Source organism: Bombina bombina, chromosome 1, assembly GCF_027579735.1.
Source record: "Bombina bombina isolate aBomBom1 chromosome 1, aBomBom1.pri, whole genome shotgun sequence".
Classification (NCBI taxonomy): Eukaryota; Metazoa; Chordata; class Amphibia; order Anura; family Bombinatoridae; genus Bombina; species Bombina bombina.
In genome coordinates this window covers 1521777269-1521849357 of record NC_069499.1, presented here as the reverse complement: position 1 = coordinate 1521849357, position 72089 = coordinate 1521777269, and the positions used below count along the sequence as shown (strand labels likewise).

General features: G+C 37.5%; 1 long non-coding RNA gene across 1 annotated transcript; it reads left to right on the top strand.

Annotated features, from left to right (window-relative positions):
• Window positions 1-20515: 20515 nt before the first annotated feature.
• On the top strand, window positions 20516-71378 carry LOC128643689 (uncharacterized). Its single transcript, XR_008399866.1, has 3 exons — window positions 20516-20584; window positions 70623-70704; window positions 71333-71378. It is a non-coding gene; the product is annotated as an uncharacterized LOC128643689 (long non-coding RNA).
• Window positions 71379-72089: the final 711 nt, after the last annotated feature.

Genomic DNA, 72089 nt, shown 5'->3' with positions numbered 1-72089 from the left:
ATACACACACACACATACATGCATAAATACACACACAGTCACTTACATACATACACACATGCAAAAATACACACATAGTCACATACATACATACACACACACACATACATAAATACACACACAGTCACATACATACATACACACACACACATACATGCAAAAATACACACATAGTCACATACATACATACACACAAAAACACCAATGAGTAAAACAGAAACACTAACCCCTGTAGTCACAGACACTAGTGAAGCATCATGTCACACTCACATGATATCAGTGCAGGCAGTGGCAGGTCAACATTTTTTATTGAAGATTTTTTTTATTTATTTTTTAGACTGGGCCCCTCACCCCTCAGGGGCCCAGTCGCTAGTTGTGACCTCTGCACCCCATTTAGTTCCGCCACTGCAGGAAATATATAGGCATATGCTTATATACTTATATATTGAGTGTCACTGCATGAGAACAAGGCTCCCATTGGAGCCTAAGGAAGCACGCTCTCATAAGCGCAATGCTCCCCTCTAAGATATTGTTTAATGTGCAATAGATTGTAATGTAAAATATTTTCATTATCTCCATTGTTAAACAAATCTCTATACTTATAAATCCATGTTTCTCTATGTATGTATATGTATGTTAATGTAAAATCCCTGCGTCGGCTTTTATTTTCTAACACCCGAGATCTCGTATCTTTGAGCCCTTATAACTTTTGTGTACAATATTTTTTAAATAGTTTTTAATAGACAGTGTTATTATGAGTGTAACTGTACTTTGTAATGTATTTTTGAAGTGTTTTGTGAAACTTTTATGTGGCACAAAAACTGTTTACTACAGCTCTTTGAGTGCAAAAAGGATTGTTGCGTAAAGGCAAATGCGTTCCCGCAATCGTAATTTTTCAAGACTTGTAATACCTACGCAATGGAAAATTGATTACGAAAAGACCACATTAAGCGCAGAAAAACTCATAACTCGCTACTTGTAATCTTGCCCTTATTGAATAAAGGAGGTAATAAATAGAAAAACATATTAAAAAGCAAAGTTCATATATATTTAATAACAAAATTCTATATCAATAAAACATTTTTTTCACAATATCCTGTAGTCTGCACAATATTTACAATAGAAGATAAATGTGACCTGTACCGTGTCAGAGTAATACACAAACAAAATTACTTACTCAAGATAATGTTTAATTACCCATAATATATCACGTCTAAAGTTCTTCTGATATATGCATTTTAGTTATGTATAGTCATCACTTATAGCCTTTCTCAAAATGATCTCAGCTGCCAAATTTCTGGCTGCAGTTTTGTAAAAATGCTTTTGTTACACTCAAATGAAATTATAGATTTGTGGTACATGAGTTTTTAAAGGCAACATATGGTTCATTGCTCAATTGTCAGAAACCAGCAGCTAAATGCACAATTAATTATCATATTGCTGAGTAAGAAAACTAAAAAAGGTGGTTTTAATAACAAAATGAAAAATACAAAGAAAAATAGGATCAATAAGAATTAAAAACCAGCAACAACGTAAAAACATAGAAATTGCTAGATTTAGAATTTAGGGATTAGATACAGGATTTGCTGCAATCTAAAAAGCTCACTAATGTATTCATAATTATTTTCCCTTCATTCTGACCGTCAAGTTCATCTTATTTTTAAATCAAAGGCTTAACATTTTCAATACTGATCTATAGAATTAATCTTGCCTCTTTTATTTTTTTTTCTGTTAATTAGTAAATATTTAATATCTTTGCACTGGTTGGGACTACTGAGCTGTGGAAAAATGTTGAATGCTGATAAAGAAGATGCATATACAAAAATGTTGTACTAAAAGTTTTGATAGGGAAAACTTCATTTTTTTGGTGTACACATTTACTATAAATAATTGCAAAATGTTTTCCTTTATTTCAGTAAAGTCTTATATCTCAAAAACAATAAGCTTTCACCCTGTAGACATACAAAAACATAGCTTATTCTTTGGCTTCTCATCACCCCAGCAGCAACTTATTTTACACCAAAATGTCATTCCACCTAAAAAGATAGTCCAGTCAGAAATACCAGTCAGAAAGATAGTTCAGTCAGGCAAGTTATGGATTTCAGCATTCTGTTGGTTTGGTCAGTGATTTTCATCAGCCATATTACTTTAGGATCGTTGGGAAATAGATCCACATCTGGTTGCCCCATCCATTTAGAGAGATTAGTCCCCAAGGACCATAAATTACGTACATAACAATAAAAGCTCAGCCAGCAAAATCACAAATGCATAATGGCTGCAAATTATTCCCTGGGTAGTTACCTCCTCAGGAGCAGCCACTCCTGAAAAGTATTCCCTTTATTGAGAAGACATTTCCTTGGATATATCAGTATTGTCAGACTTACATAGCTTGTGAGAGGTCTTGTGTCAGTTTCTTAGAATAAAAAGGCTTACCTTCGACCATCTATGTCAACTTTCACTCATCTGAGGGGCTGTCAGTGGAATAGTTTAGTCCAACATTAATAAGCACTGGGAGCGTTTATGATGGCTCCTTTCTAGAGATTGTATGTATCAGAAGAAATAGTCAATGTCCTGAGAGATAAATCTTTCCCAAGTAGAAGCAACCCAAGATCAAGACGCACTTTATTGAAACCCCAGATTGCTTCATCCAGAGAGTCAACCTCTGTGAAAAGGTTTGTGGTCATTCCACAAGCATTACAACGTTATTATTCCCTAAATGTATTTTGTTATATTCTTCATGTGTCACTCTTCCTTCTCTGACATATTTGAAGTAGGGGAATTCCCTCAAAGATAGTTGTCAGGTAACATTCATTTGTATTACCTTGCACTATTGTATGGGAGCTAAAAGAAACAATGTAATGTATTTCATAGGGTGTTATGACCATGCAGGTTTAAATCAAAGTAAAAATGTGACTATCCGTGAATTAGCAATTACAAACCCAAAATTGTTTCTTTTATAATTCAGTAAGAACATGCAATTGTAAACAACATTCTAATTTACTTCTATTTAGCAATTTTTCGTATTTTTCTTGGTATCTTTTGATGACAATAAAGGTAATTAAGTATATGGGTCCAGATAATATTCATCCAAGGGTTCTAAGAGAACATTGTTCCATGATAGCTACTCCATTAGCTGATTTATTTTATCAGTCACTGTTAACAGGGATTGTTCCAAGAGACTGGAAAATTGCTAATGTAGCCCCTCTTCATAAAAAAAGGAAGTAGGGAAGATTCTGCTAACTATAGGCCAGTCATTAACTATAGGAAAATTAATGGAATCTCTTTTAAAGGAAAGTCTTGTGTCTTACCTTCAGACAAACAACTTAGAAGACAAAAGACAACATGGTTTCACTTCTGGAAGATCATGTCAGTCTCATCTAATTTATTTATTTGACCATGTAACTAAATTAATAGACCAGGGAGGAGACATAGATGTTGCATATCTAGACTTTAGCAAAGCATTCAACCTTGTCCCACTCAGCAAACTTAAAGGGACAGTAAAGTCAAAACTAAACTTTCATGATTCAGATAGAGCATGTAATTTTAAACAACTTTCCAATTTACTTTTTTCATCAAATTTGCTTTGTTCCCTTAGTGGTATTTTTGAAAAGCTAAACCTAGCTAGGCTCAAAATGATTTTCTAAAACCGTTGAAAACCGCTTCTTAGTTCAGAGCATTTTGAAAGTTTTTCACGGTTAGACAGTGTTAGTTCCTGTGTGTCATATAGATAACATTGTGCTCACTCTCGTGAAGTTATTTAGGAGTCTTCACTGATTGACTACACTGCATGTCTTTCAAAAGCACTTAGATAAGGAGGCTGTCTGCAAAGGCTTAGATACAAGGTAATCACAGAGGTAAAAAGCATATTAATATAACTGTGTTGGTTATGCAAAAATGGGGAATGGGTAATAATGGGATTATCTATCTGTTTAAATAAGAACATTTTTTGGTGTAGACTGTCCTTTAAGTATAGAAGGCAGAGGGTTTCAATTAATGGTGTGCATTCAAATTAGGGGTCAGTCACTAGTGGTGTTCCCCAAGGGTCAGTTCTTGAGCCTGTTTTGTTTAACATGTTCATTAGCAATATTGGAAGTGGGCTTTAGGGGAAGGTTTGCTTGTTTGCTGATGATACAAACATTTGTAACAGAGTTAATGTTCCAAGAGGGTTGGTCAAATGAACAGTGATATTAAAAAAACTGGAGGAATGGGCAAATAAATGTGATCTGAAATTTAATGTTACCAAGAGAAAAATTATGCACATGCCACTTTACAGATCATTAGTTAGGCCTCGTATGGAACACTATGTACTGTTTTGGAGACAATATATTCAGAACAAGATAAATAATTTAGAAACTGTCCAAGGGAGGGCTACTAAAATGGTACAGGGTCTAAAATATGAAATGTACAAAGAAAAACTCTATGACCTAAATATGTATTGTTTAGAGGATAGAATGGAAAGAGGTGACAACAGAAACCTTCAGATATATGAAGGGACTTAATATAGTGGAAGCTGAAAACATTTTCCACAAAAAAAATGTCAAAATAAGGGGTCTCAATCTTAAGTTAGATGTTAACAGATTCAGGAGAAATGTGAGGAAAGGGTGGTAGATTCATAGGGGCCTATCTATCAAGCTCCGAGCGGAGCTTGACGGCCCGTGTTTCTGGCGAGTCTGAAGACTCGCCAGAAACACAAGTCTAAAGACCGCTGCTCTATAACCCTGTCCGCCTGCTCTGATGAGGCGGACAGGAATCGCCGGAATTCAACCCGATCGAATATGATTGGGTTGATTGACACCTCCCTGCTGCTGGTGCAATGCTAAATATGGAGAGCGTATTGCTCTCCGTATTCAGTGAGGTCTTGCGGACCTGATCCAACCTGTCGGATCAGGTCCGCAAGACCTTTCTTAAATAGGCCCCATGGAATAAGCTTCCAATTGAGGTGGTAAACACAAAAACTGTAAAGCAATTCAAAAATGCCTGGGACATGCATAAGGCTATCCTAAGAAAAAAGTATCATGTAATATGGGTAGACTTAATGGGCCTTTTGGTTCATATTTTCCGTCAGATTCTGTTTCTATGAAAAGCAGTGACATATGCTAAGGAACGTGCACATATCTGGAGCATTTTATGTCAGCAGTTTTGTAAGAATGTTATATTTGCAAAATAACTAGATAGCAGCAATATTTCCTGCTTAAGACACCTACCTAGTTATCTCTTCAACAAAGAATACCATGAGAACTAAGCAAATTTAATAATAGGAGTAAAGTGGAAAATTGTATGCTCTGTCTGAATCACAAAGCAAAATGTTTCAGTTTCCTATCTATTTAACCCCTTAACCCAATCTGACTTAAACATACGACATGCGGTATGAAGCCCGTCGTAGTGCATAGTGTATATACTGGCTACTGGCCATTTCTAACATTTAGGTTGCAAACTCAATAATTGATTAAGTGATTCCTAAGTACTGATAAACACTTTAATATATGTCAAGCGGGCGGTTTTATGTACAACCGCAGGTGGTTATTAGCATCACTGTAACTAGCATAGTAGGTTTAACAAATCTTATGATACATTTGTTGCTAATACCAGTATTTAACACCAATATATAGTGTTCACTACATAGTAGCGATTACAGTTGTAATTGTAGTTGCCATTCTCTACTAAGAGTGTGATAAAATAATGCACATTCGGTGATCACTCACTATTAGTATTTAGACTAATCCTAAACTGTTGATAAACACTTGAATATATTCTAAGTGGGTGGTTTTATGTACAACCGCAGTTGGCCATTAGCATCATCGTAACAAGAATAGTTGGCTTAACAAATATTATGATACATTGGTTGCTAATACCAGTATTTTAAAACATCATACAGTGTTTATTACACAGGAGTGATTACAGCTATAATTGCGGCTACCATTTCTTACCAAGAACGTTATTAACGATTCATACCTAGTGACCGCACATTATTATTATTATTGAAACTAATCCTCTAGAGTTGATAAACACTTCAATATATCATATGTGGGCAGTTTTATAAACAACCGCAGTTGGCAATTAGCATCACTGTAATAAGTATAGCAGGCTTACCAAATATAACGATATACTTGTTGCCAATAGCAGCATTTAACATCATTATGTAGTGTTTATTATACAGCAGCGATCACAGTTGTAACCGTGGTTACCACTTTCAATTTAGAGCATTATACAACGATAAACCTTAACTATAATTCCTATGATCTCTGCCAGTGGAAGATATTAGTATCTTCCACTGTTTTAATATGGGTATGCAAACATGTGGTTGAATAAATCTGCAAGCAAATATTATCTATACTACTGACAATAGTATAGCATATCAGGCGGATACCCTATGATTGTGTGATCACAACATACTAGTAACTTGTACCATCTATATTATGAGGTTCCCTTAAACAGCTGAATAAATATTTAAGTGTATTTTAAAACAAACCATCAACATATACCCCAGTATCCTATTAGGGGCCTCTATGGTGGAGATTCATTAACAGTAACCTATTTCCAAACAGGTGACTGGGTATAGATATTAAGTGCTCTAAGTTTGCACCAAGCACCATTTCCTGATTGCTGCCAATCAACCTAATTCACATAAGTCGATATTTATACTAAAGTATGGGCCATATTATAAATGGCTTAATAATTACCCCATAGAATCGGATGCGAGCTACTTTAATTCTATTGGCTGATTTTAATAGCCAATAGAATAAGAGCTACTGTAATTCTATTGGCTGATTAGAATAGCCAATAGAATTGCAGTAGCTCTTATTCTATTGGCTATTCAAATTAGCCAATAGAAATAAAGTAGCTCGCATCCGATTGGCTGATTTGAATTTGAAGGCTCAAATCAGCCAATAGGAATTCAAGGGACGCCATTTTTAATCGCTTACCTTGAATTCCTATTCAGTGTACAGCGGCTATCGTATGAAGAGGATCCTTATTGGTCCGGCTCCGGTCTTCATTTCCAGCGGTCTTCAGTTCCAGCGTCGCCGATCTTCAGTTCCAGCATCGCCGGTCTTCAGTTCCAGATGGACGGTCTTCAGCTCCGCAGTCATCGGTCTTCAACTACTCCGCTCCGCGCCGGCTGGATCCTGGAAGAAGAAGAGGTCGCCGCCTGGAAGAAGACTTCTCCGCCTGGAACAGGACCTTCTCCGCCTGTCTTCAGGACAGGTAAGGAGCACTTGGGGGTTAGACTTAGGTTTTTTAAGGGGGATTGGGTGGGTTAGAGTAGGGGTGTGTGGGTGGTGGGTTGTAATGGGGGGGTTGTTGGTTTTTTTACAGGTAAAAGAGCTGATTACTTTGGGGCAATGCCCCACAAAAGGCCCTTTCAAGGGCTGGTAATAGAGCTGATTACTTTTGTAATTTAGATTAGGGTAGGGAATTTTTTTTATTTTGGGGGGCTTTGTTATTTTATTAGGGGGTTTAGAATAGGTGTAATTAGCTTAAAAATCTTGTAATCTTTTTTTTATTTTTTTGTAATTTAGTGTTTGTTTTCTTTGTAATTTAGTTTAGTGTATTTAATTGTATTTTAGTTTAGATATTTGTAGTTTATTTAATTAATTTATTGATAGTGTAGGTGTATTTGCAACTTAGGTTAGGATTTATTTTACAGGTAAATTGGTAATTATTTTAACTAGGTAGCTATGAAGTAGTTATTAACTATTTAATAGCTATTGTACCTAGTTAAAATAAATACCAAGTTACCTGTAAAATAAATATAAACCCTAAAATAGCTACAATGTAATTATTAATTATATTGTAGCAATCTTAGGGTTTATTTTATAGGTAGGTATTTAGTTTTAAATAGGAATAATTTAGTTAATATTATTAATATTATTTAGATTTTTATTTTAATAAATTAGATTATTTAGATTTTAATTTAATAATAATTAAGTTAGGGGTGTTAGAGTTAGATAGGGTTAATATAGTTAATATATAAAATATAATAACTATATTAACTATATTAACCCTAATATAATTAGGGTTAATATAGTTAATATAGGTGGCGGCGGTGTAGGGGGGTCAGATTAGGGGTTAATATATTTAATATAGGTGGCGGCGGTGTAGGGGGATTAGATTAGGGGTTAATATATTTAATATAGGTGGCGGTGTAGGGGGATTAGATTAGGTGTTAATATATTTAATATAAGTGACGGCGGTGTAGTGCGATCAGATTAGGGGGCTAATATATTTAATATAGGTGGCGGCGGTGTAGGGGGATTAGATTAGGGGTTAATATATTTAATATAGTTGGCGGCGGTGTAGGGGGATTAGATTAGGGGTTAATATATTTAATATAGGTGGCGGCGGTGTAGGGGGATTAGATTAGGGGTTAATATATTTAATATAGGTGGTGGCGGTGTAGGGGGATCAGATTAGGGGGTTAATATATTTAATATAGGTGGCGGCAGTGTAGGGGGTCAGATTAGGGGTTAATATATTTATTATAGGTGGTGGCGGTGTAGGGGGTCAGATTAGGGGGTTAATATATTTATTATAAGTGGCGGCGGTGTAGGGGGATTAGATTACAGGCAAAAGAGCTGATTACTTTGTGACAATGCCCCGCAAAATGCCTTTTTAAGGGCTGGTAATAGAGCTGGTTACTTTGGGGCAATGCCACGCAAAAAACCCTTATCAAGGCTATTTGTAGGGTTAGACTTAGGTTTAGTGGTAGGGAAATTTTAGTATTTTATGGGTTGATAAATTTAATATAGGTGGCGGCTGTATAGGGGGATTAGATTAGGGGTTAATAATTTTAATATAGGTGGCGGCGGTGTAGGGGATCACATTAGGGGTTAATATAGTTTAAATAGGTGGCGGCGCTGTAGGGGCATCACATTAGGGGTTAATATAGTTTAAATAGGTGGCGGTGGTGTAGGGGGATCACATTAGGGGGTAATATAGTTTAAATAGGTGGCGGCGGTGTAGGGGGATCACATTAGGGGGTGATATAGTTTAAATAGGTGGCGGCGGTGTAGGGGGATCACATTAGGGGGTAATATAGTTTAAATAGGTGGCGGCGGTGTAGGGGGATCACATTAGGGGGTAATATAGTTTAAATAGGTGGTGGCGGTGTAGGGGGTTCATATTAGGGGGTAATATAGTTTAAATAGGTGGCGGCGGTGTAGGGGGCTCACATTAGGGGTTAATTTAGTTTAAATATGTGGTGGCGGCGGTGTAGGGGGGTCAGATTAAGGGTAATACATATAATGTAGCTGGCGGCGGGGTCCGGGAGCGGCGGTTTAGGGGTTAATATATTTATTATTAGGAGTGAGAGGGTGGATTGATAGAGGGGTATACGTGTAGGGCGATGTTTGGGAGGCGTGTTAGACAGTACGGGTGATTTTATAACTTAGTCAGTTTTTTATGCAGCGGCAGTTTATAAAGTGCCGTAAGTCACCGGCGACTCCAGAAATTTGTACTTTCGCAGATTTCTGGACATCGCTAGTTTGTCAGATTTACGGCACGTTAGCATCTGACGGCACGTATATGAGATAGCTCGAGTTGCGAGCTGAAACGACGGGCGGCGCAGGTTTCCATGCTTGCGCCAAGACCTGCGCCGTATATCGGATCGCGCCCCAGAGAGGTGGAAGTTGTCAGGTGGGAAGATAAAACTTACACTAGAATACTATAACCCTTGCCAACTAACTAATTCACTTTAATTACCAAAAAAGCAATGGCAAAGCCATGCATATTTGCTACTTCTGAACAAAAGGGACCTTGGGTTGAGTTGTCTACTAAAAAACTATATAATATATATAGTTTTCATAGTTTAATAAAAAAGGCTCTATTTCTGTTTAAATGGAGTGAAAGCAAAAATGCTAAAAATTCTTCCATTTTAATTTGGTTAATCAATAATAATTTATTAAACTGATAATTAAAAAGACATACATTTCTTTTAATCTAATAGCTAAACATAAATAGCAGCAAAATGAAAAATAGATGTACAATAATGTTATAGATTCAATTAAACATTTTGGTCTAGATTAAAAGTGAAGAGCATAATATTAGTGCTATTGTGCATTATCACTTGAGTGCAATCAATAGCTCTTCAATTTTTACACTTATATTACTAGTCCAAAGTTATTTTTTATTTCATCTTAAGCAATAGTGAGTCTCACTCACCATTGGCTTAGCAGAAGATTTGCTAAACCTCGTTGGCCCTGTCTCAGGACCAACAACCCGCCTTCTCTCATCCGTTTGGAGCCGAGGTCGGGACATTCCACAGCTGTAATCTCTCTTCGCCTCTTGCCCGGAGCAGCAGGGGCGGAGATCCCACCGCCGGCCCGGGCGAGGTCCTTTAGTATGCCTGCTCCAGTAGCACTGGACCCAGTGTTATCCGCCTCTTGCAGGTATATTTGGGTGTCAGGCTCCCCTCATCTGGTGTGTGCACACGGTGAATGTCATCTGTAGGGTTACGGAGCTGCCCAAAGCAATCCGCAATGTGCCAAGATAATTGGGAGAAGTGCCGGTCTAGCAAGCTGCTAACATCTTTTAAGAGTATCAGTAGTCTGAGTTCCATGTCCCTAGTGCTTCGAAATGCACAGGAAAAATCAGCGGTTGGTGTTTGCTTGCTCATGTACGGCGTACCCCTCAACGCCATATGGGGGAGGCTGTTGAATACTCGAAGTAAGCCGCCGCCCAGCTAATGGTCTGGTTCAGGATAATAGAGTTGATGAGACTGCAATATTTTTATATATTTCGGCACAGCATCAGTTAAAGGGACATGCCACCCTCATTTTTTCTTTTCTGATTTAGAAAGAGAATGCAATTTTAAACATCTTTCAAATTTACTTATATTATCTAATTTGTTTTATTCTCTTGATATTCTTTGATGAAAAGCATATCTAGATATGCTCACTAGCTGCTGATTGGTTGCTGCACATAGAAGCCTCGTGTGACTGGCTCACCATGTGCATTGCTTTTTCTTCAACTAAGGATATTTTAAAAATGAAGCAAAATAAATAATGGAAGTAAATTGTAATGTTGTTTAAATTTCTATTCTCTATCTGAATCATGAAAGAAAGATTTTGGGTTTAGTGGCCCTTTAAGGAGTCCCCTTGTAATGTTGTTTGCTGGATATGTTAAGAAATTCCATGGGATATTTAGCAAATTGTGTAGTTTTCTTTTGCAGTCTCAAATGATGCGACCGGCCATGGCTACTGCTTGAACACGCCCCCTCATTTATTTTTCAGTTTTGTTAGATATTTACAAAATTATTTAAATATTGTTTTTTTGGGCTCTGACTTTTTTTGTATCAGATTTTTCCCACCATTCAGTACCATTCATCTAAATTTCATTCATATGGACATTTGTTTTAGCCAAATTTCATTCATCCGCATTATTTTCAATAGGAACATAAATATATATACAACTCGTTTTTTTTTTTAAATCTTACATTATAGAATTTAAAGGGACAGTCAACACCACACTGGTTGTTGTTTTAAAAGATAGATAATCCCTTTATTACCCATTCCCCAGTTTTACATAGCAAACACAGTTATAATAATACACGTTTTACCTCTGTAATTACCTTGTATCTAAGCCTCTGCAGACTGCCCCCTTATAGTTCATTTGACAGACTTGCACCTTAGCCATTCAGTGCTCACTCCTCGGTAAATTTACGTGCACAAGCTCAATGTTATCTATGTGAAACACATGAACTAATGCCCTCTAGTGGTGAAAAACTGTCAAAATCCTTTTAGATTAGAGATGGCCTTCAAGGTCTAAGAAATTAGCATATAAACCTTCTAGTTTTAGCTTTCAACTAAGAATACCAAGAGAACAACGCAAAATTGGTGATTAAAGTAAATTGGAAAGTTGTTTAAAATTGCATGCCCTATTTGAATCATGAAAGTTTTTTTTAACTTGACTGTCCCTTTAAACAATGAAAATAAACTGTCTTTCAATACTAACAGAACATACCTCTGGCTGTATGAATTTGAGTAAATGGCTAGCTCAGGGTGACACAGAAGTCACCCTATTGCACTTCCCAATTGCTCTACTCTAAATGATGGAAAAAGTATTAGCTTCCCATAGACTCCAACCTCCCTATGCTAGATTAAGGCTTCATTGGACAAGCCTATATAATGAAAATCCAATATTTAGTGCCTGAATGGTTTCCCTAATGTCAATCATTGGTATTACTCTGTCAGGATTGGACATGGAACTATGGACATATGAATTTTCAGACCACACGTACATCATTGCAAAAAAAAAGGAGCTGATTAGCAAAACAAAATAGCCTCTCCCTCCCTTCCTTCTGCCCTTTCTGTCCTTCCTGTACCTTGTTTGATGCTAAATAGCATGAATGAATAAATGAATGAATTTGAAGCAATCATTCCTTCATTATCTGTTTAGTCCAATGTATTTGGCTCTTCATGTATTGGAGAACTTGCCGAAATAGCATAAAACCGGACAAATTTGTTTTAGAGTGAATTCAAATGCATATCTTTATTGTATTCTAACTGCTATTTTTTACCCATTTCGTAGCAAATACATTCGCCTAGATTTAGAGTTCTGCGTTAGCCGTCCAAACCAGTGTTAAGGGCTCCTAACGCTGGTTTTGGCCGGCCGCTGGTATTTAGAGTCAGCCGCAACTTTTCCAGCCGCGACTTTTCCATACCGCAGATCCCCTTACGTCAATTGCGTATCCTATCTTTTCAATGGGATCTTTCTAACGCTGGTATTTAGAGTCTTGGCTGAAGTGAGCATTAGAACTCTAACGACAAAACTCCAGCCGCAGAAAAAAGTCAGGAGTTAAGAGCTTTATGGGCTAACGCCGGTTCATCAAGCTCTTAACTACTGTGCTCTAAAGTACACTAACACCCATAAACTACCTATGTACCCCTAAACCGAGGTCCCCCCACATCGCCGCCATTCTGATAAAAAATTTTAACCCCTAATCTGCCGACCACACACCGCCGCAACCTACATTATCCCTATGTACCCCTAATCTGCTGCCCCTAACATCGCCGACACCTACATAATATTTATTAACCCCTAATCTACCCCCCCAATGTCGCCGCAACCTTACCTACACTTATTAACCCCTAATCTGCCCACCGGAACTCGCCGCTACTCTAATAAATGTATTAACCCCTAAAGCTAAGTCTAACCCTAACACTAACACCCCCCTAAGTTAAATATAATTTTATTCTAATGAAATAAAATAAATCTTATTAAATAAATTAATCCTATTTAAAGCTAAATACTTACCTGTAAAATAAACCCTAATATAGCTACAATATAACAAATAATTATATTGTAGCTATTTTAGCATTTATATTTATTGTACAGGCAACTTTGTATGTATTTTAACTCGGTACAATAGCTATTAAATAGTTAATAACTATTTCATAGCTACCTAGTTAAAATAAGTACAAAATTACTTAAAATAAATCCTAACCTAAGTCACAATTAAACCTAACACTACACTATCAATAAATTAATTAACTAAACTATCTACAATTATCTAGAATTAAATCAACTAAACAAATTACAAAAAAAAAAACACTAAATTACAAAAAATAAAAAAAATTAAAAGAATTTTAAGCTAATTACTCCTACTCTAAGCCCCCTAAAAAAATAACAAAGCCCCCAAAATAAAAAAATGCCCTACCCTATTCTAAAATAAAAAGTTAACAGCTATTTTACCTTACCAGCCCTTAAAAGGGCCTTTTGTGGGACATGCCCCAAAGAAAACAGCTCTTTTGCATTTAAAAAAAAACATACAATACACCCCCAACATTACAACCCACCACCCACATACCCCTAATCTAACCCAAACACCCCTTAAAAAACCTAACACTAAGCTACTGAAGATCTCCCTACCTTATCTTCACCACGCCCGGTATCACCGATCCGTCTAGAAGAGGGTCCGAAGTCTTCATCCTATCCGGCAAGAAGAGGTCCAGAAGAGGGTCCGAAGTCTTCATCCTATCCGGCAAGAAGAGGACATCCGGACCGGTAGACAAGTTCATCCTAGGCGGCGTCTTTTATCTTCATCCATCCGACGCGGAGCGGGACCATCTTGAAGCAGCCGACGCGGATCCATCCTCTTCTTCCGGCGACTCCCGACGAATGAAGGTTCCTTTAAGTGACGTCATCCAAGATGGCGTCCCTCGAATTCCGATTGGCTGATAGGATTCTATCAGCCAATCGGAATTAAGGAAGAAAAAATCTGATTGGCTGATTGAATCGGCCAATCAGATTCAAGTTCAATCCGATTGGCTGATTGGATCAGCCAATCAGATTGAGCTCGCATTCTATTGGCTGATCAGAACAGCCAATAGAATGCAAGCTCAATCCGATTGGCTGATTGGATCAGCCAATCGGATTGAACTTGAATCTGATTGGCTGATAGAATCCTATCAGCCAATCGGAATTCGAGGGACGCCATCTTGGATGAAGTCACTAAAGGAACCTTCATTCGTCGGGACTCGCCGGAAGAAGAGGATGGATCCGCGTCGGCTGCTTCAAGAAGGTCCCGCTCCACGCCGGATGGATGAAGATAGAAGACGCCGCCTGGATGAACATGTCTACCGGTCCGGATGTCCTCTTCTTGCCGGATAGGATGAAGACTTCGACCCTCTTCTGGACCTCTTCTTGCCGGATAGGATGAAGACTTCGGACCCTCTTCTGGACGGATCGGTGATACCCGGCGTGGTGAAGATAAGGTAGGGAGATCTTCAGGGGCTTAGTGTTAGGTTTTTTAAGGGGTGTTTGGGTTAGATTAGGGGTATGTGGGTGGTGGGTTGTAATGTTGGGGGGGTATTGTATGCTTTTTTTAAATGCAAAAGAGCTGTTTTCTTTGGGGCATGCCCCGCAAAAGGCCCTTTTAAGGGCTGGAAAGGTAAAAGAGCTGTTAACTTTTTATTTTAGAATAGGGTAGGGCATTATTTTATTTTTGGGGGCTTTGTTATTTTTTTAGGGGGCTTAGAGTAGGTGTAATTAGTTTAAAATTCTTGTAATCTTTTTTTATTTTTTGTAATTTAGTGTTTGTTTTTGTAATTTAGTTTAGTTGATTTAATTGTAGATAATTGTAGATAGTTTAGTTAATTAATTTATTGAAAGTGTAGTGTTAGGTTTAATTGTAATTTACGTTAGGATTTATTTTACAGGTAATTTTGTACTTATTTTAACTAGGTAGCTATTAAATAGTTATTAACTATTTTATAGCTATTTTACTGAGATAAAATAAATACAAAGTTGCCTGTAAAATAAATATAAATGCTAAAATAGCTACAATATAATTATTTGTTATATTGTAGCTATATTAGGGTTTATTTTACAGGTAAGTATTTAGCTTTAAATAGGATTAATTTATTTAATAAGATTTATTTTATTTTGTTAGATTTAAATTAAATTTAACTTAGGGGGTGTTAGTGTTAGGTTTAGACTTAGCTTTAGGGGTTAATACATTTATTAGAGTAGTGGCGAGGTCCAGTCGGCAGATTAGGGGTTAATACTTGAAGTTAGGTGTCGGCGATGTTAGGGAGGGCAGATTAGGGGTTAATACTATTTATTATAGGGTTTTTGAGTCGGGAGTGAGGCGGTTTAGGGGTTAATACATTTATTATAGTGGCGGCGAGGTCCGGTCGGCAGATTAGGGGTTAATAAGTGTAGTTAGGTAGCGGTGACGTTGGGGGGGATTAGGGGTTAATAAATATAATATAGGGGTCAGCGATGTTAGGGGCAGCAGATTAGGGGTACATAGCTATAATGTAGGTTGCGGCTGTGTACGGAGCGGCAGATTAGGGGTTAATAATAATATGCAGGGGTCAGCGATAGCGGGGGCGGCAGATTAGAGGTTAATAAGTGTAAGGTTAGGGGTGTTTAGACTCGGGGTTCATGTGAGGGTGTTAGGTGCAGACTTAGGAAGTGTTTCCCCATAGGAAACAATGGGGCTGCGTTCGGAGCTGAACACTGCTTTTTTGCAGGAGTTAGGTTGTTTTTTCAGCTCAAACTGCCCCATTGTTTCCTATGGGGATATCGTGCACGAGCACGTTTTTTAAGCTGGCCGCGTCCGTAAGCAACGCTGGTATTTAGAGTTGCAGTGGCGGTAAATATGCCTGTACGCTCCCTTTTTGGAGCCTAACGCAGCCCTTCAGAGAACTCTAAATACCAGCGTTATTTAAAAGGTGCGGGGGGAAAAAGACACGCGTAGCTAACGCACCCCTTCTAACGCAAAACTCTAAATCTAGGTGATTATTAATTAAATACATTTATGGAATATTATGATATCACCTTCAACTTTCCATAAAAATATGACTCAGTTATGGACTTTTAATTACTGCAATATTGAAATATATTTAGAATGTGACCAATCAAATATTAAAGGCTAGATTACTATTGGAGAGCGAAATTATTCTATTATTCTATTGAATATATTATGATCGCTAAATTATCATGCACCCACAAACAGGCACATTTTCCCATTTGCTGACACGCGATAATTAATCAGCCATTACAAGTGTCTAATTATTGCTACTGCAATAAAATTAACCAAAGCTCAGATCTCTGGTTAATTTTAAAAAAGTGCCCCAAATGCCCCCTTAATACAGTCTAGTGTATTTTATGGAAAAAAAACACAGAGATAACAAGTTATGCGCTAAACCCGGTGGGTAAATAGCACTAAAAAATTAGCGGTACCGCACTTTCCATAGCCCTGCCACTACAAGTTAACAAAAACCTTCTTGTGTTGTGCGTTATGGTGCGTTAAGCTCCATATCGCACAAAAGCCAAGTCCTGACTTGACGTGCTCGTGCACGTATCCACCCATAGACATCAATGGAGAAAAAGTGTTAGAAAAAAACTAACACCTGCGGTTTCGGAATGGCGATCGCTATAACGCAATCCCCATTGATGTCTACGGAGACATGAAAATTATGTTTAAATCTAACACTCTAACAGCCTTGTCTAAATACCCTTAATCTGCCACCCCCAACATCTCCAACATTAAATAAATATTTTAATCCCTAATCCACCACCCCTGACACTAAATAAAGATATTACCTCTAAACCTCCAAACCCCAACATCGCAACTACTATAATAAACCTATTAACCCATAAACCGCCGACCCCCCACATCGCTACTAATAAAATAAAGCTATTAACCCCTAAACCACCACCCCCCCTGCATTGCAACTACTAAAATAAACCTATTAACCCTCAAACCTGCCGCCCCCCTCATCAAGACACAAAAAATTTAGATTAAACTATAATCTAAAATAAACTAAAAATAAAGAAACCTAAATTACAAATTTAAAAATCCTAACACTACGAAAAAATAAAAAAATAACATTACGAAAAAAAACCTCTAAAATTAAGAAAAATAAAAAAATCTAAGATTACAAAAAATAATAAATGAAATTATCCAAAATAGTAAAAATGTAACCTAATCTAAAAAATCTAAGATTACAAAAAATAATAAACTAAATTATCCAAAATAATAAAAATGTAACCTAATCTAATAACCCTATAAAAAACAAAAAATCCACCCCAAAATAAAAACACCCCCTAATCTAACAATAAACTACCAAAATCCCCTAAAATTGCCTTTTGTATGTTATGTTATCGGTTATTTGTAGAGCGCCAACAGATTCCGCAGCGCTAAGGCGTTGCCCTAAATTAAACTGCTCTTTTACATTAAAAAATACAAAGTACCCCCTAGTAAACCCCCCCACCCAACCAACCCCCCAAATAAAAAAACCTAAGCTACCCATTGCCCCTAAAGGGGCATTTGTATAGGCAATACCCTTAAAAGGGCAATCAGTTCTTTATTGCCCATTAAAAAATAAAAAATCCCTAATCTAAAAATAACACCCAAAAAAAAAAAAACTAACACTAACCCCGAAATAGGTACTCACCATTGCTGCAAGGTACCTGTTTTATGTTTGGGGTACCTTGCATTCCTATTGGCTGAAATTTTCAAATCAGCCAATAGGATGAGAGCTTCTTAAATCCCCCCAAAATAGGTACTTACCATTCCTGAAGTCCAGCGGTGAAGGCCTTCTTCCAGGCAACTCCATCTTTATCCAGCACGGGGACATCTTTTTTCTTCATCCAGAGTGAAGGCGGCCGCGGAGCAGGAATGGCAGCCACGAAGCCATCCAGCATGGAGGATCCTCTTCATGTGATCATCGTTGCACACTGAAGATTGAATGCAAGGTAACCGTTTTATATTTGGGGTACCTTGCATTCCTATTGAATGAAATTTTCAAATCAGCCAATAGGATGAGTGCTACTTAAATCCTATTGGCTGATTTGAACCGCCAATAATATTTCAGCAGCTCTCATCCTATTGGCTGATTTGAAAATTTCAGCCAATAGGAATTCAAGGTACCCCAGATATAAAACTGGTACCTTACCTTCGCTCCGGATGAAGAAAGAAGATGTCCCCGCGCTGGATGAAGATGGAGCCGTCTGGACCTTTACCGCCGGACTTCAGGAATGATGAGTACCTATCTCGGGGTTAGTGTTGTTTTTTTTTTTTTAGTTGTTTTTTTTTTTAAGATGGGCACTAAAGACCTGATTGTCCTTTTATGGGCAATGCTCATGCAAATAACCCTTTACGGGGAACGGGGAACTTAATTTTTTTTAGAGTTAGGGTTTTTTTTATTTAGGGGGGTTGATTGGTTGGGTTGGAGGGAGTTTTAGACAATCTCTAAATTTTATAAACCCCAAGCAAATGTTATAAGTGCATAGAAAAATATGTGTAACAGTCACTATGATCCTAAATAAAGAAAAAGGAGACAAAATCCTAATTTAACCACAAAACACATAATAAAGCACTAGCTAGCTAAGGGTTATATTTTATGCTAACAGACTAATGCAGGCTATAGAAGATCATCATAGTGACTTTGTTAAGTAACAAGATGATAGACTACATAATATGGAAGTCATCCCAGATGAACAAAGTTCAGTTCCGGAACCTTTGTCTAGATCCCATTGGTTTAGCATCCTGTGAAAACAAACGTCTAAAGAGGTACATTTTTACAATGGAAAGATGTTCAATATCTTCAAAGAGACAGACTCCACTCATGTAGCTCTTTGTCAACCAAACATTCTATATTGGATATTGGATGATTCTATATTGGGATACAATGATTTCCATTCCGTGTACATCCAATTCATAACTGATGCTAATCTCACAATAATTCATTGTGCGCTGTTTTCCCAGCTATTTTCCATGTCTTATTTATCCTGAAGATATTCTTCATGACTGGAATGTGGGTAAGTAAATAAGTTTATTATATTTATTTATTTTATTTTATTTATACAGTTCAACTCCTCAACTACTTATATATGTGTTTGTCAAATTTAAAGTTTTGTATCATTGTTTCATTAAAACAAATTGTACCATGGACAGAGATGCAGAATATGTTGGCGCTTTATAAATAAAGTATAATAACAATATACATTTGTCTTTTTTTAAGTTATGGCATTTGGCGAGTAAGACTAAATGTATCATTTTAATATTTGATTTAATCACCCATTAAAGTCTTGCAGTAGCTTTATTAATAGTCGAGAGGACATGATTTGCTGTGGCATACGCTGTCGGTATTTAAAATTGAACAAGCATTCTAGTGAAATGCTTGTGTGATGCTGCCCCCTTATCAGGCCAAAATCACCAGGGTATGTAAACTTTTGATCAGGGTCATTTGGGTAGCTCTGTTGTCATTATGATTTAAAAAGAATAAACACAGTTGATTGATAATAAATGGCTTCAGCCAAACACTAAACATGAGTGAAAGAAAAGTTTTTGTGTTATCATGCATATTCTCTGAAAAATGGCCAAGAAATCATAAATTCTGCCAGGGTATGTAAACTTATGAGTGGAACTGTAAATTGATCATCTACAAAACAGTTATGCAAAGAAAAATCTAGTGTACAATGTTCCTTTAAGAGCTACTGTCATAAACAAGTTTAAAGAACATTAAGCTCAATATAAATAATAAGGCAATGTGCATTCATTATAATTTTCAACAATCAGGATGCAATTTAGTCCTGTAAATTATGTTTTTTTTCTACTCTGCCATAGAGACTAGAGTGTTGTCTTCATATTTATGTTGTATTTTACTTGACACTACTAGTACAAGGGATTATCACCATCAGGCACACAACAAAGGAGGCAAGATAAACATAATCAAGAAAGCTTTAAGAAGTGTCCATTGACTTCTCTAAATACGAAAATGATATAAAATATCCCATTTTAATAAATAAAAGATTTTCAAATGCTAATGCTATTTTTAATTTCTGCATATCTAAATGCAAGTTGCTTGACATTCTATCTAGAAATTAACCTTCTATCTAAAAATGAACCTCCTATCTAAAAATTAACCTTCATATTATTTTGTTTAAATCCTAAAGGTTGTGGCTGTTTGCAGTTGTTTACATTTCATATTCTACAAGGGAAAGGCCTGCTGGACAACATCCAGGTTCATGAAGACCTTGAGATAGAAGGGTGTGTGCCTCATGTGTTCACCATGCCAACCACTTGGGCTTCCAGTTCTCTACATGTGGGCAATTATGGAACAGTTCTTCAACGGTAAATGTTATTCTGCCAATCACAATTATGTTGTTAAACAAAACAAATCAAGTTATGTTCTCTTATTTTTTAGATTCAAGTATTTATTTTTTATTTTTTTGAAAATAATTTTTTTATTGAAGTTAAAGCATATATCATCTAAACAAGGACTCGCCCTAAGGCAAAAGTTACAACAAAGAGAATAATACATTGTCTATACAAAGGCATGGTTGAGTAAGCAATATGCACATATAGCAAGAAAAAATACATTTCAAGTCTGGTTATGAAAATAGACAATATCTTTGGCGAGATAAAATAGAACTTCTTTTTCTATTATCAGCGTATGAGCTCCACATTCTAATAAAATATTACCTAAGACCAAAATATCAGCCTGTGGAGGGTTAAAATAAGTATCAGCCACTCTTGGGCTGAGAAATATAGAGGGAAGGGGATATTCAGCGGGTAAGCACCGCTATAAGTATAGGAAAAGGGGGGGGGGGACGGAGCCAAATATTTATATAAGTAGCATAGGGTACCTGGAGTGGACTTAGGAGTGCACGAACGTAGAGACCATAGGCCTGGCAGCTGGATTACTAAAAAGATAAATTAGATATGCCTTGGAGAATTAGTCTACTTAAGAGTTGGTAGTGGGGCAAAGTGACATCTTAACACTAGGTGAAGTAGCTAAATAGTGGCAAAAGGCTACTCTGCTGATTCATTCAGGGAGATTCAAGCATTACAGAAATAAACTATAGAGAAATGCATACATGTCACAATGATAGCAATTCACATAGGTGTTCAGGGCTGACATAAAGAGTAATGAAATAGGTAATATATAAACTAATCTAAACGTTGCGTATCAAACGTGTCTACTAGCTGAAATGGAGAATGATACATAATACACTTTCAATATAACATTTGAGAAGGTAGTAAACAGTTATGTCTTGTAAATATAAGAACAAACATTTCTCAGTCTGGTGCATATGACCAGTAGATGTAGAAACAGTGGAGGTAAGGGCATAGTACAGGTCTCATTAGTTACTAGTGCTCAGGATAATTACAAGGGTAGCAGTACAAACTGTGACCATTTGCTAAAGAACAGATCCTACAGTAGATCTAACTTTCATTGAGAGCATCCTGACTAGAAGTGGGTTGGTTTAACTTAATAAAAATAAAGTGCGTTTCAAGCACACGAGGGATACATCAGAGTCTAGTATAGAATCCTTGCGTTACTTTTAAGAAAAAGGCCTCTTACAGAGGGAAATAAGTAATGTATAGTAATTAGCAAACAAATAGGCACTTACAGATATACAGGGCGTAGATTCTGCTATTACAACTAAGCTATGAACCTTATATAGCAAGCATGAGGCTTGTAGAATGCATAACAGCTGTTCTAGTCATTTCACACTAACTCTATGTGTATTTTCCACAAATCTCTAATTAACTACGTATCTACTATTCAAAGCATGCTAGGATTCCGTCTGAGCCTAAAATATAACCCATGTGATACTTTAAGAGGGGAGACTCATATAAAGAATAAGTGGGAATGTATAGCCAGTGTAAAGTATATTAGTTTATCCATATCCTAGTTATCTTCATTACACAGTGAGCTTAATAGCAGAACCCACATATACTAAAGCAGGCAAGCCCTCCGGGATGGGAGGCTGGTATGTGGGTGATTTGCCCTGTAAGAGAATTTAGAAGATTGAATATGTGCCTTCTACTTAATATAAACATGTACTGCTATAGAATGTGCAGGACAAGGGAGAAATACATATAAGAAACAAGCTATCATCCTGTCTAAAACTTAACTAAATAGTTGTGAACTAAGGACTACATATGAATATTTTACATAGCTGCACTATCAGCTTGAGACAGGTGGACAGGGGACTACCAAACAGCTAAACATCAGGCTTAACCACCTTCATCACACATGAGTATAGGGTAACTCCTAATCGGGGATCAGCATGTGTATGTCAGCATACATAGAAGCTTGTATATAAACTGTCATCTATACATAGGCTTAATGGAGGCAAGGAAAAACATTTTTGAACAAACCTGGGTAACAACTAAGCTGAATGCAATAGACCGGGGTTACTATGAAAACATATAAAGAACCCAAAAGAACTGATAGCCCCAAGCAGTACATTCTGATATCCAAAACAGAAGTTTTAATACCAATAAAATGAATATAAACCCAGTATGTGAGGAGAGTCTATAAAGATATAGACAGCAGTAATGAAGGTATCAAGCACCAAATTAGTTCCTTCACAGCCTCAGTGTCCACATATCTCATCGTATACATGTGAAAGGTGGGCAAAGAAGACAGGGGTGCTGCTGATGCAAATCTATCCCACACCCGTTCTGAGGCCAAAAAATGAGGAAGCTGCGGTCTGTGTCAGCTTAGGCCTTGTCCCAGAAATGTCTATGAACAATATAACTATCAGCAGGACGTTTATTCGTTGCCTAACAGGCCTCTCTGTTAAAGTCCAGAAATATGTCAGTCACCATCTAGTAACCCCTCTGCTTGGTAGGATACTTATCTGGGGAGTTCCTGCTATATAAGTCCCGAGTTTCTCCGTGCAGAGACCTATGGTCCCAAAAGTAGGAAAGGCAGTAGCAGCAAAACGATGCGACCTGTCATCAAATGCACCAATCGTGACTGTCAAAGCTCTGCTTGTGTCCGGGAGGCTGGCCGCATCTCTCCGTACAACATCAGCGTGTCTATCCAGCATGACTTCAGCCATTGCAGGTCGTTGGGGCTGTGAGCCGTGTGCAGCAGCGCTGCCCTGCTGAATGTCACTGAGCCGCTGCTGCCCTTCAGTCAGAGTCCCGTTCCGGGAGGGCATTCCATAATAAGAAAGAGAGGGGTTACCTGCATGATCTATGGAGGGTAGGCTCTTGTTAAGGAAGGGAGTGTCGTATCTGATCTCCTTGCAGATCGATGCAATATCCTCATACTGGCAATCCATTTTACTCTCCAGCTTCCGCAGGAGGAGTTTGACGGTTGTATGCAGGTCCTCCATTGCAAGACAGTGTCCCAAACGTGCTAAACTCTATATAGATCCTCATGTAGGTTATACTCTTCAACTGTTTGGCCCCTCAGCAAGTGTAGTTACCCCGCAAATGTCAGGAGCTAAGTAGAAGGGGGGGTTCAAAGGTCCCAATCGATAAAGCGGCTTTCAATACGCTAATCCTCCAGGGTTCCTCAGATCAAGATATGAGTAAAAAGCTTTAGTTAGTGTCTCTGCTCTAGAGAAATATGGGCGCCATTTCCCGCCGTCAGGGCCTCTTCATATCAGAGTACTATACCATTGCTGTATTGAAGAAGCGTCCAAATATGCCTTCACTGTGTGTATGGGCTCTTATTTGCAAAGTCGTAAAGGGTATTATAGCTTCTTTAGTCCAGAAAGCTCACTATAATTGAATAACTATAAGGTTATAAAGAGGAGCCTCTGATAAACATGTCTGGTCTCGTTGGCGGTTAGCTCCGCCCCCCCTAGATTCAAGTATTTTAAAGAACATGGAATTGTTTTTTCTAAAACACATTTGTTTAAAAGTTATGTTAGCTATATTTTGGATGAAATAAATATTTGTATAAATTCAACATACAATATATGTTTATAAAAAAATGTTTCTGGTTTTAATATTATAGAATATAACCAAATCATATACATTTTACTTTAACAGTCTATGATTAAGGCTAAACAGCCGAAACGCGTCAGACTGACGGATTAGCCTGCAGCTTTTTAATCCATACATATACATGTGTGCCAAACTTTTAAGAATTTTGGAATAAAGAAATAATTTTAACTTTTCAAGCGGTTATCGATTCTTTTTTATTTTACTTTAAAGCCATTTTTATTACACCCTACTCAAAAGGACATTAAAAGTTCCTAAAAATAAACAACAATTCAATGCATTGCTGGCAGAATATAATTGTACTGTATATCTAGCAATTCTTTTAAATGCAAAACTAGTGAAAAACGCAATTTTGGGCCAGATTACAAGTGGAGCGCAAAATATCATTTTTGCGAAAGCGATATTTGCACTCCACTTTGTAATACTACTTCACGCAAATGTGCGTTTGTATTACAAGTTAGGTGCAATTGGAACATGACCTCGTGTTTGCATTGCACAGAAGTTAGCGCTCAAAAGAGTGCACTTCCATAGGCTCCAATGGGAGCCTCGTTCTTATGCCTTCAGACATGGCATGAGAACCTAGCACAGCAAAGAGGGTGTCACGCAGCGATGGGCAGCAGATTTAAATATATAAGTATATGCTTATATACATATATGCATGTGTTTGTATGTGTATATACACCTATTAACACATACATATTTATGTACATAAGCATATACATAAATATTTGCAGGTAACATACAGTTCCCCATAGACCGTAATGTAAAGGCACTTTTCAGTGCGTTGTTTTTTATTAACATACCACACCCCCCAACTTTATCTCATAAAAACTGCTTTCTGCAGTTTGTTTTTAGTAAACAAAATGCTAAAAAAATTAATAAAAATCTACAATATGCTTTATTTTAGGGGCAATAGGGGGGTATTTTGAAAATTAACCAGAGGTTAATTTTCGGAATGCTAATTGCTACCATGAGCTTGTGGTAATTGATGGTTATTTATTGCGTGCCCGCAATAAATTAGTGCTCCACTTGTAATCTAGTCCTTTATTATCGAATGATTTAAATCAATCAATTGAATTTTTTTTTCTCTTGTCATCCAATCACATGGCCTCTAGCTAGCCATATCTGTAATGGAGCAAATTCCTAATTTTTCTAACTGCATTTAAGAAGTGAATTGCTGAAGATGCTGCATTGTAGTTCACTTTTTATTCAATGTTTTAATCGGTCAAGATTCAAGTTTACACAATACAGGGATAGAAGCAGAAGCAGGTGGGTGGGTTTTCAAATAGATAGGCAAAAGGAAGCCTTTTAAAACATTATTATTATTATTATTATTATTATGATTATTATTATCATTTATTTGTATAGCGCCGCCAAATTCCATAGCGCTGGGTACAATGTTAGGGGTATACAATGACAAAGATTTGTGATAAAATACAAAACATAACAAAACTAAACAAATCTAGCACAGGAGGAAGAGGACCCTGCTCCGGAGAGCTCACAGTCTATAGGTTTAGGGTGCAGAGACATAAGGTTGGGGTAGCTTGTTACACCGGTTGTAGTTGCAGCAGTGAGTCAGGCAGTTCATGTATTAGTTTGGTTAGGAAGAGAGATGGTAAGCCTCTCTGAATAGGTGGGTTTTCAAGGATCATCTGAAGCTATACAAGGTTGGAGACAGTCTAATGGAGCGGGGTAGAGAGTTCCAGAGGACAGGAGCAGCACATGCGAAGTCTTGGAGGCGGGAGTGGGATGTAAAGATAACAGGAGTGTAGAGACGTAGATCAGAGGTTGATCGAAGAGGACGGGATGGGGAATATTTTGCGATGAGAGAGGAAATATAGTTGGGAGTTAGACTGTTGAGTGCTTTGTAGGTTAGGGCTAATACTTTAAATTGTATTCTGGAGTGTATGGGGAGCCAGTGAACATGTCTATGATTTCACCTGACTTGCCTAATATAAAATGATTGCCTGGACTGAATGCCTTAAATAGAGGTTCCTTCTTAGTAGCATCAATATCACTTTTAATGAAGGTAATTATTTAAATATATTCATAGTCACTTCACCTATTTATTATTTGCCACCCTGTAACACGTAATGGAAAACTAGATATTGATTTCCAAGCAAGGCATTTCTGTAATCAATGTTCTTTCCTTATGGGGTACTAGATGTCTAGATGCCACCGAAACACAGTCACCTTCCACCTCTCCTCTATAATAAAATATTTTCTTTTATAGGAAAAAGTATTTGCTCCAACTTATTTTAATTCCTGAAGTTCTCAAATACTGTCATGATTCATGGAGAGATTAATAAACCAAAATGTTTAGTACAAAAGCATTTTAAGTGCCCTACTATTTCCTGCAATAAAAGCACCTATTATATTAGTGTGCAAGTTCCAGAGATGTCTACATATCCTTTCAATTGCCTCTTTTATACCCGCACTTTCTAGACCTTGGAGAGATATATCAATGCATTTTATTGTTGACCTTGCTCAAGGTTTTACACTTACTGTATTATGGTCTTCAATCATGTCTTAAAATGACTTGTGTTTTGTCCTTCCAAATGCTCCTGTCTGTAAAGAAGGCTCAAATTTTCCTTTATTAAACATGTTATAAAGTTTATAAGGTCCACACAGAGGAGCCAAGCTCCACTATATCATCTCAGAGAAATTACCTATATTTAAAGTGATAGTAAATTCTAGCGTTTTTGAAACTCTAGGATTTACCGGTGGAACAAATAAAGGGGACTTTCAGTCATGAAATATAAAATACTTCATAATGTAAGTCCCTTTATTTGTCTGCAGCGATTGCCGTGCTGAGCGCCTCAGGCTGCCCACAGCAGAACGCTATTTTTCAGTGAGGTGACGTTTCTACCTCAAAGGCAATAGCCATGCGAGCCAGCTGGCATTATGCCGGATAGCTAGCACACTATTGGCTAAGATCACCTCACTGCAAAAAATATGTTCTGTTGTCGGCTGTATGAGGTGCTTGATGCGGTGAATGCTGCAGGCAAATAAAGGAACTTTTAGCATGAAGTATTTTATACTTTATGACTGAAAGTCCCCTTTATGTGTTGCACTGGTAAATCCTAGCATTTAAAAAAGCACTAGGATTTACTATCACTTTAACCCCTTAATGACCGGACCATTTTTCAATTTTCTTAACCTTAATGACAATGGCTATTTTTACATTTCTGCAGTGTTTGTGTTTAGCTGTAATTTCCCTCTTACTCATTTACTGTACCCACACATATTATATACAGTTTTTCTCACCATTAAATGGACTTTCTAAAGATACCATTATTTTCATCATGTCTTATAATTTACTAAAAAAAAAATAATAAAATATGAGGAAAAAATGGAAAAAAACACACTTTTTCTAACTTTGACCCCCAAAATCTGTTACACATCTACAATCACCAAAAAACACCCATGCTAAATAGTTTCTAAATTTTGTCCTGAGTTTAGAAATACCCAATGTTTACACGTTCTTTGCTTTTTTTGCAAGTTATGGGGCAATAAATACAAGTAGCACTTCGCTATTTCCAAACCATTTCACCGCCAAATGCGAGCAAATAAAAAAAAAAACTTAACATTTTTCACAATTTTAGGTTTCTCACTGAAATTATTTACAAACAGCTTGTGCAATTATGGCAGAAATTGTTGTAAAAGCTTCTCTGGGATCCCCTTTGTTCAGAAATAGCAGACTTATATGGCTTTGGCGTTGCTTTTTGGTAATTAGAAGGCCGCTAAATGCTGCTGCGCACCACACGTTAATTATGCCCAGCAGTGAAGGGGTTAAATTAGGTAGCTTGTAGGGAGCTTGCAGGGTTAATTTTAGAGATCAGCCTCCCACCTGACACATCCTACCCCTTGATCCCTCCCAAACAGCTCTCTTCCCTCCCCCACCCCACAATTGTTCCCGCCATCTTAAGTACTGGAAAGTCTGCCAGTACTAAATAAAAGAGGGGTTTTTTTTTTAAATTAAAATAATAAAGTATTTTAGCTGTGATGGACCCCTGCCTTAGCCCCAACCTCCCTGATCCCCCCTCCAGCTCTCTAACCCTCTCCCCTACCTAATTACCGCCATCTTGGGTACTGGCAGCTGTCTGCCAGTACCTAGTTTGGCCCCAAAACCCCCCAAAAAGTATTTTTATTTTATTTTTTACTTAAAAAACTATTTCTGTAGTGTAGCAGCCCCCCACAATACCCCCACCCCCTCCCAGATCCTTTTATATTTTTTTTTAAAAAAAATCCCTTTTTTTTCCCCTTTCTGCCCTCATTCATTGGTGTCAGTGTGGCTAATGGGTGCACGTGCACACTCACGTGCACACTCGCGCATCATGCACGCGCATTGTGCACCCGGCGGACACTGGCACTATCGCTACCGGTGCAGAGAGGGCCACAGAGTGGCTCTCTCTGCATCGGAGGCTTGTAAAGGGGTATTGCAGGATGCCTCCATATCGAGGCATCACTGCAATACCCTCAGAGCTGTCTGTAAAGAAGGCTCAAATTTTCCTTTATTAAACATGTTATAAAGTTTATAAGGTCCACACAGAGGAGCCAAGCTCCACTATATCATCTCAGAGAAATTACCTATATTTAAAGTGATAGTAAATTCTAGCGTTTTTGAAACTCTAGGATTTACCGGTGGAACAAATAAAGGGGACTTTCAGTCATGAAATATAAAATACTTCATAATGTAAGTCCCTTTATTTGTCTGCAGCGATTGCCGTGCTGAGCGCCTCAGGCTGCCCACAGCAGAACGCTATTTTTCAGTGAGGTGACGTTTCTACCTCAAAGGCAATAGCCATGCGAGCCAGCTGGCATTATGCCGGATAGCTAGCACACTATTGGCTAAGATCACCTCACTGCAAAAAATATGTTCTGTTGTCGGCTGTATGAGGTGCTTGATGCGGTGAATGCTGCAGGCAAATAAAGGAACTTTTAGCATGAAGTATTTTATACTTTATGACTGAAAGTCCCCTTTATGTGTTGCACTGGTAAATCCTAGCATTTAAAAAAGCACTAGGATTTACTATCACTTTAACCCCTTAATGACCGGACCATTTTTCAATTTTCTTAACCTTAATGACAATGGCTATTTTTACATTTCTGCAGTGTTTGTGTTTAGCTGTAATTTCCCTCTTACTCATTTACTGTACCCACACATATTATATACAGTTTTTCTCACCATTAAATGGACTTTCTAAAGATACCATTATTTTCATCATGTCTTATAATTTACTAAAAAAAAAATAATAAAATATGAGGAAAAAATGGAAAAAAAACACACTTTTTCTAACTTTGACCCCCAAAATCTGTTACACATCTACAATCACCAAAAAACACCCATGCTAAATAGTTTCTAAATTTTGTCCTGAGTTTAGAAATACCCAATGTTTACACGTTCTTTGCTTTTTTTGCAAGTTATGGGGCAATAAATACAAGTAGCACTTCGCTATTTCCAAACCACTTTTTTTCAAAATTAGCGCTAGTTACATTGGAACCCTGATATCTGTCAGGAATACCTGAATATCCATTGACATGTATATATTTTTTTTTAGAAGACAACCCAAAGTATTGATCTAGGCCCATTTTGGTATATTTCATGCCACCATTTCACCGCCAAATGCGATCAAAAAAAAAAAAAGTTCACTTTTTCACAAAATTTGTCACAAACTTTAGGTTTCCCACTGAAATTATTTACAAACAGCTTCTGCAATTATGGCACAAATGGTTGTAAATGCTTCTCTGGGATCCCCTTTTTTCAGAAATAGCAGACTTATATGGCTTTGGGGTTGCTTTTTGGTAATTAGAAGGCCGCTAAATGCCGCTGCGCACCACACGTGTTTTATGCCCAGGAGTGAAGGGGTTAATTAGGGAGCTTGTAGGGAGCTTGTAGGGTTAATTTTATTTTTAGTGTAGTGTAGTAGACAACCCCAAGTATTGATCTAGGCCCATTTTGGTATATTTTATGCCACCATTTCACCGCCAAATGCGAGCAAATAAAAAAAAAAACTTAACATTTTTCACAATTTTAGGTTTCTCACTGAAATTATTTACAAACAGCTTGTGCAATTATGGCAGAAATTGTTGTAAAAGCTTCTCTGGGATCCCCTTTGTTCAGAAATAGCAGACTTATATGGCTTTGGCGTTGCTTTTTGGTAATTAGAAGGCCGCTAAATGCTGCTGCGCACCACACGTTAATTATGCCCAGCAGTGAAGGGGTTAAATTAGGTAGCTTGTAGGGAGCTTGCAGGGTTAATTTTAGAGATCAGCCTCCCACCTGACACATCCTACCCCTTGATCCCTCCCAAACAGCTCTCTTCCCTCCCCCACCCCACAATTGTTCCCGCCATCTTAAGTACTGGAAAGTCTGCCAGTACTAAATAAAAGAGGTTTTTTTTTTTTAAATTAAAATAATAAAGTATTTTAGCTGTGATGGACCCCTGCCTTAGCCCCAACCTCCCTGATCCCCCCTCCAGCTCTCTAACCCTCTCCCCTACCTAATTACCGCCATCTTGGGTACTGGCAGCTGTCTGCCAGTACCTAGTTTGGCCCCAAAACCCCCCAAAAAGTATTTTTATTTTATTTTTTACTTAAAAAACTATTTCTGTAGTGTAGCAGCCCCCCACAATACCCCCACCCCCTCCCAGATCCTTTTATATTTTTTTAAAAAAAAAATCCCTTTTTTTTCCCCTTTCTGCCCTCATTCATTGGTGTCAGTGTGGCTAATGGGTGCACGTGCACACTCACGTGCACACTCGCGCATCATGCACGCGCATTGTGCACCCGGCGGACACTGGCACTATCGCTACCGGTGCAGAGAGGGCCACAGAGTGGCTCTCTCTGCATCGGAGGCTTGTAAAGGGGTATTGCAGGATGCCTCCATATCGAGGCATCACTGCAATACCCTCAGAGCTGCTGGAAGCATTTGTGATCGCTTCCAGCACTCTGTTTGACAACTGACGTACCAGGTACGTCCATTGTCATTAACTGCTTGTTAATGCATGAGGTACCTGGTACGTCAGTTGTCATTAAGGGGTTAAAAGGGACACTGAACCCAAAAATTTTCTTTTGTGATTCAGATAGAGAATGCAATTTTAAGCAACTTTCTAATTTACTCCTATTATCATTTTTTCTTTGTTCTCTTGTTATCTTTATTTGAAAAAAGAAGGCATCTAAGCTAAGGAGCCAGCCAATTTTTGGTTCAGGATCCTGGAAAGCACGTGTTTATTGGTGGGTGAATATTAATCCACCAATCAGCAAGAACAACCCAGGTTGTTCACCAAAAATGGGCCGGCATCTAAACTTACATTCTTGCTTTTCAAATAAAGATAACAAGATAATGAAGAAAATGTGATAATAGGAGTAAATTAGAAAGTTGCTTAAAATTACATGCTCTATCTGAATAACAAAAGAAAAATATTGGGTTCAGTGTCCCTTTAACCCCTTAACGACCAACGACGTATGGGGTACGTCCTGCAAAAAAATGCAGTTAATGACCAAGGACGTACCCCATACGTCGTTGGTCTTTGAAAGCAGTGGAAGCGATCCTGATCACTTCCAACTGCTTTCATGTTATAGCAGTGATGCCTCGATATTGAGGCATCCTGCTATAACATTTTTTAGCCGTCCGATGCGGGTGCGCGCGCGTGCACGGGAGCGGGTGCGCGCGCGCGGGCGGGTGGGAACCTACACTATGGAACAATGGTGGGAGCACAAGGTGGTACTCGGTGGGAGTGAGGGTGGGCATTTAAAAAATATTTAGCATATCTGGCAGGGGTTGGGGGGTTGGGGGTTGAGGGAGGGCAGCTACACTACAGAAAACAGTATTTTTTTAAAAATAAATAAAAATAACCATATTTGATTTCAAACTGGGCACTGGCAGACAGCTGCCAGTACCCAATATGGCGCAATAAGGCAGGGAGAGGGGGGGTTAGAGAGCTGTTTGGGGGGGATCAGGGAGGTTGGGGGCTAAGGGAGGATACTACAGAACAGAATTATTATTTAACCCCCCCCCCCCCAAAAAAAAAACCTCTTATTTTAGTACTGGCAGACTTACTGCCAGTACTTAAGATGGCGGGGACAATTGTGGGGTGGGGGAGGGAAGAGAGCTGTTTGGGAGGGATCTGGGGGTGTGATGTGTCATGTGGGAGGTTGATACCTACACTAAAGCTAAAATTAACCCTGCAAGCTCCCTAAAAGCTCCCTAATTAACCCCTTCACTGCTGGGCATTATACACGTATGGTGCGCAGCGGCATTTAGCTGCCTTCTAATTACCAAAAAGCAAAGCCAAAGCCATATATGTCTGCTATTTCTGAACAAAGGGGATCCCAGAGAAGCTTTTACAACCATTTATGCCATAATTGCACAAGCTGTTTGTAAATAATTTTAGTGAGAAACCTAAAATTGGGAAAATTTTACGTTTTATTTTTATTTGTTCGCATTTGGCGGTGAAATGGTAGCATGAAATATACCAAAATGGGCCTAGATCAATACTTTGGGTTGTCTACTACACTACACTAAAGCTAAAATTAAAACTACAAGCTCCCTACATGCTCCCTAATTAACCCCTTCACTGCTGGGCATAATACACGTGTGGTGCGCAGCTGCATTTAGCGGCCTTCTAAATACCAAAAAGCGATGCCAAAGCCATATATGTCTGCTATTTTTTAACAAAGGGGATCCCAGAGAAACATTTACAACCATGTATGCCATAATTGCACAAGTTGTTTGTAAATAATTTCAATGAGAAACCTAAAGTTTGTGAAAACATTTGTGAAAAAGTGAACTTTTTTTTTTATTTGATCGCATTTGGTAGTGAAATGGTGGCATGAAATATACTAAAATGGGCCTAGATCAATCCTTTGGGATGTCTTCTAAAAAAATATATATACATGTCAAGGGATATTCAGGGATTCCAGACAGATATCAGTGTCCCAATGTAACTAGCGCTAATTTTGAAAAAAAGTGGTTTGGAAATAGCAAAGTGCTACTTGTATTTATTGCCCTATAACTTGCAAAAAAAGCAAAGAACGTGTAAACATTGGGTATTTCTAAACTCAGGACAAAATTTAGAAACTATTTAGCATGGGTGTTTTTTGGTGGTTGTAGATGTGTAACAGATTTTGGGGGTCAAAGTTAGAAAAACTGTGTTTTTTTCCATTTTTTCCTCATATTTTATAATTTTTTTTAGTAAATTATAAGATATGATGAAAATAATGGTATCTTTAGAAAGCCCATTTAATGGCGAGAAAAACGGTATATAATATGTGTGGGTACAGTAAATGAGTAAGAGGAAAATTACAGCTAAACACAAACACCGCAGAAATGTAAAAATAGCCTTGGTCCCAAACGGACAGAAAATGGAAAAGTGCTGTGGTCATTAAGGGGTTAATAAAAAAAAAACTGCTTGTGAAAGTAATTTCTTGCAGGAAAAAAAAAAAAATTGGAATTTATTAAGATTTGAACCTGCTCTTTCTCATTATTGTGAGTTGTGACTCTTTATTATAATGTAGCATCCTCTATGGGCTATATACCTTGTTGACCCATATATCTTAAGAAAAATACAAACATTATGTCTCTTTTTTTCTGCTTAAATTTTTTTTATTATGCTTGTGAGTCATATCATCTTTCACCAATAACTCTATGGAAATAGTTCTTATCAGTAAGAGAGTTTGTGTCCCATGAAGCAGCTGTTCACTTCCTGTTGGTATCAAAATAAAAGGAAATATTAAACATTAACTTATACATATATATATATGAATATACACAGTATATATATTTATTTAACGTGCTTTAACCCCTTAACGACCGAGGACGTGCAGGGTACGTCCTCTTAAAAAAGTCACTTAACGACCAAGAACGTACCCTGCACGTCCTCGGTTTGGAAAGCAGCTGGAAGCGATCCTGATCACTTCCAGCTGCTTTCCGGTTATTGCAGGATGCCTCGATATCGAGGCATCCTGCAATAACAATTTTTGCCCCTCCGGTGCAGAGAGAGCCACTCTGTGGCCCTCTCTGCACCGGACATCGATGGCCGCATTCGTTGGTGGGTGGGAGTGTAAATGGGAGGTGGGTGGGCGGCCATCGATGGCTTCTTAGTCAGAGAGGGGGGCGGAATCGGGGGCGGGATCGCCGAAGGCGCGCACGGGCGCGCGCGCGTGCACAGGGGGCGGCGGGAGGGCGCGTGCACGGGGAGGGAGCGGGTGGGAACCGCTTACACTACAGAAACTATTTTGGATATTATTGTAAAAAATAATAAAAAAAAACGTAATGGAAATCATCTAAGGGATCTGGGAGGGGGTGGGGGATTGATCTGGGGGGGGGAGAGCTACACTACAGAAAAAACTAAAATAAATTGTAAAAAAACATTTTTATATGCAAACTGGGTACTGGCAGACAGCTGCCAGTACCCAAGATGGCACCCAATAAGGCAGTGGGGGGGGGGGGGGTAGAGAGCTGTTTTGGGGGGGATCAGAGAAGTTGGGGGCTAAGGGGGGATCCTACACAGCAGCATATGTAAATATGCTTAAAAAAAAAAATAAAAAAAAAAAACCTTTTATTTTAGTACTGGCAGACTTTCTGCCAGTACTTAAGATGGCGGTTACAATTGTGGGGTGGGGGAGGGAAGAGAGCTCTATGGGAGGGATCAGGGGGTCTGATGTGTCAGGTGGGAAGCTGATCTCTACACTAAAGCTAAAATTAACCCTGTAAGCTCCCTACAAGCTACCTAATTAACCCCTTCACTGCTGGGCATAATTCACGTTTTGTGCGCAGTGGCATTTAGCGGCCTTTTAATTACCAAAAAGCAACACCAAAGCCATATATGTCTGCTATTTCTGAACAAAGGGGATCCCAGAGAATCATTTACAACCATTTGTACCATAATTGCACAAGTTGTTTCTAAATAATTTCAGTGAGAAACCTAAAGTTTGTGAAAAAGTTGACTATTTTTTTTAATTTAATCGTATTTGGCGGTGAAATGGTGGCCTGAAATATACCAAAATGGGCCTAGATCAATACTTGGGGTTGTCTACTACACTACACTAAAGCTAAAATTAACCCTACAAGCTCCCTACAAGTTCCCTAATTAACCCCTGCACTGCTGAGCATAATACACTTGTGGTGTGCAGCAGCATTTAGCAGACTTCTAATTACTTAAAAACAACGCCAAAGTGATATATGTCTGCTATTTCTGAACAAAGGGGATCCCAGAGAAGCATTTACAACCATTTGTGCCATAATTGCACAAAATGTTTGTTAATGATTTCAGTGAGAAACCTAAAATTTGGAAAAATTTTACTTTTTTTTTTTATTTGATCGCATTTGGCGGTGAAATGGTGGCATGAAATATACCAAAATGGGCCTAGATCAATACTTTGGGATGTCTTCTAAAAATATATATATACATGTCAAGGGATATTCAGGGATTCCTGAAAGATATCAGGGTTCCAATGTAACTAGCGCTAATTTTGAAAAAAAAGTGGTTTGGAAATAGCAAAGTGCTACTTATATTTATGGCCCTATAACTTGCAAAAAAAGCAAAGAACATGTAAACATTGGGTATTTATAAACTCTGGACAAAATTTAGAAACTATTTAGCATGAGTGTTTTTTGGTGGTTGTAGATGTGTAACAGATTTTGGGGGTCAAAGTTAGAAAAAGTGTGTTTTATTCCATTTTTTCCTCATATTTTATAATTTTTTTATAGTAAATTATAAGATATGATGAAAATAATGGTATCTTTAGAAAGTCCATTTAATGGCGAAAAAAACGGTATATAATGTGTGGATACAGTAAATGAGTAAGAGGGAAATTACAGCTAAACACAAACACCACAAAAATGTAAAAATAGCCTTGGTCCCAAACGGACAGAAAATGGAAAAGTGCTGTGGTCATTAAGGGGTTAATAGTACTCTCATATGCATGTTAGAAATTTCTTGAACTTAATGTCCCGTTAATGTGAACATTGATTAATGAAATAAATGTCAAATGTGTCATGTGTGTTCCTGTGTCTTACATGCTATCATTGATATCAGGGTTAAGATTAGAGCTAGAAATGAAATAAGTCCTTGGGATAGTTTTATGGTTAAGGGTTAAAGGTAAGGTTAACCCCTTAGCTGCCAAAGAACATTGTAAAGCAATGTAAAGTTGTATGTTGGAGATCTCTTTTGACATCCAATGGAGCAATTGCCCATTAAATCATAGGTTACTGAAATATTGTAGGCAGGCATACATTCCCAAAGAGTGGTAGCAGACCCATCTTTTTATACTTGAGACATAGCAAATATCTGACAACATAATGTAATTATTATATTGGGGGTCTAGATTACATTCCTCCCAACATTTGTAGGCTACTACATGGGACTAAGAAACCGTGGGCTAACTGTGTGGGCGGAGTAATGATGGAATGTGGGCATAATGACGGTGAACAGCCTGTAGATAATTAGGCATGTCAGAAGCATTGTGGGTAAAAAAGCTAAACTAGGACACTTACTTTGAAGGAAGAGTGAAAATTCAGACATCAGAATAGGTGTCCCAGTCTGTAACACAAAATGCAGCACTGTTGGGTGCAATCTGAAGTTAATCTTCATGATTCTGTTTTGAACTTCTTTGTGAATTCACAAAAAAGCAGAGATAGAGGCCCCTATTTATTATGTAGCAAGTAGACAACGTCCCCAGCAGGCAACCTGTCCACCTGCATTCAGGGCTAATAAGATAGCATTTGCTGCTTTATTTATCTTTTGCACAACTATATACTTGTTCAGCTTCTTCCCTGCTGTTGTGCAAGAGCAAGGATGTTTAAGTAACCCGTGGTTTTTAAAGGAACATTAAAGTCAAAATTAAAGTGTCATAATTCAGATAAGGAGCATGTAATTTTAAGAGACTCTCCAATTTACTTTCATTATCATTATTATGTGCACAGTTTTTAATATGCACACTGATCTGCCAGCAGCTATTGAGCATGTGCGAGAGTTCACAGTGTATACTTAAATGAGTCTGTGATTGGCTAATGGCTTTCACATGACACAGGGGAATGGCAAATTAAAGTACTTTTTTAAATTTGTCATAAAAAAATTAGTGCTCATTTAAAATGCTATTGCGTTGACTTTTTATTGTTGAATATATAATTTTATGGTATTTAATAGTACTTAAACTTATGCATGAGAGAGCCGGCATGACCAGCGCCCTAAAGTTACTCCGGCCTCTTCTTAACAGGAGCCCATAGTATTTGTTATTTAAAGGGACATTCCAGCCAAAATTAAAATCCACGTGGATGTTTTTCGGTATTGAACAGAAGCATTTTTGTAATATACATGTATTAGCAAACATGCTTCTAATAAAAGCTATAGCTGACTCAAAGGTGTATTTAAGTATGCACCGTGTACCAGCATTTTAAGCAAAGCACTTGCTTAGAGAGACTAAGGTGCTTATATCATCTGGTAATGACTCAATCTGATATGTGCTGACATGATACAAGCCCCACTGGCTCTCTGAGCTGCTGCAGAATTTAAAATGCTGGTGCACTGAGAATATCTAGTAATGCTTCACATGCACGTGCAGAGACAAATGATAAAACTAAAACAGTGATAACTATTACTAGAAGCATATTGCCAATATATGTATATTGCAAATGTGTTTCTATTCAAAGATGCAATTCATCTATGTGCATTTTAATTTTAACTGGAATGTCCCTTTAAGAGCATTTGATTATTGTTTAGGTCTATTCATAGATCATAAAAAATTCCTTTTTTTCAGTCATTAAAATTATCAAATCTTGCATCAATCACCATTTCAGAAGATTTCTTTTTATACAGTTAAAGGGACACTGTAACCAAAATTTTTCTTTCGTGATTCAGATTGAGCATGAAATTTTAAGCAACTTTCAAATTTACTCCTATTATCAAATTTTCTTCATTCTCTTGATATCTTTATTTGAAATGCAAGAATGTAAGTTTAGATTCCGGCCCATTTTTGGTGAACAACCTTGGTTGTCCTTGCTGATTGGTGGATAAATTCATCCACCAATAAAAAAGTGCTGTCCAGAGTACTGAAACCAAAAAAAAGCTTAGATGCCTTCTTTTTCAAATAATGATAGCAAGAGAACGAAGAAAAATTGATAATAGGAGTAAATTAGAAAGTTGCTTAAAATTGCATGCTCTTTCTGAATTACAAAAGACAAAATTTGGGTTCAGTGTCCCTTTAAAGAAGATGGTGGTTCAGCAAACAAGATGGTGATCTGATTAACATATAGGAGGTGGGTAGTGTGGCATCTGATTGGCTCTAGTACTGTCTTTTTTAAATGCCATTCAGATGCCGTACCACATGTATACTCTAACTAGAAAGAAGTTTGTAAATAAAGATTAGAATTTAAGGCATTTTTTAATTACTTTAAAGTTTAATGTCCCTTTAAATCATTATGTTGGAGATGCACAATTTAAAGGGACAGTCAACTCTAACATTTTTATTGTTTAAAAAGATTATCACTTTATCACCCATTCCCCAGTTTTATGTTAATATAGTTTTAACCTCTGTGATTACCTTGTATCTAAGCCTTTTTTGAGAGCCCACTGATCATATGGCTATTTATTTATTATCTTTTGACTTTTATCCAATTAGTGCAGTGTCGGCCACAACTTCTCTGGAGAGAGCACAATTATATTTATATGGCCCACAAGAACTAGCAGTCTCCTGTTGTGTGAAGCTAATAAAAAAGCATGTGATAAGAGGCTGTCTGTAGTGGCTTAAAAACAGGCAGAAATGTTCTATTATTATCATTAATTTGTTTAGCATCACAAAATTCTGTAGAGCTGATTTATTTTATAATATTTAGAGCTTTAAATGTTATAAAACGTATAATAATATAACAATGTCGTTTGTCCTAAGCTTGGTAATGGATAGTAAAGGCTTTATCTATCTTTATCTATGTTTTTAAACAATAACAAGTTTGGTGTTGACTGTCCCTTTAATAATGATTTGTTGAAATACATTGCTCTTTTCAAATGTTCTCTGTTAAGATCAGCAGGGTTTCCAATACTGTGACTGGCCAAAGCAAATATGTGCACTTTGAGATGTAGTCTCTTTCTTATCTCACAATCTTAATGGTGATCTTAGTATCTGACCATTATGTCTAATATGTCTGCTTGATCAAATACATCCCTAGTATACCTACATCTCTGCTCAAACAATATAAAATATGTCCTACTTTATCTAAGAGGAAGCTCCAATTGAATAGATATATAGGTTTTCCGTGGAGAATATGTTAGACTAGTTACAGACAAGGTAAATCTGTTACATTAATGTTATCAGGTTATGCATTACAGATTTTTCTGCTCTAAAGAGAGATAGGAAGTGTACACTAAAGCACTTGATCATTTAGACACAATATAGATAAGACAGAAGACAGGACCTCTATTGAAACAGTGTGATAACGGACCTAGCCAGTGTGATAACGGACCTAGCCAGTGTGATAACGGACCTAGCAGTCCGGAATTGTATGTACTCCCTTTTCAGAAATCACAGAATGCATTTACAAAGACAGGATATAATACCTATAATACCTAATACCTAATGATTAAAGGAAAGGAGTATTACACATTTAAAGGGTCATTCAATCAAAATTAAACTTGCATTATTCAGATAGAGCATTCAATTTTAAACAACTTTCCAATTTACTTCTATTAATAAAATGTGCACAGTCTTTTTATATTTAAACATTTTGAGTCATCAGCTCCTACTGAGCATGTGCAAGAATAAGTGTGTATGCATTTGTGAATGGCTGATTGCTGTCACATGGTACGTGTATGCTTTTGTGATTGGCTGATGGCTGTCACATGGTACAAGGGGAGTGGCAAAAGACATAACTGTTAAAATTGTCAGAAAAAAAATCTACTACTCATTTGAAGTTCAGACTAAGTGCTATTGCATTGTATTGTTATCTTGCATTTGCTGATTATGCAAATCTACAGTGTTGACTGGTCCTTTAAAACCAAAACACCTTTGCTTTTTGTTTTTTTACTTTTTTAGAACAAGATTAGTTTCTGAAAATTAACACTTATAGAGAATTTTTAAGAAACTTGACCCAGCAAAATTCTTGATATCGCTGTAAAGTACAGGGACACTTTTCACTAATCTCCTCAGAGAAAGTCCAATGGTCGAACTTAGGATTTGGGTGATTTTCCATCTCCTTAGAATCTTTACTGGTTGCTAGCGTTTGCGATCCTCGACTAATCATTATTGTAACACCCAAAATTATATTAAAAAAAAAGGTGATACAAGTGTGTATCTTTTTTAACATCTCCTATTCTCTACCTAAAAAACTGAGGTAAATAGGGAAGAAATAGGAGTAAGTATAGAAACCGATTACTGTATTGCATAGCAAATACATTAATGTTCCTCCAATAAGTCTGACAATACAGCTTGATAAGTTAAAAGAACATTAAAGGGACTTGAAATCCAATTTTTTTCTTTCATGATTCAGATAGCGAACGCAATGTTAAATAAGTTTCCATTTTATTTATATTATTTAATTTGTTTCATTCCCTGTCTCTTTTGTTGAAAAGAATACCTAGGTAGGCTCAGAAGCTGCTGATTGGTGGCTGCTAATATATGCCTCTTCTCATTGGCTTTTAGCTAGCTTCCAGTACTGCATTACCAAGAGAATAAAGCAAATTAGATAATAAAAGTAAAATGGAAAGTTGTTTAAAATGGTATGATCTGTCTAAATCATAAAATAAATATTTTGGTTTTCATGTCCCTTTAATAACCAACTGTGGACTAGATTACAAGTAGAGCACTAAATTATCACACGCCTGCAAATGTGTAAATTTGCCTGTTTGCGGGCGTGCAATAATTAATCAGCCATTACAAATGGCTGGTTATTGCTACCACGAGCTCAGGGGAGCAATTAGCACAACAACAAGTTGGTTAATTTTATAAATGTGCCCCAAATGCCCCCAAATGACAGTGGTATGTATTTTATTTAAAAAAGAGAGCAGAATCTTTATTTTTTAATAAAATAACTGCAATAGGCAGTTTTTGTAGCTAAAGTTGGCTGGAGTGTAGCTAATACACATTACATATATATATATATATATATATATATATATATATATATATATGTGTGTATTTAAGCATAAGCAAATATACAAAGACAAGAGAAGACAGAATGGCCCAATATTGTTTGGTTCAAAAACAACTTGATATATAAGGGAGTGAACTCACATTTGTAAAAGCACCTCAATTAGTGCTATGGAGACAGTCTGGGATCTATAACAGTCACCCAGAAGACCATCTGCCGGTAATGATGTAGTGTCTGTATCAGGATGACAAAAAGAAACACAGGTGCCTATATGGCCTAGTATTGCCTTAACACAGGTGAATCAATGCAATAGAAAGGAATGGTACTCACAATAGTTGTAGCATCTCCTTTGATGCTATAGAGGCAGGATGGGATCAATGTAGTCACCCACCAGACTTAATCATAGGCCAGCTGGACACAGATGGAACTCCGGATACACCAATGATCAGGATAGACCCAGGATACACCAGTGGTCAGGATAGACCCAAAGATATTTCCCTTTCAGCCAGAGGGATAAATATGGCAAAGAAGATGGTAGCAAGTGTTCAAAATATAAAATTGCTTTATTAAAATAATAAAAACAAGGCGACGCGTTTCTCAGCAACAAGCTGTTTCATCAGGCTTCATAAAACATTGAGGAACACTTGCTATATATACCATACATCTAATTAGTCTTAATCAGTATCCCATGATATTAGTGTCAGGTTATTACTGATACCTGCCTTGTTTCCTTGCTGCCTGTATTTTTTCACGCTGTACCTTTAAATTCCAATTGCGCTTACTACTGATTCCTATAAATCTCCCATCAGCCCTCACTACTTTGCTTGGTATTGTATTGGCTAAGTACTTCTGAGCTTGTGATAACCGTGACCCTTCATTAGGATACCGGTACTCCTCTATCATAGTGAATATACTGTGACTTCCTTCCATGGTCACCTCCTTGCCACTTGGATTAATAGCTGCCGTTATTGCATTTACCTTGTAGTGACTCTTTCACGGATCTCCTCTCCTAGACGGACCTGACTTTCAGTAGCTACCTCTCAACGGATAAATCCGCGGTGACGTCACACGCCAGCTTCACGGAACTACCCGGATCAGGAAACGTCTTGCACCGCTGCTCTGCACACTCCGGAGCCTCTCTGCCTACTAATCCGGACGGATTTGCCTGTCAGCTCCTTCTGTTTTCAAAGGTATTACACTACTTAACAATTTGCCTTATGAACTTCCTACTTGTTATTCCGGTTCTAAACTCAAGTTAAACTCTGCACCTCTCTCTAGTTATTATCTTGATTTTGTACTCCTCCATAACCTATTGTATTCTGATTTATGTCACTAATCATTTTGGTACGCTGCACTTAGGTTTTTCATTCCCAAGGGCTCAGCTGCAGGGTTATGTGTTTCAAACAACACAGGTAGCAGCAATAGAGTTCTTTCTTTTTCCTAAACCTATACATTAAACTGCTGAATAGTTACATGAGGCCTGCAAACTACCCTCTAGGTAGTTTATTTGCTTACCTCACACTCTTCAGCAACATCACCACATTTATTAATCTCAGCAGCTGTGGTTCTAACAATAGCAAAACTTTTATTTTCCTAGAAATTCTAACTTGCCTGACAATTAGGAGGGGCCTAAGTTACAATTAAGTTACCATTGGTGCCTACTGGCCAATCATATTGCAATTAAACATGGTTACTCCTCTACCATATGTTAGAAATAAATAAATAAAAATCTAAGTAGGCATGCAACTCATCAACATGTTGTTTATGATAATCCACATAAAACATTTCAATGAATATGATGAATAGTGAATAAATGATCAAACATGTATCTTACTAGATGCCAGCATGTAAAGGTCAACAACAATTAATTTAAATAATTCATGTACATAGAACTAAAAGTAAACAGATGTAAATACATAATATATATAATATGTGTAACATACGTGGTAACCTACCATATTCTATATAAACAATAGGAACTCAGGCAGAAGCGTTATCATCAAAACAACACCCTCAGTGTTTGTTAACAGGATTGATCAAATTCAAAAAACATGATGTAACAAACCTTTGTAGATTATATAATTCTTAATTAGTGTCACGCTTAGTTACCGCTAGAATCTGATACAAAATTGCGATGCTGGAGTAATGTAGCTGTTAAAAAGTAACAAATTAGTTAGCGTGTTGAATAACGCAGTGCGCATGTCTTAAACCAACATGTCATTCAGAAGACTCTGTTGTTTAATTAGCACCTAATGTGTAACACTTGTGAATAGGGACTAAGAGTTATACTATATGGGGGGGCGGAGCTAACTGCCAAGGTGGACAGACGTGCTTGTGTGGAGCTCCGAGCTTGGAGACCTAAATAATGGGAAATAATATAATATTTTCAACTTAGATTCCCTACTAAAAGACTCAAGACTACACGCACATATCTCCGATACTGAAACATAGAGAGAGGCATCGCTCCTAAGATACACAGAGACCTGAGCTACTTGTGAATTCCATGCGGTGAGCATCGCCATCTTGCCGATTAGGCCCTTACTACATTGCAATTCTTTATCTTCACAACTCCAGGTGATCACAACATGATCCCTTCACGGATTGCATAGCAGCTTTTAGACCACATAAATAAGAGCAGAATAAGGGTGGCGGCTAAGCGCTCTAGCAGTTTATTCTATAACCTAACTACTTGTGGATTGCGCCCCATACACAATCTTACTATGGAGGCACTAGAGGCCTGGGAGCAACGTACCCAGCAGCTCATTGACCGGCACTTTCAGAGTCTCAAAATATGCCTTTTATCTTTCCTCTCTTACCCAGAACGGCAATTACCTCTGGACAAGGATGTTACGGTGACTGAACAGGGAGACAGAGGATGTGACACCATGGCGCCTACATTTCAGGCAGACTCAGGCGTTGATTTGAGCAGATGGACCCTGACTTCCCTGCGCTCAAGTTTCGGGACAGCTTTGGGCTCTAGCCAACTACTGTTTAGGGCCACAGAAGAGGACTCAATAGCAGGGGTGATGTTACACTTTACAGGATCTCTGACCCGAGTGGACGCGATGTCCGCTGGGTCTTGCGGCAGCCGACTCTGTTCAGCTCCCAAAGCCTGCCATCTGAAGTCCGTTCTAGGCGCTGACTATATGAAGCTTCACAGTGTGCCACAAGACGACAGTCTCGCAGTAAGATTACAGCTTTGCATAGACTGGGGCTGTGCTCTTGCCCAAAACCTTCGGTCTGTTTCCATGATACGTCTGCCCTACATGTGGAATTTGCGTTGGGACCCTGGAGGTCTTTCATTCAGCAGGGAGTTAATACCCGTTCATTGGAGCAAACAGGACAGATGCGGTGTTGGTTAGTTGCAGTCTATCTTGCTATAATATTAAGGACAGTCTGAACCTTCTTAGATCTTTTGCCTCAAGAACTTAATCTGACTATGATATACCATATGCTTTTAAGGGTATCTCAACTCTGCAAACACTGCAAACATGACGGCCTCAAACCTGGCCCTACTATAAATTTGCATTATTACGAAGCAGGATAAGTGTATTAGTAGTTTAACAGATATTATATATGTGCAGTTTGCTGTTTATTTTTTCCTGGATGCTGATTTTATGGATGTGTTTACTCCCTTGGTTCTGCATGGATTGAACTATATTCATTCATACTGTTCTCTGTGGGACATAATTTTGTTTTGTTGGTTAAACCTAAGATATATCTATATGTGCCATATAACTATATAACTCTATAAGAAGGCTCTACGATATGATATTTGCTGTGCAATTGTTATAAGAATGTGGGCTTAGAGCCTGTCACGTAGCATTGAATTGTACTGAGTTACTATATTTTGAGCACTATGAGTTCCAGATATGGCATCTATCAAACCTTTTTTGCCTACATATTAGCTTGCTGTGATTAACGTCAGTTACACATGCTTAAATATTTTACTGAAATGTTATGTTACTCAGCTGAGTGTTACATAGGGAGTAGTATCTTTGTTCTTCTTTTATATAAAGATATAGAAACACAGGCGCTTGATCTCCACTCATACGTATAAACACTTAATTACTTACCTGAGAGCAACTAAGATATTAGTTTTATGGTATCACTTTGAGACCCCTAACTTATTTGAGTGAGCTAAGGCAGATTTATATAGAATAGAGATGTGAGGCACTTTGTTATTATCCTATACCAGGGTGAACTAAGGAAGTCATTCTTAATACTTTGATTGCTAAGATTTATTATGCTTTCAAAAATAACTCCTGAACCTAACTTAACTGGCATTAATAGTATTATCTAAGTAGCTCGGGGAGGCTAAGTAGAATTACACATCTATACATATGAGGGTTTTGCCTGCAGTTTGGACATAGGGCCCATGTCTAGACAGCATAATTTATGAGTACGAGTTTGTGGCACAGCCATGCCCACTATTTTCACTTTCACTTTTCACTCTCACTATAATACCTGATTAATAGCAATATTTTATACTCTATAATGTGTTTATTATGAGCCTAAGGGTGATGTATCTATTGAGTTTTATTATCACATATGCCCATTATAATTGCCCATACAAGCCATTCATTCATAGACTCATAGAGTCCATTTACAAAGTCCTATGGTTGTATCCCCCCCCGCCCACCTCTAAACTCTGGGATTTGTAATTAGTCCCAGTGGTTTGCGCGGTTTTCCTTGTTAAATACCGCAAACAGAATCATCTCCTGATTATTTATGTGTAACAATATATTGAATATTTGGGATTTATGACATTTTGTGAAAGAGAATAAGCCCTAGAGTGAGTATTCATGAAACATTTTTTTGATTCTATGTATGTTGCTAACCAAGTCTTATTTATATACAGACAGTTTAAATTTGAAATCCTATCTGACTATTTTTAAATTTATAGGTAACAGTTCAATAGCTGTTGGAAAAGCATTATAAAACAAAAAATTACGAGGCTTTCATTTGATTTGGGACTCTAACTATGACTTTACAACCGATTGTTTTTGCATCTTCTATTTTTATGCTGGAAATCAGTACTATTTATGTTACAGTCTCACTTATCTTGTGATGCTATTTTGTTTCTTTATTATGTCTGTATGTCATAACCTTATTTGCCTCAATAAAAATTATTTAAAAAAAAAAAAAAAAAAGAGTTATACTATAGAATGTCAGTGGTATGCAAGCTCATCACAAACTGAGATTTTTTTAGAAAATGACCACATAGCCGCCAATCTACAGATCTAATCTGATCCCTCTAAACATTGTATACAGTGATTAAGAACATTCAGAGCCTATAGCGGCTAACAGATTTTAATTACAGCCCATTGACTCTGACGTTTAGATAGATGATAGGACACGTAATGGGGCGGACCAAATATAATATCAGCCCATAGTTCTGATGTTTTTTAGGACGTAAGGTTAGGTGATTGGACCACAGTGTTTGTTTACACACTGAGGAGGCGTGTTGAATATTGACATAATCTCAAATACCACAGTATTTTTCGTGGCAACTAATATGTGAAATAAACATAATTAATATAAACGAGTATGGCGATCCTAAGCTGATATGATGTATGTTATTTGAAATAACTAGTTGAACTACGTGATTCCTGTGTGATAAGCTATGATACTATGGCATTACTTGTATGGGAGTAGCTGTGAGTGTGATCATATCGCGGTTGGTGCTCACCCTAACAAAATAAAACTCATGCAGTGAATATAAGTGTAATGTTCACTGGTAGTGAGTATATGTATTATGCCAATTGGCAGAGGTGATGTCACGCTCAGCTGCTGGGAAGCTCTGCAGTCCTCTCTGTGTGCTTGATTGACAGGTGTCTGAGCCACCCCTTCCTGTTGATGTCACAACCAGGCTTTTTATTCTGGCTTCCTGTTTCTCCAGTGTCCGTTTGTTTGTTAACTTTGAGGCTTCTGTTAGGATTTCGCTGAGGAATCTCTCTAACTGCTGCTTTTCTGTTGCCAATCTCTTCAAGGACTTACTATGCTGGATTAACCTTCAACCTCCTGAATACCTGTCTCCAAACAATGCAAGTACTGTTTGTTTTGTGAAACTTTCAAACTTCCTGTTTACCTGCTGCAAACCCTGCATATTCAGACTACTCTGTGTAGTGCAAACTATTCAAATACTGTTATTTCTGTGAATCCTTCAATCTCCATGTTTACCTGTTTCCAAACTCTGCAAATACTATTATTCAGTGTAAACCTTCAAACGGCTGGATATCCTTTTGCCAATCTCCACAAGTACTGATTATCTGTGTTAACCTTCAAACTACCAGCTTACCTGTTGCTATCACTGCAAGTTCTGACAACACAGTGTTAACCTTCAAACTACCTGATTACATGTTATTAATTCTGCAAGTTCTGACTACACAGTGTTTACCCTCAAACTGCCTGATTACCTGTTGCATACTCTGCAAAGACTGTCTACACAGTGTTAACTCTCAAACTGCCTGATTACCTGTTACATACTCTGCAAAGACTGTCTACACAGTGTTAACTCTCAAACTGCCTGATTACCTGTTGCATACTCTGCAAAGACTGTCTACTCAGTGTTAACCCTCAAACTGCCTGATTACCTGTTGCATATTCTGCAAAGACTGTCTACACAGTGTTAACCTTCAGACTGCCTGATAACAAATGACCTACTCCTGCATTATTAACTGTTTCCTGTTTTACCCTTCTTCTGTCTGAGTATAAGTGACTATCCCTGCTTTCCTGATTCTGTGGAAGGCATTTCCTGAAACCAGTTCCTTATTCAGAAGTCTATCTGGCTGATATCATGAATTACTTTGGCACAGGCTAACCCTGCTCCATATCGTGAGTACTTTGTTTTTTGGAGGTTGTCGTGGGGTCACGTCCTGGATTAAACTCAGAGTGCAAGGGTGTTGTTTAAGTTCGCCCTTGCATTTGGGTCTACTTCTGGATATTTCCTAACCTGACAGGTGATCACCCTAAAATAAATATATAATACTGTGTGTAATTGAATGAATCGGATCTCAAAAAAAGAGAACTTTTATTCCATTATTATTATATGAAAATGAACAATGAGTGATGGTATGTGTCAGAGATTTCAAAAAATAATTGACTCAGATGTGATATCTACATTAAAGGGTAGGAATAATGGAGATAAAGGGGTGATATAATGTCATGGATAATAATTAATGATTGAGTTCGGATAGGAACTCAAACGATTAATCTCAAGTGTTAGTGAACAGGTCCACATACTGAATGTGATGTGTACTAGTTAGTCAGTGCTATGTGATATCTACATTAAAGGGTAGGAATAATGGGGATTAAGGGGTGATATAATGTCATGGATAGTTTATAATTAATGATTGAGTTTGGATAGGAAGTAACCATGTTTAATTGCAATATGATTTGCCAGTAAGGCACCAATGGTAACTTAATTGTAACTTAGGCCCCTCCTAATATCATGTGATACTGATTAAGACTAATTAGATGTATGGTATATATAGCAAGTGTTCCTCAATGTTTTATGAAGCCTGATGAAACAGCTTGTTGCTGAGAAATGCGTTGCCTTGTTTTTATTATTTTAATAAAGCAATTTTATATTTTGAACACTTGCTACCATCTTCTTTGCCATATTTATCCCTCTGGCTGAGAGGGAAATATCTTTGGGTCTATCCTGACCACTGGTGTATCCTGGGTCTATCCTGATCATTGGTGTATCCGGAGTTCCATCTGTGTCCAGCTGGCCTATGATTAAGTCTGGTGGGTGACTACATTGATCCCATCCTGCCTCTATAGCACCAAAGGAGATGCTACAACTATTGTGAGTACCATTCCTTTCTATTGCATTGATTCACCTGTGTTAAGGCAATACTAGGCCATATAGGCACCTGTGTTTCTTTTTGTCATTCTGATACAGACACTACATCATTACCGGCAGTTGGTCTTCTGGGTGACTGTTATAGATCCCAGACTGTCTCCATAGCACTAATTGAGGTGCTTTTACAAATGTGAGTTCACTCCCTTATATATCAAGTTGTTTTTGGACCAAACAATATTGGGCCATGTGGCGCTTCTGTCTTCTCTTGTCTTTGTAGATTGCTGCCCTGGATCCCGGCCTGGATCTCCACAGATAGCTGCCTTGATCTTCCTTTCAGAGACTTATTACTCACTTCTGAGACTCTTAATTAATTATTATATGGTTATTGGTATTTACATATGTTTATGATTTTTATTGTTTGATTTATCATTTTATATACTTTATCATATTTCATTATATTATCATACTGCATTTTATATCTTGGGATTGCCAACTAATAGTTTGATATATCCATATCTATCTACAAACCATTGAGGTATTGTAAATTGAGGTATAGTCACCTATTTACTATTTAGTATCTTTACCCCTTCTTTCTCTTTTGAGGTTGATATATATCCATCATGTCTCTATAAGACCGTATTGTTTTAACTATCAGGTTTAGTGATTATTTCGCAATAGGGCGCCCCCTCCCTTGTTGTTGTTTTATCCAATAAACAAATATTATTACATTTGCTGCCATCTGTGCGTTACTTACCCCCTTTGCTGCGTTTAGGTTCTGATGCTATCTCTGACAACATCAGAACGAGGCTCCCATTGGAGCCAATGGAAGTGCTCTCTCATGAGCGCAATGCTTCCCAGAAATGCGAATTCAAGCTCACGTTCGCATTGCTGACAACTTGTAATACCAGCGCACATTAGCGTGCACTGGTATTGCACAGAGCGCAAATATCGCTTTCATGAAAGCGATATTTAGCACTCCACTTGTAATCTGGCTCTGTATATATGTGTGTGTGTATAATTTAAATGCTACATATTCTGCCCTATATGAAAGCAGTGAACAGGTTAAGAACAAATATTGTAGAATAATAATTTACATATTGTTGGCTGCTAATTGTTTAGGGAAGGGTATACACATGCTATCAGTGCTTCTGTTGCTATGGAAAGCACAGTTTTTTTATTAAGTAGAAAGAGATAGAGTCACACAAATTCCCTATGTACAGACAGTGCCTGCAGGCAGTATTAATTCATGCAATGGCCTTTAAAAACACATTTCAATTTTAGTTTCAGTGTTTAAGATTTCTGCTTGAGGAAAAATTTTAAGTACTTTTTTTTATTTTTTGCACTGAGCCTAAACCTTTTCTTTTACTAATTATAATTGATGCAAATATCACATATATTTTTTTCCTCATGAGAAAAACTTTGTTAAAATAATAAAAAATAATAACAAAACAGCCAAATTTAGTTCATTGAATAAACATTGCATTTGCAATAAATTAATTTAGTAAGCTGTAATAATTCTCCATGCAAAGTATATAACCCACTTAAACCCCTTTTTGTTTTTCCAGTGACATTTTTTTACAATAAACTAAATGATATAGTAATTTTTTAAGAATTAAGGACTAGATTACGTGTGGCGAATTAACTGTAGCGCACAAGTGACAAGAGGTTAAACTTTAGAATTAGAGGTTATGGGGGGATAATTGGAGTTGAGTAATAACAGAAATGGTCCCTTTTATTAGAATTACGACACATATATATGTACCTATATGTTATATTGAATATTGCCAAGTGGGATCCATATCTGGTGTGGAATCTCAGAGGGCAGAACTAAACAACTAGAAAAACTAATTGTATAAGGAATGCAATAGGATTCACAGCAGAGATTGCCACAAATTATGTATGATATAAACTCCAAGTAGTGGATTCAGATAAGGATTATATTGTGTATTTAAAATGTTCCATATCATTCATACCTTTATATCTTTATTTATGTACCTAGGAACCAACATTCAAACAAAAGTAGCAAAGAAAAAGTTAAAAACACTTAAACCCAGTCTTGAATGGTTAATATGCTAAGAAATCAATAGATTTACAAGTGCCTGCTGGCCAATATCTAAAGTAAGCTAAGCCCTTACAATCTGAGGGCTGATTAACTTTTAACTTTTAATCTAAGCAGGCACCATAAGAGCGATTATTAGAGGGAAATATCTGGTTTAGACAAGGGTAAGCAAATTAAAAACGACAGACAGGAGAGGCAACGCTACTCCTGCTGGACCCCTGATGCGTGTTTCACAGAACGCTTCCTCAGAGGGGGTGCGGGCCGCCGCTACTCGGCCTTACTTAAGATCCTGTTAAGCCCACCTTCCTGACATAATAGGTTGCCCTTTGTAGATGCAAAGTATCTGATTTGTTCTTAGATCCGTCAGTCAGTGCTGTCAATTATGACGTGTGAGGTCTCATCGTGTGACCGGAGGGCGTGAATGCTAAGGCGTGTCTTCAGTAACAGTTAAACCAATCACAGGTTATATACAGGGGGCATGTGAGTACTGCTCAGGGACAATTGGATGATCGCAGAGCAGTGTAAACAAAGGACTAAATATCGTATATCTATCTGACTTGCGATAATACCGATGACCTTATTTAATTCACATACAGATCTGATCGTAAGACTATGTTATAAACACAGAATGACGATATGGATGGCTCATAAAAAATACTAAATAATAACAGAATGATCGTAGGTTGTGCTGAAACGGAAAACCCATCTCATAAATGTGCTGTATTAACAATGCTGGTGTGTTATGGTCAGAATAATAATAAATTGATGTATACAAAATAAATAATAACTGAAAATATGATGGAATTGTAATATCTATTCAAAATATACATTAGAATTATCAAAACAAGAGTTCTCCGATAATCTATTGGATACCTGCAGAGGTTAGTGATACATATAAGAGAATACTAATAGTAGTTTTTTTACTTCAAGTTGAAGATTATGCAGTGATAGCAAGCAGAGATATCTATTCTCTTTATTATCTAACCTCATCTAATAATCTGATTATTATAGGAGTTTAATTATTGCGAACCGAAAAACACATAGAATAAACAAATTCGATATGGTATATTATGAACATTTGGCTCATTGCTCTAGGACCGTGGTTCATAAAATATAGAATTGAATGACAATCAATGTCAGGAGATTACTGGTTATATATTCCACTGAGATGTGAAAATAAGCGACATAGTGAGGAGTGATAAGAATAATCACAAAGTGTTGAAAATCAGGGTGTGTGATGTGATGCTTCACAATAAGAAGCAAAAAAGTGACAACATTGATACATGATACTTATGTATAGATACCATATTGAAATTAAGTAACCTAACTTTATGTTAGTCTGTGACATATAAGTGAATTATTAAAATATATAGTGACATTGTAGGATGGATGAAAAAAGAGAAGGAGGGTAGAAAGGTGAAAAAGGAATAAATGTAAAAAATCAAAAGTGATGCATGGGGAAAAACACCTTATAGAAATGGTTTTCTAGTGACCCTAAGTATTGTCAAAATTATAATAACAAACATTAAATCTAAGTGTAGCGCTATAGTGATGTGTTTAAAATAGCAGTGTATAGAATATATTTTTGTTCACAAAATCAGCTCAAAATCCATATTGTTTATATATCTAACTGTATATGGTATTCCTGACATAGTTGATGAGAACACGCAGATTTTACGTGGTTTTAAATACAAGAGCCAAATACATTGGTTATTGGAATATCTAATCAGATATTAAATTATAAGTATACAAAATAATTATTAAAATCATTCATACCAGAGGGTTTTTTTTTTTTTTTTTTTTTAAATTTGTTTTTTTAAATTTTTTTTTTTTTTTTTTTTTTTTTAAATTTTTTATTGAAACAAATAAACAGACAGAACGAAACAGGTTACATCATTCATCAATAAAAAGAAAAAAAAGAGAAAAAAGAAAGTACATAAAAAGGGATGGATACAGGTGAATTGGGTTTGGTCACAATACAATTTGATCCCCAATTTTCCCTTCACTGTTCCTGATACATTAAGTTTCTATTAGTCACTTTATTAAATCTTGCAAAGTTATATTGTTAATTCTCCCTTTAACAGTTATCTCAGGGTTCTACATCAAGTGACTTATTCTATACTCTGTTAGATTTATGATACATTAGGTTCAGTACATTGTATGGAATGGCAATATTCTTCCCATATTAAGTTTATTGCTAAAAAATCGTCTAATCTTTTCGTAGCACAATAATAATACTTTTCCATTGCTAGTGTGTGATTAACTAAAGAGCGCCACTCCGATAGTAAAGGAGCAGTTGTTGACTTCCACTTCCTGGGTATCAACCGTCTAGCGCAGTTGAGTAGAATAATTATTAGCTTTTGTCTCAATTTACATTTAATTTTTGGCGTGCTATTAAATAAAAAGGATCTAGGGGTATCTCAATATTAATTGACTGTTTAATGGCTAGGTGGATATATTTCCAATATTGGCCAATAAGAGGGCATGTCCACCAGATGTGGTGGTAGTTACCCACCCCTCCACATGCTCTCCAACACTTATTGTCGTTAAGGCCATACATCGCGGCTAACTTAACTGGGGTTTTGTACCACCTGCATAGCAGTTTTATGTTCGATTCCAGCTGTGCTATAGATGATGTATGGGAGCACATATTGTTAAATATTCTTGCCCATTGTTTCGATGAAATAGGAATTTGGAGTTCCTCTGACCATTTATTTGTGTAAGTTGGGAGATTTTTAGAATGGTGGTCTAGCAGCAGTTTATAGATTATAGAGAGAGAACCTTTGGAGTAAGTGTCGGATCTGCATATAGACTCAAAGGGGGATAATGTTCTATAAAATTGTGTGCGCTTAGTATGTGTGTTCAAATAATGATTTAACTGAAAATATCTAAACCACGGATTGAAATAACTTCCAAAAGTTTCCTGCAAGACCTTCTTGGGTTTAAGGGATTTGTCGTCCATTGCCAGGCTACATGGGATAACATCTCTTAAAGTTAAATCCCCTGTATATGGAATATGGTGAAATCTCTGTGCTTCAGGACTATGTTTCAGGGGCGTTAGAGGGGATGGTAAACTGGAAAACGACGGGAATTTAATGAGGCATTTGTCCCATGTTTTAAAGGTGAGTCTGGTTATTTCTGATGTAGATGGATCTAGAGTCCTGTGAATATGAGGTACCCAACAACTTGCTCCTAGTTGTGTATTTTGTGCTAAATCATGATCTAGTTTTACCCATTCTTTGTGTATACCATGTTTACACCAATCTATTATCCGTGTGAGTGTACATGCCATAAAGTAATAATGTAAGTTTGGCATGCCCAACCCTCCCTGTAGTTTAGGGCGATAGATGACATTTTTTGCAATTCTAGGGCGTCTGTTGTTCCATAGGAAAGTGTTTAGTATGTTTTGGAGTTTGTTGAGAAAGGGGTTGGGTAGCGCGAGTGGAATAGTTTGAAAAATATATAGGATTTTTGGCAAGATAGTCATTTTTATGGCATGCAGTCTACCTAGCCACGATAATGTTTTGTTGTGCCAGGCTTGTAGTTCTTTCTGTATATTGTGCAGTAGGGGGGTATAATTTGCATTAAACATATTTTGAGGGTTAAGTATAACATTAATGCCTAGATATTTTAAAGAGTTCTTCTGAAGCCTATATTGGTATGTGGATTGTATGTGATTAAGTTCCGCCACTGAGGTTTCCACTCCCATAAATTCAGATTTTAAGGCATTGATCTTGAAATTTGATAACCTACCGTAAATTTGAAATTCCTTGTGGAGTTCGGGCATGGAGATAAGTGGGTTAGTTATAGATAACAGGATGTCATCTGCATATAGAGAGACCTTGTAATCTCTCTCTTGGATTTTTATGCCAGAAATATTCCCATTGTTTCTAATTCTAGCTGCCAGGGCCTCCATAGCTAAAGCAAACAGCAGTGGGGACAGGGGGCAGCCCTGTCGTGTGCCGTTATGGATAGTAAAGGTCGGGGACGTAGCGTCGTTCAATCTAATTTGTGCATTTGGGGTACTATATAGGGACATTATTTTAGAAATAAATGTGTCGGGGAAACCAAATTTGATCAAAATTTGTTCAAGAAAGGTCCAATTCAGCCGATCAAAGGCTTTTTCCGCGTCCAAGGACGCGAAGATTGTGGGGATTTTTGCTTTTGATGCATGGCAAATCAGTGTTTGTATTTTAATGGTGTTGTCTCTAGCCTCACGGTATGGGGTAAAACCAACTTGATTGTAATGAATTAGTTGAGGGAGTAATTTAGACAGTCTATTCGCTATTATCTTCGCGTATATTTTGGTGTCAATGTTTAATAAGGAAATGGGGCGAAAGTTTGCTGGTGTATCGGGAGTCTTGCCCGGTTTCGGGAGTACTACGATATATGCTGCTAGCATCGAGGGAGGGGGTGGATTATCAAAGGACATGTTGTTGTAAAGCTTGTATAGGGACGGGATAAGGGCTGAGGCAAATGTCTGGTAGTATTTAGCAGAAAATCCATCTGGGCCTGGGCTTTTACCTGGGGTTAGGTCTTTTATAGCTGCTAGGATTTCGTTTTGAGTTATTGAGGAGTCTAATGCCTCCTGTTGTTCCGGGGAAATTGAAGGAAGATTACATGAAGTTAAATATGTTTGAATGAGTTCTTTAAACTGTATGTCAGTGTCTGAGGCCTTATCTTGTAAATTATAGAGAGTTGAATAATATTCATGAAACTGGTTTAGGATATCTGGGGTTGTATTTACAGTAGTGTTGTGAGGGGATTTTAGTTCGTGTATAAATTATTTTAACCTAGTTCTCTTGAGGTTCCTGGCCAGCATTTTACCTGCTTTGCTACTTTCATGATAAAATTTTTGTTTTAGTTTCAGAGCTGTTTTCTGATGTTCTAGAGCAAGAAATGTTTCTAATTGTTCTCTAACCTCACCTATTTCATGTAGGATTGAGGTATTTTTGGGGTCTTTCTTATGCGTGTATTCTAAATGACCCATTCTGGAAGTCAGGGTTGTGTAGAGCTGTCTAGAAGTTTTTTGGATGTGTGCCTTATATTTTATGAATTCCCCTCTTAGTGTGCATTTATGAGCTTCCCAAACCACATATGGATCCTTCACCGAATCATTATTGATCTGGAAGTATTCCTCTATTGTCTTAGAGAGATGGTCTACAAAGAGTGGATGCGTCAGTAATGAGTCATCCAGTCTCCATTGGAAGGGACATGTAGGTGTATTAGACCATGTGATCTGTATCTTGACTGCCGAGTGGTCAGACCAAGATGTAGGTAAAATTGCAGAGTTGTTTATTAAGGAGAGGCCTACTTGATTCGTGAGGAGATAGTCTATCCTACTGTATGACTGTGAGGGGTGAGAATAGAAAGTGTAGTCTTTTGTTGAAGGGTGTGTAAAGCGCCAAATGTCGTATAGGTTATAATCTCTCAGAGCCTTCCATAAGTATGACAGGGTGCCTTTTGATGTTCTAGGTTGCGGGTTGGAGATGTCTATGGAGGGTTGAAATGGGAGATTGAAGTCGCCTCCGAGAAATATTGGGCCTTTAGCAATATCTAATAATTTACGGAACATTGTTTTAAAAAATGGTATATGTTGAGTATTAGGGGCATAGATATTAACTAATGTGATTGGCCTGCCGTATAGTAAACCTGTTATTCCCAAAAACCTACCTTCCCCATCTTTGGCTGACTGCAAAAGCGTAAAAGGGATATTTTTGCGAATTAAAATACTGACCCCACAGTGTTTGGTTAACGCAGTGTTGTGAAAATGCTGCGTGTAGTGCTTACCAAAATACTTCGGGATTTGTGATTTTTTAAAATGTGTCTCCTGCAAAAACAATATGTCGGCCTTTTTCTTATATAGATCCGATAGAGCCTTTGACCTTTTACAAGGAGAGAGAAACCCTTTAACATTCTGAGTAAGTATTGTAAGTGGTGTTGATGTTTGCTTAGTGGCCATTAATCAGTTTGCTGGAGTGATCTGCACCTTTCTTGAACCTTGCACACATGCTAAAATCATTTTTCAGACATTGGAACAGTAATACATAGCTCATCATAATAGGTAACCTGTAACTGGTAATATAACATAAATAACTGTAATAACAACAAAAATAACATATTCGTCTCGGCTCGAATTGCCCGAGATGTGACATATTAACCATTAGCGCAGGCAAAGTGACTACCTTTACACCAATGTAAATAACAAATAAGTAACTGAGGGAAATAAATGTAAGCCTATATTAAAAGTCTTAAAGGCTTTGACAACAGGGAACGTATAATAACATATCAGAGAGTATATTAGATTATCTGCATTAGATCAATTTACTAGCATAACTAAAGTAATGAGAACGTTCTTGAAAATTAGTAGTGAGATGTTATCTACTGTTAAGTTCCACTGAAAGTCTTTGGCTATGTCTTTGGGAGATGCCTTTCATCACAGATATTACAATCATACTCACGTATCCAGGATTCCCAACAGGGGTTGCAGGAGATGTCGTCTGCAAGCTAATGTCCTACGGTTTCCCGTACAGATAGGACTATGCGGAACAAACAACATTGTAAATGGTTATAGGTCCTAGTGTTTCACTATAGTAAGGTGAGTTAGGGTCTGTCCATGCTCAGGTGCCAACTTTTAATGCCCTTGCGGCTGCAGGGCGCCTCTGCGGTTTAGCTGGAGTCAGGGACCAGTTATTTCGTTCACGCTGCTGGTTAATGGTTGAAGAACCTGCTTGAGGTGGGTTGTTAAGATCCGGCAGATCCAGATGTAGTATTTCACAGAATCTTGAAGCTTCTGAAATGTCGTCACATATCACTTTTCTCTCTTCATGAATTACTACAAGATGAGTAGGGAAACCCCATCTGTATGGGATACGTTTATTGCGCAAAAGTTGCATCAGTGGGGAAAATTCCTTGCGTTTTTGCAATGTTCTTTGCGAGAGGTCTGCATAGAATTGCACCACTGTGCCCCGGAATCTAATAGGTTGATTTTTCCGTGATAGATTAAGAATTTCTTCTTTATCTCTGTAGTTCTTGAACTTAATAATAATATCCCTAGGTGGGGCTGAGTCAGGTGGCCTAGCTCTCAAGGCTCTATGAGCCCGATCCCAAGGTATTTCTTCTTTATCTGTAGTGCCTTTTAGATGGTTAAACAGGGCAGGCAAGTATGTAGGTAGATCTTTAGGCAATACTGATTCAGGTACCCCCCTTATCCTTAGATTTTTTCTTCTACTTCTGTTCTCTAGGTCTTTGATTTTAGAATGCAAAGCCTCAATGGTAGAAGTAACATTATCTGCTTGAGTTTGTAAGCTGTCCAAATCTTCCCTCATAGTGTCATTATTTTCTTCAAGGGCTTCCACCCTGAACCCTATAGCATTAATGTCCTGTTTTAGGTCTGCAAGTTCCTCACGCACACATGCACGGACAATGTCCGCTATATCCTGCTTAGATGGAAGTGTTGACAATATATTAGAAGGAACCTGAACCACATTTGACGATTGGGAGTCGCTCAGTGCTATCTGTGATTGTGGAGATGCCATTGCTGATGGAGGGGTGGTTGTCGTTTGAGTGTTTGCACTTTCAGAGGGGTTAAAATAGGAGGCCACTGAAGAATTTTTGTTTAATAGTGGTTTAGACACCTTGTCCGATTTGATATTCCTCCTAGAGGCCATTTGGGGTATAAAGATCCCTTCAGTTCTTATGTGAAGTTTGATATTTTCTTGTGTTACTTGGCCTTATCTTTGTAATCTCACTCCTGTTATTAGGTATGATCTTTCTTCTCCCCTACAGTGAGAGTAGTGCCCCTCAAGCGTGATCTATAGTGTGCGCAGTTTATCTGTCTTAATTCCAAGCGCTTATGTCTCTTTATAGGGCTTTTTGCTGTAAATGGGTTTAAAGCGTGATCTATAGTGTGCGCAGTTTATCTGTCTTGATTCAAAGTGCTTATGTCTCTTTATAGGGCGTTTTGCTGTAGATGGGTTTAAGATTGTGCCCCTCCGCTTAGTTATCTGGGCAAATCACCTTATTCAGGCTGAGTTATATGGGGTCTTATGTCTTAAACTCCCGCGTTTACAGTGTCATCTCCCCTTTATGTGATAGTATAAACTGCCAAATACCTGTATTTAGCCGGCGTCACATAAGTTATCCTGTGCCTCTTTTCATAAACAGCCGTGCCTGTAATGTGTGTTTTTGTCAGCGCAGATGACTTTCTGATGCGGTTGAAGTTGTTGCTGCAAGTGTGCCACCTGAGACTCTGTGATGGTTTCAATGCCGTTTCCGCTCTACGCCGCCATTATAGCCATGCGGCTCCGGGTTCTCTTTAGTTGCAGAATGACCTCTTAGAGTTCCGACATCCATTTGTCGGTCACGCAGTATGGTTTACATGATGAGCCTTTCCTCTCTTATATTTGTGAAGGTGGCTAGCCTTGTTCTGATGGCATATATGCCGTAAGTTGTCTCTGGCTTACACGGAGCTCGGAGTTTATGCGACCATCTTAGTCGCTACCGGCTCCGCCCCCCATACCAGAGGGTTTAACAGCATTTAGGGAATAGATCCACTTACATTCAAGTTTCAATAAAGATTTTTCAATGTTTCCACCTCTTATGCCAAGAGATGCTTTCTGAATTACTGTGTATTTTAGATCTTTAGGTGAACCATTATGATGTAACAGAAAATGTTTTGCAACTGAGGTAATTTTTTTACCTTTGTCGCTATCTCTCTGAGCATATTTGATGTAGTAGACATGTTCTAAAATACGTGTCTTTACCTCCCTTGTGGTCATGCCTACATAGGCCATCTGGCATGAGCAATAGAGTACATAGACTACTCCTATAGTTCTGCATGAGAAGCATGCTGGGAGTTTGTATAATCTTCCAGTTTTATCGGTTATTGTTTTAGTTTTCAATACGTATTTGCAAGCTGGACATGTACTGCAAGGGTACATGCCTGGGTCAGTATCTTTTTTCTTGGCAGATCTCACAAAATGACTAGAGACCAATTTGTCTCTTAAGTTATTGGGTCTCTTGTATCCAATGGATACTCTCTCTCCTATTGCTGACTTAAGGATATCATAATTTTGCAGTATTCCCCAGTGTTCATTGATAATTTTGATAATGTGTGGCATTTGGGGGTTATATGTTGTTATCAGTCTAGGACAGGACTCTTGGACAATTTTCGCCTTCGGAGTAAGTAATTCATCTCTGCTCTTTCTTAGTGCCTTGTACTTTGCTCTTTTTATTGATTTCTTACTGTATCCACGTGCAGATAGTCTTTGTGTTAAGGCTATACTCTCTGACATGTAAACTTTAGTGCTGGTACAGTTGTGGCGAAGTCTCAGAAATTCACCGTAAGGTATAGCTTTTAAAGTACTAGGTGAATGGGCACTAGTGTGGTGTAAAAGCGTATTTGATGCTGTTTCTTTTCTGTATATTGTGGTATTAATGAATCCTTCATTATTTTTGAATATCTTTAAATCCAGAAAGCATATTTCCTGCTGATTCGCTTCATGGGTTAGTTTTATATTAAGATTGTTCATATTAATTTCCTTCATGAAGGCTTCTAATTTTTCATAAGACCCCTCCCAAATGAAAAAGACATCATCTATGTATCTTAACCACATGGGTATGTGTTCAGTGTATGTATTAAGATGATCTATAAATACATAAAAAGATTCCCAATAGCCAAGAAATAAATTTGCGTACGTTGGTGCACAGGCTGTACCCATGGCGGTACCCTGTATTTGCAAATAATATCTGTCATTGAAAGTGAAAAAGTTATGAGTTAAAACAAACTCCAAAAGTTGTATTATGAACTCATTATGTTTTTCATTGTTATTATTATTAGAGGTCAGAAAGTATTTGATGGCTTTAATTCCATCTTCATGTTTGATATTTGTATAAAGTGACTCAACGTCAGCAGTGACTAGCCACATATCCTCTGACAATTTAATATTTTGCAACATTTGCAATACCTCCATTGTGTCACATACATAAGAAGGTAACTTGGTAAGATATTCCTTTAATCTGAGATCTACAAATTTGCTTGCATTTTCAGTAAGATTATCGTTACCTGACACAATAGGTCTTCCAGGAGGTATTGATGAGTTCTTGTGCACTTTCGGTAGAAAGTATAGGGTGGCAATTTTGGGATTTTCTTTCAACAGAAACTTCTTTTCAGAATTGGATAATATACTTGCTTGCCAGGCATTTGTTATCATTCTATTGTATTGAATAAGGTATGAACTCTGAGGATTACAAATTAACTGCTTATAGCACGACTGATTAGATAGCTGTTTTTTGGCTTCATCCATATACATTTGTTGGGGCCACAAGACCACATTTCCACCTTTATCTGATGGCAGGATGTTCAAATCAAGTATTGCTCATGCCAGATGGCCTATGTAGGCATGACCACAAGGGAGGTAAAGACACGTATTTTAGAACATGTCTACAACATCAAATATGCTCAGAGAGATAGCGACAAAAGTAAAAAAAAATTACCTCAGTTGCAAAACATTTTCTGTTACATCATAATGGTTCACCTAAAGATCTAAAATACACAGTAATTCAGAAAGCATCTCTTGGCATAAGAGGTGGAAACATTGAAAAATCTTTATTGAAACTTGAATGTAAGTGGATCTATTCCCTAAATGCTGTTAAACCCTCTGGTATGAATGACTTTAATAATTATTTTGTATACTTATAATTTAATATCTGATTAGATATTCCAATAACCAATGTATTTGGCTCTTGTATTTAAAACCACGTAAAATCTACGTGTTCTCATCAACTATGTCAGGAATACCATATACAGTTAGATATATAAACAATATGGATTTTGAGCTGATTTTTTGAACAAAAATATATTCTATACACTGGTATTTTAAACACATCACTATAGCGCTACACTTAGATTTAATGTTTGTTATTATAATTTTGACAATACTTAGGGTCACTAGAACACCATTTCTATAAGGTGTTTTTCCCCATGCATCACTTTCGATTTTTTACATTTATTCCTTTTTCAACTTTCTACCCTCCTTCTCTTTTTTCATCCATCCTACAATGTCACTATATATTTTAATAATTCACTTATATGTCACAGACTAACATAAAGTTAGGTTACTTAATTTCAATATGGTATCTATACATAAGTATCATGTATCAATGTTGTCACTTTTTTGCTTCTTATTGTGAAGCATCACATCACACACCCTGATTTTCAACACTTTGTGATTATTCTTATCACTCCTCACTATGTCGCTTATTTTCACATCTCAGTGGAATATATAACCAGTAATCTCCTGACATTGATTGTCATTCAATTCTATATTTTATGAACCACGGTCCTAGAGCAATGAGCCAAATGTTCATAATATACCATATCGAATTTGTTTATTCTATGTGTTCTTCGGTTTGCAATAATTAAACTCCTATAATAATCAGATTATTAGATGAGGTTAGATAATAAAGAGAATAGATATCTCTGCTTGCTATCACTGCATAATCTTCAACTTGAAGTAAAAAAACTACTATTAGTATTCTCTTATATGTATCACTAACTTCTGCAGGTATCCAATAGATTATTGGAGAACTCTTGTCTTGATAGCTCTAATGTATATTTTGAATAGATATTACAATTCCATCATATTTTCAGATATTATTTATTTTGTATACATCAATTTATTATTATTCTGACCATAACACACCAGCATTGTTAATACAGCACATTTATGAGATGGGTTTTCCATTTAAGCACAACCTACGATCATTCTGTTATTATTTAGTATTTTTTATGAGCCATCCATATCGTCATTCTGTGTTTATAACATAGTCTTACGATCAGATCTGTATGTGAATTAAATAAGGTCATCGGTATTATCGCAAGTCAGATAGATATACAATATTTAGTCCTTTGTTTACACTGCTCTGCGATCATCCATTTGTCCCTGAGCAGTACTCACACGCCCCCTGTATATAACCTGTGATTGGTTTAACTATTACTGAAGACACGCCTTACCATTCACGCCCTCCGGTCACATGATGAGACCTCACACGTCATAATTGACAGCACTGACTGACGGATCTAAGAACAAATCAGATACTTTGCATCTACAAAGGGCAACCTATTATGTCAGGAAGGTGGGCTTAACAGGATCTTAAGTAAGGCCGAGTAGCGGCGGCCCGCACCCCCTCTGAGGAAGTGTTCTGTGAAACACGCGTCAGGGGTCCAGCAGGAGTAGCGTTGTCTCTCCTGTCTGCCATTTTTAATTTGCTTACCCTTGTCTAAACCAGATATTTCCCTCTAATAATCGCTCTTATGGTGCCTGCTTAGATTAAAAGTTAAAAGTTAACCTAGATTATTTTGCTTGACCTGAGAGATTTAGATCATCGGGCCCTAAATTTGTGCAGCATCTAAAAAATGCAAAACAGTTCATCATAGGGCTGGAAATGGCTTAGCATTCAAACCCTTAAAGGAACATGAAACCCAATTTTTTCTTTCATGATTTAGAAACCTTATGCAATTTTAAACAGCTTTCTAATTTACTTCTATTATCTAATATGCTTCATTCTCTTGATATCCTTTGCTGAGAAGCATATCTAGATAGGCTCAGTAGCTGCTGATTGGTTGCTGCCCATAGATGCCTAATGTGATTGCTCACCCATGTGCATCACTATTTCTTCAGCAAAGGATATCTAAAAAATGAAGTAAATTAGATAATAAAAGTAATTTGAAATGTAGTTGAAAACTGCATTCTCTACTTGAATCATGAAAGAAAATTTTTGGGTTTAGTGTCCCTTTAAGGTCTTCCTTAAGAGGAAAACTTGCCCCAAAAAACTGAGAATTTTTAGCATTTTTGCTATGACTCTATTTAAACAGAAATAGAGCCTTGTTTTGTTTGTTTTTTTGGTTTACTTTATCACTTTTTTTTTTAGTAGACAACTCAAGGTAGTGATCTAGGCCCATTTTTATATATCCCACGTCACAGTTTCACAGCAAAATTAGGTCAAATTGTTAACTTTTTCACAAACTTTGGGGTTCTCACTGAAATTATTTATATACCTCTTGTGCAGTCATAACATAAGTGGTGGTAAAATCTTCTCTCTAATCCTCTGTGTTCAGAAATAGCAGACATGCACGGCTTTGCCATTGCTAATGGCAATTGTAAGGCTGCTAATTGCAACTGTGCACCACACCTCTGAAATTCCAGGCAGTGAAGTGATTAATCACCTCTACTAGTCACCCACCATCTTAGGTACAGGCACATAGTCTGCCACTATGAAGTTTTTGGGCAATATTTTTTATTTTAATATTTTTTCTTATTTTTCTGCAGGGTAGGATCCCCCCTTACCCACCCACCTCGCTGATCCCTCCAAAAACTTTTCTCTAACCCTCCTCCCTCTAACTAGTGTCCACCATCTTGGGTACTGGCAGCACAGCTGTCTGCCAGTAACCAGTTAATATTTATTTATATCTCTTTTTTCCCCTCACCCTCCCCACCTTCCACCTCCAATCAATCATCATGCAGTGCCTCCCTCTCATGGTCCCTTTTTCTGTAATATAATGGATCCCTCCCCCCTCTCCGTCAAAAATGTTTCTGTAGTGTAGCGGTCCCACCCCTTCCTCCCCTTCCTGCCCGCTCTGGTGATGGGTCGCGCAGCCACCTCACTCCTGACCCTCCCACACCACCAATGGCACCACCATAAACCATTGCAAACAGGAACACAAAGTGTCCCTGTTTGCATTGGGGATCTGCTTCATATTGTACTGGGAGCAATGACTTCTACCTCTTGCTGCGCTTTTAGCTGACAGAGATACCTCCCACTAGCACAAGCAGTAAATCCTTACATACAATGACACACAGTGTCATTGTCTGTATTGATCTGGCATCTGCCTTCATATGGTAATGGAACAGTGATCTTGTTCCACGACCATATGAATACATATACCTGCAGCTTGGGAACAGCAAATGAGACTGCTGGAGCTTTCTTCAGCTGTAAAATAGATCTACGGTTTGCGGTATGATGGACTTCGTATTGCATGATGTAGATCTCGGTCATTTAGGGTCAAGGGGTTAATACTTAGAGGTAAAAAACCTTTGTGGCTTAGAGCAAAGTTAGAGATCATTATATTGTATTTACAATCTGTTATCTGTAGAATGTTATCTGCACACGTGTATTATTGGATTTGGAGGAATGCACAAAATTAAAAAATGTTGCCGTATTCTTTGCATTCATTTGAAAACCAAAAAAGAGCCTTCCCTTTAAACAAATTCACTAAAGAATGAGTGCAACCAAAAATTTTATAGATTTGCTTGCACTGTTAAAATTATTATTCTAATGGTGGAAAGGACTTTTCTGCAGGAGGGAAAGTCTTCAAATTTATAGTTTTACAATATTCAAAGCAATCCTTCAAAGTTCTTGTCACTTGGTTGATTCCTGTTTCAGCCAATAAGCGCGTAAATTTCACTTTTGGTCTTGGCAATCCTAACACGCCCAATTAAAAATAAATTAATAAATCTTTTTGGTTCTGACATTGCTTGTGGCAGTAGCACTGGCTGCTACTTTAACTTTAAGCTTCTTTCCAACTGCTTCTCTGCTTACCTGAAGACAGTCCACTTAGGTTATAGAGGATAAATGGATTTTTATTAGTAAACAAAATATGAACAATCCCAATGCCAGTTAAAGCATGAATTTTTTTTTATTTTTTTATTTTTTTTTATTGAGGTTTTGCATGTCAAACATAGAACATAACACATCTCTTATGAAAAAAAAAAAAAAAAAAAAGGAAAAAGATACAAACCTACTTGAACAAAATACTTTGACAATTATAGAAAGCGTTAATGATAGGCAAATGAAACCTCAATTTTTTAATAAAATAGCATACATGACTGACCAGATGAGAACACAAGTTTAGGCCCACTGGACCAAAATTATAATAAAAATAGAAATAGCTACTGGTCAGGTAGACAGCTCTTTAGGAGGGGGGGGGATATTCAGCGGGTGAGCACCGCTCTTAATATGGGGGGGAGTGGAGGGCGGAGCCATAAGATACTACAAAAGAGATAGACTCTGAAAGATATGTACATGCTAGTAGCAAGGTGGTACTCAAAATAAATTTACAGATATCTCATATCATATAAGTGATTTAGCAAAAGTTGAGATTTTCCCCTATTAGGACATATTTGTATAAACCTGGCATAAGGTCAAGGCACAAAAAAGACTATTTGAAGTATTTATGTTATAAGTAATAATAAACTTATAGGTAATGCACAATAACCATAGATGTCATGGACCATAAAGATTATGAGGAGTATGTGGGGGTGGAATTATATATCACAAACCTTAGGTCAGCATTAGCACAAAAAAAAACACCTTATATATATGAGTAATTCTGTCTAGCTTAGGAACCCCAGTTTGCAGGATATTAGCGATAAGATATTTAGTAACATCTCCAAAATATATAAGGTAATATATGACATCACAGTATTACATAACTTTGCAAGAGAGAGCTGTCGTTAAACTAATAACCCATAATACAGTTAATAAAATAATTTTAAGTTGATAATTCAACATATCGGTCAGAACTCCATTGATAAGAAATCTGACTTTGCGAATCTTAAGTGCCCGGCTATTACTGGACAATGGTAGATTTAGCAAGATGCTCCAAGCCAATGTTATCTATGTAGGAGTATTGTGTCAGTGTTAGGGCAAACAACTTTAATAATAATATAGCTCTGCAATATTATGTCTAATATTACACATGCCCATGGCAAAGCATTATACACCTATCTCCGCACTTATAGTCATATGCCTATGTAACTTAATCATTGTTTCGTGACTTGAGATTGTGTAAATATACTCAAGAGATAACACAATACTATGCACGCCTATCTATATCTAAATAGTAGGGTCTCATAGTACATTAATACAATAGTACAGAGCAGTATGGTGTGATAACAAATGCAATCTGCTATTTTAGAGCTGCAATGCTTGAAATAACTAATCTATGGCACACTTAAGGCACATTACATTAAAGAATAGAATAACAATGTTATTGTTCTACAATAAACAGTAATAAAGGAGAATACTAGGACCTTAGATTAGCATATCAAAAATATCCAAGAATAATGTCTCATATGCAATAGGGTTACAGTTCAGAATGGCCTATTCATACATAATACATCCATGAATTAGTAGTGTCTCTTCAGTTAACAGAATAGGATTGTGAAAATATGGAAATTTATAAAAACCCTCATGCATACCTGGGAAACATCATATTAAAGTTTGTGACAAAATAAGAGTATTAGTAAAAGCTGCACGAGTATACATAGAGCCTCATTTAAAGTATTAACATACTCCGTAAACAGTGTTAAACTAAGCACACAATGCAATCAACTTAACTTGCAAACAAATATAGTCCAAGGTGCCATTAACGATTTTTGGGCCAGGATGTTACTAATGTAAGGGCCCTGAACAGGAGGGAATTACGAGTCTCAATAAAAGTATAGCATACAGTGGAACTAGTAGAGTTGAAAGTTTTCTCTATTTCAATAAGTAGCACTGTGATTTAGCCAGTACTAAGTCTATGCGGGTTCTTGCTTAGGGTTTCAATATTCGAGTTCCCTTGAGCTGACACTGACCCTCCAACAAAAAGAAACACTAACCCACTCCACTTCTAGTAGGCTTACTCCGTAGCTCCGGTACCAGACCCTCTCCCAAAGCACTTGACACATGGACTGCAGGGCAGGGAAAACCACCCACTCCAATTGAAGACATTTGGGCTCTCATCAGAAAGATTGGGACCTTCTCTGCTAGGTAGGCGATACTGGGATTCAGCATCTGTCCCTCCGGTGTAGGCTTGTAGTGAAGGGAACCGGGGGCCACTTGTGTAACCATGTGCTCTATCGGATCTTTCTCTTCAATAGCTGCTTCCCAGCCTCGAGGGCCGGCCGCATCCCCCGGGGCCCGGGTAAATGGAAAGCCCCTGCATTCGGCAGGCGACGAGGTCTCAAGCGAGTGCTTGCTATCTTTATCCTCGAGTAGCATCAGAGCCGATCTCAGGTGGGTCTCTAAGCCTCCTATTGCTGGGCTCTCTGTAGGAACGCAGTTCTCACTAGGTAGCCGTTTGTCAGCACTCCCGGTCTCCTCCTTTTGCAGATCACAGTTGGCTGGGTGTAATAGCTGTTTAATTTTGCCTAGAATCGCATCCATCCGCCCTGCCAATTGATCCAGCAGAGACTGTACCGTAGTGTATAGCTCTGCCATGGGTGCCAGTAACATTTTTGCGAAAGTGGACAGCTTTATTAAAGCGATTAGTATAGGGATAGTCCATATGGCAATCTATTTCAGAGCTTCTAGAGTTTGTTGCTGGGCTCGGTGTCCACGTGGCAGTATACGAACATGAAAGTTGAGGAATACATCTTCTCCCTCGCTTCAAAATCTGAATCGTTGCATAATTTCCACAATAAGTTTGTTTGAACCTTCTTTAGGTACTTTGGTTGTGATAACTATTAGTAATTATCTCCCAAAAAATAGGATTTATAGCCAGAGCTCTTAATATGTGCATCTAGCTTGTTTGGCAGTTAGCTCCGCCCCTGATGAAATTATTTTTTTGAAGAGCGATATGCCCAGAATAAATTTGTCCATGTAAAGTTTTCTGCTACCCTTTATCCAGTAAAAAGTTTTTTTTTTTATAAATAGCCTAGCCATTATATATCCTCTATTCCTGCTCTTCCGGTCATATATTGAAAGTAATTATTCTCTAATCTATACTAAAAGGGCTCTATACAATATTATTGGAAATAATGAGAATTGAAGGAGCAGTCATTCTTAGATCATAGCAGCACTGTGCGTAGTTCCCTAAGTGTGCTAGTTCATAAGTGTAGAGAGAATTATAACAACAGAGTTATTATATATATATATATATATATATATATATATATATATATATATATATATATATATATATATAGTCCATATGTAGAAATTAACAGCACCACTGCATCAATATTCTTAAAGGTGAATTATTTCTTTATTGGAGATATCACAACAATAAAACAGCGACGTTTCGGACCTACATGGTCCTTAATCATGCATAGTTAAAACACAGTAAAACACACATTTAAAAAGGGTGGTTTGACCAATCAGATTTCAGCTCACATTCTTAATTGAATTAACCCATGCCTATCCAGGCATGATAATATGCATATTACTTTTTCTATTAGTGGCCTCTAGTGGTACCATATTGAATGACACCCTATCAAAATTTATAAAAACAAATACAGATCATAGTCCCTATTCAGACCATAAGGGTACAATGTATTTAATTTCTTGATCCACCAAACTTCCTTTTGTTTTAGTTTAAGTTCTCTGTTACCCCCTCTTCTATGTGTGGGGATATGATCGATTACTTGGAAGCGCAGCTGGCTAACAGTGTGTCCCATTTGGGTAAAATGTGCAGATACTGGCAGAGACATATCTTTAGATTTAATTGATGCCTTATGCTGACTAAACCTATCCCTGGCGGCTTGGGTGGTCTCTCCGATATAACAGAGGCCACATGGACATTTGAGTAGATAGATTACATAATTGGTTTGACAAGTGTATAGACCATTGATAGTATACTGTTTACGTTTGTCGTTTTGGGCCAAATATTTACCTCTAATGACTGAATTACATTGTGCACAGTGCAGACAAGGATAGCATCCTTTATTGGGGGTAGTCAAATAGTTAATTTCAGATTGTTTAGTTGTCCCCACATCTGCTCTGACTAGATTATCCCTTAGATTTCTCACCCGTCTATAGGATGGCATTGGTGGTAATTTGAAGGACTCAACTTCAGGATTAAATTTTGTTAATAGATGCCAGTGTTTTCTTACTGCTTTAAAAATATGTTGACTTCGCTGACTATATTCCATAGTGAGCACCAATCTATTTACATCATTTCTGGTTTTAGGTTTAGCTTTACTTTTATCAAGATCCATGATATTTTTATTTATAATCTCCTGAGGATAACCTCTTTGGATAAACTTATTACCCATAGATTGTAGCCTAAAGGGCAGTCTGTCCTGATCACTCACTATCCTCTTAGTGCGTAATAACTGGCTTCTTGGGATAGAATTCAACACTGTCTCAGGATGGAAACTTTCATATCTCAAAAGGGTGTTTCTGTCTGTGGGTTTAGTGAAGAGATCAGTGTTCAATTTATCATTTTGTATATAAACAGTGGTGTCCAAAAAGTTAATCTCATGTGATGAATATGTAAGTGTAAACTTGATGTTTGTCATTGAGGCATTAATTTCATCCACAAACTGTGTCAAAGACTCCAATATATATATATAGTTATTATATATATTATATATATTATATATGGATATTAACAATATAGAACAGCGACTGGTATATAATTGGAACATAATTGGAACTTTTAATCCTGCTTACACTGCTGTCTCTCCTCTCTCATCAGGTATGTGCTTAAGGACTCCATTTTAACCCTGCAACACATATTAGAACTGCATATTTCCCCCACCAAACTTTATATCTCTCTGGTATGTCTGTATTACCTTAAAAAAAGCTTTCTTTTCTGTGTCTTCCATTTTGATAAGAAATGTTCCATTTGCAATGTTTGTTTAGGCCTTGTTTGATCCTGCTCTAATTTATGACCTATGCTAATTAGGATCATGTGACTGTTATTACCTTTAAATTGAACATCCCCAGCTTGTTACATCAAGCTTAGCTTGTTAGATTATAGCATCACTTTGTGTAGTTCCCTAAGTGTGCTAGTTCATAAGTGTAGAGAGAGTTATAACAACGGAGTTAGTGTGCTAGTTCATAAGTGTAGAGAGAATTATAACAAAGGAGTTAGACAAAGGAGTGGACAACAGAGATAAGTACTTTTCAAATTCCAACAATTAAATGCAAACATGCTACACTTTCTAATGTCTGCATTAACCTTTTCTTCCCTTCTCTTTAAAGTCACAGCTCTTCCATTCACAAACAGCACTCAGAACATTCATATTTCTCCTTCCCTTCTACCTTCCCCCCTCTACAACACACATGAACTTTATTCCTATCTCACATCCCTCAGCCAGCCATGTTTTACTGATCCTAAACTTAAACACTCACATAAGACACATTCTCATATCCTTTTACTCACCATCTTTCTTCTTCTTGCAGCTGGGGATGTCTCGCCTAATCCAGGTCCACCCTCTGCTTCCCTCAGATCACTACCCCAAATGACACCTCATACACCTTGCACACGTAACCCTCTAAACCTCATTAACTGCACCACTATTAGTACACCCCAATTCTCGTGTGCCCTTTGGAATGCACGCTCGGTATGCAATAAACTTACATCTATTCACAACCTATTTATTTCACGTTCACTTAACCTGTTAGCCCTCACTGTCCTATGGCGGCCTGCACTTCAGTCACACTCCCAGGCCTGGAGACAAACAAGGAGGAGGAGTAGGAATTCTCCTGTCTCCACACAGTACCTTTCACTGCATTCCTTCACCCCCCTCTCTTTCCTTCTCATCTTTTGAAGTTCACGCTATCCACCTCTTCTCCCCTATAGCTCTTCGTGTTGCAGTTATCTATCGGCCCCCTGGCCCAGCATCACAAATTCTGGACCACTTTGAAGCCTGGCTTCCACATTTTCTCTCTTCTAATGTCCCTTCTCTCATCTTAGGGGACTTCAACATACCCCTTGATAAGCCGAACACGCCTGCTGCCTCTAAACTTCTATCCCTTACCACCTCTTTAGGCCTGTCCCAGTGGACAACATCTCCAACACACTGTGAAGGCAACTCCATAGACCTGGTCTTCACAAATCTCTGTGCTGTTTCCAACTCCCTTAACTTCCCTTTCCTCTCTCTGACCACCATCTATTAACTTTTTCTCTCACTCTACCTGCTACATCTTTGCAAGCCCC